Below are 72,089 nucleotides of genomic sequence, written 5' to 3'. Positions count from 1 at the left end.
TACATTCTATTGGTAGCAAGAATTTTATATAATAATTTAAATTGAAAAATTAATGCAGGGCCAACAGACAAGTTCCTTACTTTTTCCCCCTTCCACTTTCCACTTCCATTTTTGCAGTAATGCTGCAATTATTTGGTTGTAATTTTGGGTAGAGCAGACATTTCCATATGTTTTTGTTAACTGTATGTGCGACATAACTTCACCAGTCCTACCGATGATATAATTGACGAAGATTATACCTTTTTAAAAAATTTTGTCCAAAAAAAATGGTTTCTTTATCAATTAGTATATTTGAGTTTAACCACAATATTTGTTGCATTATTTGTTCTGTCGTTTCTGGAGGATTAAATTGAAATTGCAACCACCTTTCTATGGCTTGTTTTAGAAATAGTGATATTTGGGAGATTACTTCCTTTTCAAATAACTGAAAGTGTGAGGTTGTAATCTGAATAAAGGGAAAAAGGCCATTCTTGAACATTGGGTGAGACAATCTTACTAATTTGCTAGAGAACCAGTTCGGATTTAAGTATAACCTTTGTGTGACTGAAGCTTTTAGTGATGGGTTTAATGCTTTAATATTTAATAATTTCTGTCCTCCGAATTCATATTGTTTATATAAATAGGCCCATTTAATTTTGTCTGGCTTGCCGTTCCAAATAAAATGGAATATTTTCTTCTCATATAATTAAAAAAACTGTTCACTAGGCGTAGGCAAGACCATAAGCAAATAGATCAACTGGGATAATACTAAAGAGTTAATCAGGTTGATTTTTCCACAAATTGACAAGTATTTACCTTTCCATGGTAGCAAGATCTTATCTATTTTTGCTAACTTTCTATTAAAATGTATTGGAGTGAGATCATTTATTTCATTTGGGATATGTATTCCGAGTATATCCACATCACCATCAGACCATTTTATTGGTAAACTACATGGTAATGTAAAAATTGTATTTTTTAGTGATCCAATACGTAATATAGTACATTTATCATAATTTGGTTGTAATCCAGAGAGGTTATAAAATGTATCTAGATCCTCTATGAGGCTGTGGAGGGATTCAAGATCTGGTAGCTTCGTGGTTAAGAGCGTTATGCCAGTAACCGAAAGGTCTCTGGTTCTAATCCCTGAGCCGACTAGGTGAAAAATCTGTCGATGTGCCCTTGAGCAAGGCACTTAACCCTAATTGCTCCTGTAAGTCACTCTTTATAAGAGTGTCTGCTAAATGACTAAACATTTAAAATCAAAAAATTTAGAAGAAAACATGAATCATCATCGTACAATAACACCTTTGTTTTTAAGCCCTGGATTTCTAATCCCTTGATATTATTGTTGGATCTGATTTTAATAGTTAACATCTCGATGGCCATAATAAATTGATATGCCGATAGTGGATAGCCTTGTTTCACTCCTCTTGACAGTTTAAAACTTTCTGAGAAATAGCCATTATTTACTATTTTACACATAGGGTTACTTTACATGATTTTTAACCCAATTTATAAGAGATTCTCCAAAATTGAAATGCTCCAGGCATTTATATATAAACCCCCAGTCATACTTTATCAAATGCCTTTTCGAAGTCTGCTATGAATAGCAGGCCTGGTTTCCCAGATTTTTCATAGTGTTCTATTGTTTCCAGTAATTGCCTTATATTATCTCCAATGAATCGTCCATGTAAAAAACCTGTCTGATTAGAATGAATAATGTCCGACAATACCTTTTTAATTCTATGCGTAATACATTTTGCATCACAACACTGAAGTGTAAGGGGCCTCCAATTTTTTTAATGGACTGGATCTTTATATTTCCCACTTGTATCCTGTTTCAGTAATAATGAAATCAGACCTTCTTCTTGAGTGTCAAATAATCTACCATTTACATAGGAGCGGTTAAAACATGCTAATAATGGTCCTCTGAGTATATCAAAAAAGGTTTGGTATACCTCGACTGGTATGACATCCAACCCTGGAGTTTTCCCGGACTTAAATTATTTAATTGCATCCAGAAGTTCCTCCTCTGTAATTTCACCTTCACATGAGTCTTTCTGTATGGCTGTTCATTTTACATTATCAATATAAAAAACATCTCTACAATTAGCTTCAGTTAGAGGAGATGGAGGCGACTGAAACTTAAACATATGCTTAAAGTACTTTGTTCCTCCTTCAAAATATAATTAGGTGAATCATGGGTGACTCCGTCATTTGTAACCAGTTTCAGTAAATTCTTCTTGGTAGCATTCCTATGTTGAAGATTAAAAAATAATTTGGTGCACTTTTCCCCATATTCCATCTAGTTAGCTTTATATTTATAATATATTATACTTGATCTTTCTTGAATAAGTTTCTCCATTTCTTTTAGTTTTTCCTCTAATTTCTTCTGAGCCTCTATTTTACAGTTTGTATTGCTATCTATCTGTTCTGTTAGATCTTCTATTTCCTTTGTTAGTATGGACTCTTTTGACCTAAATTGCTTTTGTTTTCGAGATGAGTACTGAATTGCATGGCCTCTAATGGCATATTTAAAGGTGTCCCATACAATAAGGGGATTTGCTGTACGTATGTTATGTCGGAAAAACATCAATTATAAATTCCTCTGTCCTAGTTAAAAACAATCATCCAATAAGCTTTGATTACATTTTCCAATATCCTCGCCCACGTGGAAATTCAGTAAGAGTAATGTAAATGCCAATTATATGATGGTCCCCTATCAACACTTTTTAATCTTTTGGTGCCAACGAGAATGACATAAGAAAGAAGTCAAGATAACTGGATTGATTGAGTCTCTGCCATGTATATCTCACTAGATCAGGATATTTAAGCCTCCATATATCTACTAGTTCTAATGTATCCATGACATTCACGATTTCCTAAAGAGAATGAGGGTGATTGTTTGTAGCGTGATTTCCTTTACGGTCCATTGAACTATTTAAAACGGTATTATAATCTCCCACCATAATAATAGAGTCTTGAATTGCTTGCAGGGTTGATAATTTATTATATATATATTGTCAAAGAAGTGTGGATCATCATTATTTGGTCCGTAAAGGTTAATGAGCCATATCTGTTTATGGTCCAGTAACATATTTAAAATAATCCATCTACAGTGGGGAAAAAAAGTATTTAGTCAACCACCAATTGTGCAAGTTCTCCCACTTAAAAAGATGAGAGAGGCCTGTAATTTTCATCATAGGTACACGTCAACTATGACAGACAAAATGAGAAAAAAAATTCCAGAAAATCACATTGTAGGATTTGTAATGAATTTATTTGCAAATTATGGTGGAAAATAAGTATTTGGTCAATAACAAAAGTTTCTCAATACTTTGTTATATACCCTTTGTTGGCAATGACACAGGTCAAACGTTTTCTGTAAGTCTTCACAAGGTTTTCACACACTGTTGCTGGTATTTTGGCACATTCCTCCATGCAGATCTCCTCTAGAGCAGTGATGTTTTGGGGCTGTCGCTGGGCAACACAGACTTTCAACTCCCTCCAAAGATTTTCTATGGGGTTGAGATCTGGAGACTGGCTAGGCCACTCCAGGACCTTGAAATGCTTCTTACGAAGCCACTCCTTCGTTGCCCGGGCGGTGTGTTTGGGATCATTGTCATGCTGAAAGACCCAGCCACGTTTCATCTTCAATGCCCTTGCTGATGGAAGTAGGTTTTCACTCAAAATCTCACGATACATGGCCCCATTCATTCTTTCCTTTACACGGATCAGTCGTCCTGGTCCCTTTGCAGAAAAACAGCCCCAAAGCATGATGTTTACACCCCCATGCTTCACAGTAGGTATGGTGTTCTTTGGATGCAACTCAGCATTCTTTGTCCTCCAAACACGACGAGTTGAGTTTTTACCAAAAAGTTATATTTTGGTTTCATCTGACCATATGACATTCTCCCAATCCTCTTCTGGATCATCCAAATGCACTCTAGCAAACTTCAGATGGGCCTGGACATGTACTGGCTTAAGCAGGGGGACACGTCTGGCAGTGCAGGATTTGAGTCCCTGGCGGCGTAGTGTGTTACTGATGGTAGGCTTTGTTACTTTGGTCCCAGTTCTCTGCAGGTCATTCACTAGGTTCCCCCGTGTGGTTCTGGGATTTTTGCTCACCGTTCTTGTGATCATTTTGACCCCACGGGATGAGATCTTGCGTGGAGCCCCAGATCGAGGGAGATTATCAGTGGTCTTGTATGTCTTCCATTTCCTAATAATTACTCCCACAGTTGATTTCTTCAAACCAAGCTGCTTACCTATTGAAGATTCAGTCTTCCCAGCCTGGTGCAGGTCTACAATTTTGTTTCTTGTGTCCTTTGACAGCTCTTTGGTCTTGGCCATAGTGGAGTTTGGAGTGTGACTGTTTGAGGTTGTGGACAGGTGTCTTTTATACTGATAACAAGTTCAAACAGGTGCCATTAATACAGGTAACGAGTGGAGGACAGAGGAGCCTCTTAAAGAAGAAGTTACAGGTCTGTGAGAGCCAGAAATCTTGCTTGTTTGTAGGTGACCAAATACTTATTTTCCACCATAATTTGCAAATAAATTCATAAAAAATCCTACAATGTAATTTTCTGGATTTTCTTTTCTGAATTTGTCTGTCATAGTTGACGTGTACCTATGATGAAATTACAGGCCTCTCTCATCTTTTTAAGTGGGAGAACTTGCATAATTGGTGACTGACTAAATACTTTCTTTCCCCACTGTACCTTGCATATCTGTTTGGACAATTTGCACATTCGGATCGAAATTACTGTTAATTAATATCATCACCCCTTTTGAGATTCTTTGCCCATAGGAGAAGTATATTTCGCCCTCCCCATTCCTTTTTCCATGCAACTTAATCTAGAATTGTTGAATGAGTTTCCTGTAAACAATAGATATTATATTCCTTCTCTTTGAGCCATGTAAATATTGTTCTTCTTTTGTTATTATCTGCTAAGCCATTACAATTATAACTGGCTATACTTATTTCACCACATACCATAATGAGATTCAAGTTTCAAATTTATTTATCATTATATATGTTTGTAAATTTACCAATAAAAAATACCATAGTGATTGAGTGTCCATATAGCTATACCATGATATTTCCATTGCTACTAAGTAACCCTCCAATTGTTCTCCACTAATTCCCCCACTAAAGCCCCTCCCCATCCCAAGTTGGGCCGTCATCCCAGTGATCGGCATACCACCCCGATCCCCACGGATCCCTAGGCCCCCGAGAGGCCAGGACCCATCCACCGAAAACAGAAGCTGGTCAACCGACAAAAGCAGTTCCAATGCTCTCACCTCAATATACACTGCTCAAAAAAATAAAGGGAACACTTAAACAACACAATGTAACTCTAAGTCAATCACACTTCTGTGAAATCAAACTGTCCACTTAGGAAGCAACACTGATTGACACCGTAAATTGGAAGAATTGTGCATTTTTCAAACATCTGAAACAGTGTTTTCCTGAATCTAGAGCCATTATCATCATGCTTAATTCTATGTAAAAAATATGTCTATTTTTCTGCATATCTAAGCATACCTCTTGAGCTGTCTGTACCCTCCTGACTGGTGGTTCTTAAAAAAAATATATATATATATATGCTTCTCTACAGCTCTGCTAAAATCTGGTTAAAAGATTGAAAGGAATGTGAGTTCTATTCAGTGCATGTAGTTATTGCTTGCTTTTCTAAAGTCTACCAACCTTGCCAGCAGGCATGCAGGCATGCCAGCTACGGTCCAAGATGGCCTAGTAGTGCAGTCCTGTTTTTGTAGTGTGTCTGTAAATAGCCTGTAAATAGCCTGTTTTTTTTTGTATTTTTCGTACATATTTCCCTATCAGACTTTTCATCCTTCTACAAAATATACTTTCCTGCAACCCGCCTCACTCAATGTGGAACGGATTCTATTATTGACTTACCTTTTATCTAGAATCTCCAGTTGAAACTAGCTAGCCAGCTAACTAGCTACTTGCTATTAGCCACAGATAGCGGTATTTCACCCAGAAAATTGGATTTTTTGCGGGAATAATTTAATCACTGGACATTAATCACCGGATCGCAACTAGCTAGCCGCAACCGAATGGATGTTGCTGTCTGGCTAATCACCACTGCCCCCGATGCAAGCACCAGTTAGCCTCGAGCTAGCCTAGAGCCAGGCTCATATCTACCTCTAGGTCTACCGGACGGGAGTAGCCAGCTAACTAGCTACTTGCTATCAGCTACCATTAGCGGTTTTTCACCATTGTCCGTGGCCTGCACCAACCACCAGCCAGCTCTAGTCTGGACTATTATTCGGCCAGTCTGCACTGTCTGCACAGCGCGTTATCGACCCAGAACATATCAGTTTTTCTGCCGGAATCACTGAATCAATGGACCTTTAACTCCGGATTCATCGCTACCAGCTAGCTGCAACAAAATGGACGTTGTGGTCTGGCTAATCATCCTGAGCTAGGCCCATCTCCCGGCTATCTACCTCTACGTCAACCGGACGGGACCACCTAGTGTTGACACGGAGCCCCGCCGATCCTACACGACTGGTCTGCCGACGAAATCGTCTGATGTGATTACAACAGGCTTCCTGTTACCACGTCGACCACGAAGATTCCATCTGCTAGCCCCGGCCCGTTGCACACGCTAGCCGTGGCCTCTTGCTCGCTAGTGCTTTAGCAGCCCCCGAACTATCCTATTGCTGTTCACCGGACCTTATGATAACTCAGCTATACAGCTGATGCCTCCTGGACTGTTCCTTTTTACGGTACCGCATCCTGTTTATGTTTAGCCTCAGCCCAAACTGTGTCGTCATTACCAGCTGTTGTCTTAGCTCTCTCAAATTACACCGTGATTGCTTTATGCCTCTCTCCCATCTCAATATGGTTAGCTTATTGTTGTTTCGGTTATTTCTAATTGTACTATTTCACTGTAGATCCCCCAGCCCAGCTAAACCTGACTTAGATAGCTCCTTTGTCCCACCCCCCATACACGCGGAGACCGACTCAATTGGTGCCTCCAGTGATGCTATCTCTTTCATTGTTACCCAACGCTTAGGTTTACCTCCACTTTACTCATATCCTTCCATATCGTTGTCTGTACATAATGCCCTGAATCTTTTCTACAACGCCCGGAAATCTGCCCCCTTGATTCTATGTACCCAACGCACTAGAAGACCAGTTCTTAAAGCCTTTAGCCGTATCCTTATTCTAGTCCTCCTCTGTTCCTCCGGTGATGTAGAGGCTAACCCAGGCCCTGCATCCCTCAGTATCACTCCTACTCCCCAGGCGCTATCATTTGCTGACCTCTGTAATCGCAAAAGCCTTGGTTTCCTGCATGTAAATATCAGAAGTCTACTTCCTAAGTTTGAGTTATTCACTGCGATAGCACACTCCGCCAACCCTGATGTTCTAGCAGTGTCTGAATCCTGGCTTAGGAAGGCCACCAAAAATTCTGAAATTTCCATCCCCAACTATAACATTTTCCGTCTAGATAGAACTGCCAAAGGGGGTGGAGTTGCAATCTACTGTAGAGATAGCCTGCAGAGCTCTATCATACTATCCAGGTCTGTGCCCAAACAGTTTGAGCTTCTACTTCAAAAAAATCCACCTTTCCAGAAATAAGTCTCTCACTGTTGCTGCTTGCTACAGACCCCCCTCAGCCCCCAGCTGTGCCCTGGACACCATATGTGAATTGATTGCCCCCCATTTATCCTCAGAGTTCGTACTGCTTGGTGACCTAAATTGGGATATGCTTAATACCCCGGCCATCCTACAATCCAAACTAGATGCCCTCAATCTCACGCAAATTATCAACGAACCTACCAGGTACAACCCTAAATCCGTAACCATGGGTACCCTCATAGAAATCATCCTGTCTAATTTACCCTCTAAATACACCTCCGCTTTCTTCAACCAGGATCTCAGCGATCACTGCCTTATTGCCTGCGTCCGTAACGGGTCCGCGGTCAAACGACCACCCCTCATCACTGTCAAACGCTCCCTAAAACACTTTAGCGAGCAGGCCTTCCTAATTGACCTGGCCCAGGTATCCTGAATGGATATAGATCTCATTCCGTCAGTAGAGGATGCCTGGTTGTTCTTTAAAAGTAATTTCCTCTCAATCTTAAATAAACATGCCCCATTCAAAAAATACAGAACTAAGAACAGATATAGCCCCTGGTTCTCCTCAGACTTGACTGCCCTTGACCAGCACAAAAACATCCTGTGGCGTACTGCATTAGCATCGAATAGCCCCCGCGATATGCAACTTTTCAGGGAAGTTAGGAACCAATATACACAAGCAGTCAGGAAAGCAAAGGCTAACTTTTTCAAACAGAAATTTGCATCCTGAAGCACTAACTCCAAAACGTTTTGGGACACTGTAAAGTCCATGGAGAACAAGAGCACTTCCTCCCAGCTGCCCACTGCACTGAGGCTAGGAAACACTATCACCACCGATAAATCTACAATAATCGAGAATTTCAACAAGCATTTTGCTACGGCTGGCCATGCTTTCCACCTGGCTACCACTTCCCCGGCCACCAACTCTGCACCCTCCGCTGCAACTTGCCCATGCCCCCCCCGCTTCTCCTTCACACAAATTCAAACAGCTGATGTTCTGAAAGAGCTGCAAAATCTGGACCCCTACAAATCAGCTGGGCTAGACAATCTGGACCCTTTCTTTCTAAAACTAGCCGCCGAAATTGTCGCAACCCCTATTACTAGTCTGTTCAACCTCTCTTTCGTAACGTCTGAGATCCCCAGAGATTGGAAAGCTGCCGCGGTCATCCCCCTCTTCAAAGGGGGTGACACTCTAGATCCAAACTGTTACAGACCTATATCCATCCTGCCCTGCCTTTCGAAAGTATTTGAAAGCCAAGTTAACAAACTGATCACCGACCATTTCGAATCCCACCGTACCTTCTCCGCCATGCAATCCGGTTTCCGAGTTGGTCATGGGTGCACTTCAGCCACGCTCAAGGTCCTAAACGATATTATAACCGCGATCGATAATAGACAGTACTGTGCAGCCATCTTCATCGACCTGGCCAAGGCTTTCGACTCTGTCAACCACCGCATTCTTATTGGCAGACTAAATAGCCTTGGTTTCTCAAATGACTGCCTCGCCTGGTTCACCAACTACTTCTCAGATAGAGTTCAGTGTGTCAAATCAGAGGGCCTGTTGTCTGGACCTATGGCAGTCTATATGGGGGTGCCACAGGGTTCAATTCTTGGGCCGACTCTTTTCTCCGTGTATATCAATGATGTCGCTCTTGCTGCTGGTGACTCTCAGATCCACCTCTACGCAGACGACACCCTTTTGTATACATCTGGCCCTTCATTGGACACTGTGTTAACAAACCTCCAAACGAGCTTCAATGCCATACAACACTCCTTCAGTAGCCTCCAACTGCTCTTAAACACTAGTAAAACTAAATTCATGCTCTTCAATCAAATGCTGCTGGCACCCGCCCACCCGACTAGAATCACCACTCTCGACGGGTCTGACCTAGAGTATGTGGACAACTACAAATACCTAGGTGTCTGGTTAGACTGTAAACTCTCCTTCCAGACTCACATTAAGAATCTCCAATCCAAAGTTAAATCTAGAATCGGTTTCCTATTTCGCAACAAAGCCTCCTTCACTCATGCTGCCAAACATGCCCTCGTAAAACTGACTATCCTGCCGATCCTTGACTTCGGCGATGTCATTTACAAAATAGCCTCCAACACTCTACTCAGCAAATTAGATGTAGTCTATCACAGTGCCATCCGTTTTGTCTCCAAAGCCCCATACACTACCCACCACTGTGACCTGTACACTCTTGTTGGCTGGTCCTCACTACATGTTCGTCGTCAAACCCACTGGCTCCAGGCCATCTATAAATCACTGCTAGACAAATCCCCGCCTTATCTTAGCTCATTGGTCACCATAGCAGCACCCACCCGTAGTCTGCGCTCCAGCAGGTATATCTCACTGGTCATTCCCAAAGCCAACACCTTCTTTGGCCGCCATTCCTTCCAGGTCTCTGCTGCCAATGACTGGAACGAATTGCAAAAATCTCTGAAGCTGGAGACTCTTATCTCCCTCACTAACTTTAAGCATCAGTTGTCAGAGCACCTTACCGATCACTGCACCTGTACACAGCCCATCTGAAATTAGCCCACCCAACTACCTCATCCCTATATTGTTACTTATTTTGCTCTTTTGCACCCCAGTATCTCTATTTGCACATAATCTCTTGCACATCTAGCATTCCAGTGTTAATACTAATTGTAATTATTTTGCACTATAGCCTATTTATTGCCTTACCTCCATAACTTGCTACATTTGCACACACTGTATATATATTTTCTGTTGTATTTTTTTTTGACTTTATGTTTTTTTACCCCATATGTAACTCTGTGTTGTTGTTTTTATCGCACTACTATGCTTTATCTTTGCCAGGTCGCAGTTGTAAATGAGAACTTGTTCTCAACTGGCTTACCTGGTTAAATAAAGGTGAAATAAAAAATAAATAAATAAGATAGTTGTTAGACAAGCTAGCTACTCTAACTTGATTGATAGGCTGAAATGGCTTCTTGGTAGCTAGTTATGAGGTTGGGAGATTAGGAAACTATCTGGTCTAGCTAAAGCCAACTTCATAAAATTGGTAGGTGGCTAGTAGTATTACAGAGAAACAACAACAAAATACAATAAATATATACTGTATGTTTTTGTATTCTGAAACAGGTCAAACCTGAACCCCCTATGGGCATGACACCTCTGATGACGTGTCCAATATGACTGCATGATTGAACTGCTTCTCAGTAAAGACACAGAGGACATTTGTGATCTAATGTATTACATTCTCAGTGGAAGCTGAGCCCTTGACCAGAAAAGTGACTTTGCGTGAAGAAAGGTTTGCCTCCTAAATAGCAGAGCAATGAGTTTTACCATCATTAATAATGCAAACTTTCACAAATACAGTGAATCTACAGAATGCAGTCATACAGGCTGCAGCAGGAAGCTGCTGGGGACACAGAGGACACACACGCAGGCATGCGGTCGCACGCACAAAGGCAGGCGCACACACACACACACACCAAGAGATACATTCACACAAACATACAAATATACATTCACAATACGCCCAGAGAGAAATACAAACACTGGATTGGGACCCATTATGTAAGCTGGCTCTGTATGGAGACACAGAGCTTATAGACCACATTCTGTTTCTCACAAATACCAACAGTTCATTGAAATATATGAAGTGTTTATATTCTATTTATAAACACACACAAACACACACACATTTCTTTCGTGACCTGAGGTGGTTCACACAATCCTGTCTCCCAGGAGAGGAGCACTTTATCCAGAGAGTCAGGGTAAAAACAGCACCCCAAAAATAGCCAGACACACTGTCAGAACCAGTACCAGCATATCATTCATACAGCATATCACTAATCCAGTCAAACCTCCTCTTTGAAGGTTTGCTTTAAGCAGCTATTGGAAAGTGTGTAGCTATTATAAAAGGTAGATACAATTGAAATGAGTGTTAATTGGAGCCGTTAGAGGAAATTAAATGAATCGTGAGCAAGAACAAAGAAAGATGAAGACAGGAATATATTACATGGGAGGATGAGTCTTTGCATAAAGGAGTGAGATAAATAGAAAAGTATTGAAGGTTGTGTAGAGTAAAACCTTAGTCGTATTATTAAACACATTTCAAAAGAGAGGAAGCTCATACACATGACTGAGTCGATTTGGCAAACAGCCAACAGCCAACCCTTCCCTCCAGTATCCATCAACTGCACTAACTGCCACTGCCAGCTCAACTGGATGAGCAACAAGCTGGACGGAATGTCGCCAATGAAAGATAGAGCTTGAGTAGTAAGTACAAAAGGAGGGAGACAATACACAAGAAAAGAGAGTGTAGGACAATATGATAGTTCACCACAGTTTTACGTTTTAGAGTTGAAATGTGGCTTTGAACTTTCAGACAGTACATACATCATCCATACACTCAGGGGGTAGACACATACACACAATCTGTGCCAGTAGCAGAATCCGCCGTGAGCGTGCAAAGCCACCACACTGAGGGGTCTGGGGGGCCCCTGGAGGTCGCCCCCATAGAATTAGGAATTAGAATACTAGAACGGATATGAACCTTCTTATGATGGGATAAAGGTCAGCCATTTTGGTCAGGGAGTTGGTCAACCATGGTTTGCCAGTACAGTGATAAGATATTGTGCAAAATAAGGAATTTGAAGAATTTATCTGCACTGTATGTTTGTTAGCTAGCTAGCCAGACAGTTTTTGAGGAATGATTCCAAGTAACATTCCATTCAAACAATGCAGTCAATCCAAAGCCATACACAGGCTGAAATCAGTAGATGATATATAATATAGCCTCGTTATTGTTATTTTATTGTGTTACTTGTCTTTAGTATATATATATATATATATATATATATATATATATATATATATTTTTTTTTTTTTGCAAATATCTTCTTACTTACTTTTGAAAAACTCTGCATTGTTGGTTAAGGGCTTCTAAGTAAGCATTTCACAGTAAGGCCTGTTGTATTCGACGCATGTGACAAATACAATTTGATTTGATTTGATAGGACTTACACAACAGGTGGGTCTAATCCTAAATACTGATTGGTTAAAACCACATTCCAGCCAGTGTCTATTCCACAAGTTACCATCGGCTAAATCTATATCGTTAAAATGCCTATTTACTCTGTGCCATCTGACTGCACAATCCACTGTCTCATCAGCCCAGTCAGGCTATTTATAAATTTTATCTACACTATAAAAAGCATCTAGACATTATCTCACATTTATTTTAGACTCACATTTTGTTTTCAACAGAGGAGATTTGTATAAACCTTAGTCTGTCTCTCCGACATTTGCAACATTGTTTCAATATTCAAATTCAATCTCCAGCTGTCCCATAGTAATGAACGTGTCGGGAGTCGGGACGAGACAGACAGGAAGGCAGTGTTTCTCAGCCAGTCGAATCATGAATCAGCTGGCATAACTTTTATGGATATATACAAATGTCAATTAAAAAAAGGTCAAACGAAATGAAGTACAGCTAGTTTGCAGTCTTTCCAGCTTCAGTTTGAAGTGATTGTGTTAGCTGTGTTGTTGGACAGCTCCTCTAAAACAACACCCATGCCAATATATCGTCCTAACACCAGCTTCTCGGGCATTAACACTTCATTAGACAAGTTGTAAATGCAACAAGTACTGATATTGTATCATATAATAGCACTCTCAGCTTTCCAAGAAAACAAAAATGTTGACATTTATGGTCAGTTTACATAATACACTGAGTATACAAAACATTAAGAACACCTCTTTCCATGACATTGACTGACCAGATGAATCCAGGTGAAAGCTATGATCCCTTATTGATGTCACTTGTTAAATCCACTTCAATCAGTGTAGATGAAGGGGAGGAGACAGGTTAAAGAAGGATTTTCAAGCCTTGAGACAATTGAGACATGGATTGTGTATATGTACCATTCAGAGGGTGAATGGACAAGACAAAAGATTTAAGTGCCTTTGAACAGGGTTTGGTAGTAGGTGCCAGGCGCACCAGTTTGAGTGTGTCAAGAACTGCAACGCTGCTGGGTTTTTCACACTCAACAGTTTCCCGTGTGTATCAAGAATGGTCCACCACCCAAAGGACATCCAGCCAACTTGACACAACTGTGGGAGCGTTGGAGTCAACATGGGCCAGCATCCCTGTGGAACGCTTTTAGACACCTTGTAGAGTCCATGCCCCGACAAATGAGGATGTTCTGAGGGCTTAAGGGGATGCAACTCAATATTAGGAAGGTGCTCCTTATGTTTTGTACACTCAATATATTTTAGAGGCTATTTATACGTCAAATTTGGATAAAACCGTATAAACTGTATTTATGATTATATGACAATATTTTAGGTTGACAATAACTCTATTACACAATTTCTGATACCTCACATGCCTTTGTTTTATTTTCCTGCATAAGTAAAATCTGGATTATGCCTTTACTGCCATTAATTCCAATTAGACTGGTTTGGAGTTTATGGCCATTATGGCTGCCATTTTCCCCCATGAAGTAACTATGAGGGTTTATGACATAGCCCCTTCTGTAATTAATAGGATCTCTATGGTCTCCATTATGCAGCCATAAACAGCATTAATAAACATTTATTTAGCTGCTCCCTCCCATCACGACACTGCAGCTAAAGCAGACCTCACAGTCCTCCTCTTTTTCATACACCTACTCTGAGAAACGCCAGACCGACAGAAGAAGATATACTCATGACACCTTCCCCCTTTCTGTATTTCGGTTTCTATCTCACCCCTTTCCCCCTCATTTGTATCCCTCCCACACACACACATCCCTCTGTACTGCAGCATCAGTGTGAATGATAGCATGCTGAATGTGAGGAGAGCGGTAATGCAGGGAATTGGAGCCCCCTCCCGCCTAACAGAAACAAAATTATAAAAAGAGGAGATCAAAAACTAATAATAGCCACAGCCTCAATCCATGGAGTTAAGGAGGAGTAAAGAAACAGTATTAAACTGAGAAAAACTAATAAAGGCTACAACAGAGACAGGCAGGAATGAGTGGAAAAGTAATTTCTCTCTGAAACACCTCAGCAAAAAATCTAATCTCTGCTGTAATATCACGTTATACTTTCTTCAGGCTTCGCTTGCTCTGTCCTTCTTGTCTGGCTTCTGGAGGAGTACACAGTCTCCATCTCTCTGGAGTTAGAAATTATCCACACTTCTCTGTAGGAGTGTGTGTTCATGTTGTATTTTCTCTGATGCATTGTTGGTGTTATTAACGTATTATAAACTATGGGAGTAATAAAGGATTGTTGTGCATTTTATTCACATGAGAAATAAAGCTTCAATGTACAGGATTTATCTGATCTGTACAGACTCTGTTTTACTCTAAAACATTTTACCTCGAATGACTGTCAGATCAACAGATCAGAAAAGACAGGATGGAGACAACGACAGAGAGATGGATCGAGACAACAGACAGAGAGATGGGTAGAGAAGGAGAGGAATTGTCTCCAAAAAAGATTTGGTGTTTGTCAACTGAGGTACAGTGTATTAAGATCTGTAATATTTGTGTTGTGGAGAAAATCACCAGGCAGGAGATGGGAGTACAGTTTAGTGTTGTTTAGTAAGAACATTTCGTGCCCCTACAGCTCCTAGCCCAATAGTAGCATGTGCACTTCCTATTAGATGTCGTAACATAACAATGCCGTGATACATTACTGCTTAGTAACAGCATAGTAACTAATATAGACAGATATAGATCACCGATACTACATTATCCAGTTCCCCTAAGGGCTCTGTAGACAGGTGCAAAAGTTACAGCACCATTTTAATACACTCTCTTTTTCCAGCCAATATCTCCTCTGTTTCCATCATATTTTCTTTCTTTTAAGGTCAGTAAAAAATTGGAAGCTTTAATGATGCTTCATTTTGGAGACCGCTACCAGCCACCACCCCAGCCTTAGCCCATGCTGTCCCTCCCTCCCCTGTGCCATATTTCCCTCTGTGCGTCATCGGGTAGTCCTACACCAGTGACTCAATAGACTACAGACTGTTTACCGCCAGGAGAATGCAGTCTGTCAGCATACAGTATATGTCAGTGTCCTGAGCAGCAACAGACACCACCCCAGCCTTAGCCCATGCTGTCCCTCCCTGTCCCTCCCTCTTCTGTGCCATATTTCCCTCTGTGCGTCATCGGGTAGACCTACACCAGTGACTCAATATACTACAGACTGTTTACAGCCAGGAGAATGAGTGCAGCGCAACAGTTCACTATTGTAGCGAATTTAGGGGGTAGTCCTGACCAGGAATCGAACCTGGGTCCAGCGACTGTCAATCTGTCTTTCTGTGTGATGGGCCATGGAAAGATAATGATTTACGCAGAGAGAGACAGTAAGAGGATTCCCTCATTGCTCTCGCTCTCTGAAAATTCTAGCAAATTTATTATCTGAGTTATAGTGCTATCTCAAATCAATTCAAATCAAATGTTATTTGTCACATGCGCCAAATACAACAGGTGTAGACTTTACAGTGAAATGCTTTCTTACAAGCCCTTAACCAACAATGCAGTTTTAAGAAAAATAAGTGTTAAGAAAAAAATATATTTATTTTTTAACACAAAAAATGTAAGCGCAGCAGCAGTAAAATAACAGTAGCAAGGCTATATACAGGGGCTACTGGTACAGAGTCAATGTGTGGGGGCACAGGTTAGTCGAGGTAATTGAGGTAGTATGTACATGTAGGTAGAGTTAAAGTGAATATGCATAGATAATAAACAGAGAGTAGCAGCAGCGTAAAAGAAGGGGTGGGGGGTGGGGTGGGGGACAATGCAAATAGTCCGGGTAGCCATTTGATTAGCTGTTCAGGAGTCTTATGGCTTGGGGGTAGAAGCTGTTACGAAGCCTTTTGGACCTATACTTGGCGCTCCGGAACAGTCTATGACTAGGGTGGCTGGAGTCTTTTACAATTTTTAGGGCCTTCTTCTGGTATAGAGGTCCTGGATGGCAGGAAGCTTGGCCCCAGTGATGTACTGGGCCGTACACACTACCCTCTGTAGTGCCTTGCGGTCAGAGGCCGAGCAGTTGCCATACCAGGCAGTGATGCAACCAGTCAGGATGCTCTCGATGCTGCAGCTGTATAACTTTTTGAGGATCTGAGGACCCATACCAAATCTTTTCAGTCTCCTGAGGGGGATAGGCTTTGTCGTGCCCTCTTCACGACTGTCTTGGTGTGTTTGGACCATGTTAGTTTGTTGGTGATGTGGACACCAAGGAACTTGAAGCTCTCAACCCGCTCCACTACAGCCCCGTCGATGAGAATGGGGGTGTGCCTGTAGTCCACAATCATCTCCTTTGTCTTGATCACGTTGAGGGAGAGGTTGTTATCCTGGCACCACACGGCCAGGTCTCTGACCTCCTCCCTATAGGCTGTCTCATCGATGTCTGTGATCAGGCCTACCACTGTTGTGTTGTCGGCAAACTTAATGATGGTATTGGAGTCGTGCCTGGCCATGCAGTCATGGGTGAACAGGGAGTACAGGAGGGGACTGAGCACGCACCCCTGAGGGGCCCCCGTGGGAGGGACACTTACAGGAGGGAGGGACACTGCTGGTGAACATGTGTCCCTCCCTTCTGTAAGGTCCTGTCCATTGAGACATCTGGGACCTTAATTGCCAATGTCTGTCTGTGATCAAGTTCACTTTTCCAGAGAGCATTACCTAACATTAATTATTTTTGTTAATTGTTAAGACATTGTGAAGCAGGTGAAAATATAATGCACATTGTTTCCATTCGCCATTTTTTTAAACAGCACGTTGTAAAGTTAAACACGCTACTTGAGAAAAGTATTAGGCTAATAGGCTTATATGCCCCAATAATGTTTTCATAACCTTAGCCTGCTTACTCATATAAGGCGAGGTTATAGGATCAGTATGTCCATGGTACACACGATTTCCTCATCAACCGAGCCTGAAACGAAAGTGAAACAGTGGATGCAGTGATATAGGACGACGCGTTTCATTCCCAAACAGTCTTCACATGAGAGGGGAGAAACAATGTATGAATATCCTTATCCCATCACTGTAGACGGCAGTTGGACAACCTCTGTCTCTAAAGGGATAAAGAACAAGCTTCAGATTTATTTTCAAAGTAAAAAGAAGTCGAGTGGAGGGGACTGCTTGGTGCACTACGAGGATCAACGCTCCACGACAGCAACTGTTTATTTCAAATCTGAGGATGGTAAGTCAATTTGTATCGTATAACTGTCATTTTCTAGCCTACTGTAGGCTATCATAATAGTGAAATAGGGTTAACCATAAAAATGTAAACATGTACACGTGACTTCGAGTAAAGCGACATGTGCATGATGTCACATTTGTCTCCACAGTCAGGGAAAGGGTCCTATTGAGGGATAACCACAAAATTACTGTAGAGAATGAAACTGTGAAGTTGCGTGTGGCATCATCATCGGGGGGAAATCCAGAAGAGGCTTGCTCTCCGTTGGTGAGTAGTCTATATGTATTGCTACATTTTAAAACACTAGCTACAACTGTTGGATTGTTGATTTACTGTGAAATAAAATGTATGAACGTCTGCTTTCAACAGTGTTGAGGCCTTCCCATTTCAGCTACAGTTGGCCCGATTCGACCTAGTTTGTTCTGTCATGCACCACTTTTACGTCAGCCAATCAGAGATAAATGCCGGTATTGGTTGCGGTGCCAAGATTTGTCAAGTATTTGTCTCATACGGTCATTAGTTTGTCTAAAGATAAATAAGGATTGTTGTAATAGACTGCTATCTTTAGTTGTAAGCAGTGACCATGGGGAAGTAAAGTTTCCACATAAATGTCAACTAACATCATAATTAGGCCTACATGTACTCAGTGGTGTTATAGTGCTATTTCTTTAGGTGCGGGAACGCAAACATTTTTCAATGATGTCATCATTTCTCAATCAACGTTTGTACCGACAGATGTAGCCTATTAGATATCATTATAGAATATGCATAAAATGCATCCTCCTCTAAAATAATACCTAAACGAAGAATACCTAAAATAATACATTTCACTGCACCTATCCGGTGTACGTGACAGTAAAAACATATTATCTTACCTATTTCAAAATACGCCATTATCACTGTCAATAGTGAAATCTAATTCTTCACGTTTTACCGGTGAAATGTCCAAACTCCAAACTGCATCTGCATGCCAATCATTTGATCTCAATCAGTTTCATGGGAATATGCATTTAGATATTCTTGAATTACTATTTTGTGAGGTAATTATAAACGATGGTGTTACAAACTATTAGCCTTTCTTGTATTTTGTTTCAATCAAAGCATAGGCTATATCCTGCTTAGTGGGACAAGCTGTTGGGTTTTGGCCGCATTAGAACAAAAACATTTGACTATTCAGCTTCAGCGAGCATCCTAAAAACTCATAAGAAATGACTGAGGTGTTTTTTGTGTAACAGTAATTTAGGCCTAACACTATGCTATATGCTATTATATTTGGTTCTGTTATGTAAAATAAAAATGATTCATTAGGCCTATGGGATCTTTCAAGACCGGTTACCACTACAGTGCTTAATTTGAGCTGGATCCTTTTGTTTTGGAACCTGTTTGGCCGAATCCAGTAACTCTGTAGGCATGAAAAATCATTTTCACTTTTTACAATGAAAGACATTTGAATAAAAGCGATCAAATTTCATTCGAGTTGCCTCTTCGTTAATTAAACTGCCCCCCCCACCACCCTCCCCTTAAAAACATAATGTAAAAAAATGATTTTCAGCCCGGGCCTGATATTCTAACATGCTGACCAGACCGACCGCTCGTCTGCATGTTGATTTTGTCCACACACACCAGACGCGATCAGGACACCCAGGTAGAAATATCATAACAAACTCTGAACAAACTATATTAATTTGGGGACAGGTCGAAAAGCATTAAACATTTATGGCAATTTAGCTAGCTTGCTTGCTGTTGCTAGCTAATTTGTCCTGAGATATAAACATAGGGTTGTTATTTTACCTGAAATGCACAAGGTCCTCTACTCCGACAATGAATCCACAGATAAAAGGGTAAATCGAGTTTGTTTCTAGTAATCTCTCCTCCTTCAGGCTTCTTCTTCTTTGGACTTGATATGGCAGTTGGCAACCAACTTTAAGGTCCATTACCACCACCAACTGGACTGGAGTGTGGACCTCAGTTAATCTTTCAATCACCCACGTGGGTATACGCTCCTAAAAACCAATGAGGAGATGGGAGAGGCAGGACTTGCAGCGCGTCAAGTGTCACAAATAGAACCAAGTTCCATTTTAGCGCCTGGCTACACAGACGCTCATTGATGCGCACGAGCATTGTGGGTGCAATGATTGAATAACATGTATGTTATTTAATCATTGCGTGCACGAGCGTTGTAAAATAAATGTACACATACATGTTATTCAATCATTGCACCGACACTGCTCGCGCACGTCAACGAGTGTCTACGTAGCCAGGCATTAAAATAGAACTTACTCTATTTGTAACGCTTGACGCGCGGCAAGTCCCGCCTCTCCCATCTCCTCATTGGTTTTTAGGAGCATATACGCACGTGGGTGATTGAAAGATGATCCACACACGGGATGGCGCACGGTCAGCATGTAAGAGTTGTTTCGGGTTGGGCCGGCCCGGGCTTATGGTTTGCGCAATGGTTACATGCACACAATAAAGCAATTATTGTGGATAATCAGATTAATTTAATAGTTTGATTAAAACGTTTACATGCTTTGCAAGAAGAATGATTTCCCTAATAATCCTGTTTACATCTGAAATCAGGCTACTTGATGGCACTCTGATAAATGCAGAAAATCGCCAATCAAAATAAACGTACTACCACAGTGACCATGTTATTTTCGGTAAGCATATATGATTCTGAGTTCAGACATATAAAGTGTGTATGTGAAAACTACTTCTAAGACACATACAGTCAGTTGTTCCGAACTCACTTCACTCACGCTAAAGAGGGAGGCTCGCTCGGCTGCTGCTAGCACATGTGCAGATCAAATACACCGCTGGAACGCAGATTAAGGTGTTTACATGTCCTGCTAAATGGCATATTATTATTATATTACTAATAATTCGAAAGATTGCAAAAAAAAAAAAAAGTGTTTTAATCGACGTATGCTTACTTCGATTTTGACCTTATTCCGTTTAAGATAAGCAGAGTAAGGTGTTTACATGACTATTACATAATCTGCCTATCAGTTTAACATCGAATTATTACTGTGCATGTAAACGTAGTGTGATTGTAACTTATGTTTGAGACCAATGCGTAGCCGTGGCTGTGTAAGTAGCGTGCCTCTATCTATCATAGAACTAGAATGAGATTCACTTTCTATGATCTCTTTCCATCTCTCTGCTCTGATAGACATGAGGCTGCAACTCTCATCTCTCCAGCGTTGTAAATGATTTTTATTTCCTTATGGAATTAAAGCCGCGCAAAGTGTTCTGGAGGAGCTGCAGCACCCCTGATAAATTGAAATACATTTGCCAAAGACATATAATTACTGCTGTCTTTTCAGAAATAAATGAAATAATTCAGAGGTTAGCCACAGAGGATCATTAGCTTCTTTACATAAAATAGTCTAGCTGTGGAATGTAGCCCAATAACAAGGCATAGCCTACAGTCGGGAATGTGCAAATCTGTCAGTGAACAAACAGGATGAAGTCTAAACAGGCCTTTCGCAATATTTCAAATACAATCACGGTAAAACACAGGTTGCAAAGCAAATGGCTCCTGCTGAAAGACAAGACTCTAATCTGTCTGTTGTAGGCTACCAAAATATTTGATAAACATCCAAATATTGTTTTATGGCCATCACCAGCGAGTGAGCTGCACATTTGTTTTTGTGACCCACCATCTCTTTTCAGTCTAACGTTCCAAAATGTGAAATTGTATTTTTTTTTACATTGAATAAAAGTACAGACTCAGAGCTTCAAAATGGCATATCATACACTGTAGTTGGAGGAAACATGGGGAAGTAATGCTGCTTTAAAAGTTGATACACTTATAATTCCATGAAGGAGAAAAAGGCATTCAAACATTTTGCTTTGATTTTCACACCTGCTCTACATGAATCCTTGGGAAACCAAATACTTTCACCAAATTGCCAAAATGGATTCCCTGAACATTCTCTCACCAAGTTACCCCATTAGGCAAACCATTTACAGTATTAAATTGCCTATTGTTATATAATGAAGATAACCTTTCACATTGAACAGCTACAGTGCTGTTCTTTGTTTACGCTTATTTAGCATACCCTCTAAAGCCTTAGACCCACCGATCACTTAAATAATTCACATTGGAATACATGTGACTGTGGCCATGTGCTAAAGGAGTGAGGTAGTGCTAAAGGTAGTAGGCTTCGGTAAAGACTATCTAGACCTAGGTCTACATCATAAGATCCTTTGAGTTACTTTGGTTCAGGCCATGTTATGATATGAACAAAGGAATCTAGCCTGAGAGCATATTTCTGTCCTGCTTTTTGAAGCAGGACATGTAATGTCCATGGCCTTTTCATTGCAAAAGTCCTGAGCTGTGTTAGAATACCCATACTAACATACTGTATACTACATACTTAATGAGTATATACTACATACTATATACTATTAGTTCATTTTAGTATACTGTAAACAAACTGTATTGTTTCAGCTGAGCGTACTAGCGCTTCACCTATCTACCGGAAGTTGATGCTGTTGCTATGCAACCTCTTGCTAGCTTGTTAGCATAACAAATGACTAGCTAGATATTTTACGATTTTGGGTGTGTTTGGAAATTCAATCTGGAGTGCCAGAGTGCTCTCTAGGCGTTCGTAAATCCAGAGCGTTGTCAGATTGTCCGTTCGTAAATCCAAGAGCGTTCAGAGCGCACACTGGACACTCTGGCCGAGGAGTAGGGTTGAGCCGAGCGTTCAACGGCAGTCAAGCACCCAAGCTAACTGGCTAACTTTGGCTAGCTACTTCCAGACACAAATGAAAGAACACCTCACTCTGACCATTTTACTCGCCCTAGCAGAGCTGGTTAGGCTGTTTTCATGTTATCCAGAGCGTTGGTTACTTTAACTGTGCAACGGGTGTTGAGCCTTCGTAAATTCATCAGTTATTCTGCGTTCTAGCACACTCAGACGAGAGTGCTCTGAAATCGGAGTAGATAGCCAGAATTAAAAATGTCCATTGAAATGCACAACGACTTTACCACTTAGCTAAGAATGATTTGAATAATCAAGTCAATAAACGTTGGGTTTGTAAGTTAGATAGCAGATAGTTAATATACTGCCTGGCAAGTTTGATGTATTAGTAGCCAACTAACATTAGGAAACAAACCTTAGCTAACATACCGGTACATACTGCTGTAATGCTATGCAGTTCGTAAGGATAGCGTAGCTAACAAATTGTCAGCCAACGTAACTTATTTGAAAAGTCATGACTTTATTACATTGCTCAACATTTTCTTAACATTTAATTAGTTAAAGCAATGAATTTGTATCCGATCTCGTCGGGCTTGGGCTGCATATTTTCCGCCATTTTCTTCAAATCTGAAAACGTTGTGAAGCCACGCCGATTTTCGGAAGAATTGCATTATGTGCATTAAGTACGACATCCGGGAAATTTTGGCATACTAACTATATCCATACTATGACTAATAAGCATACTATATACTCAAATCATGTCACAAATAGTATGGTTAGTGCGGTTAGTATGAGCATTCGAACACAGCTCTGATCTTCTCAAAAATATATGTTTGCTGGGTTGTGTCCAGTCCGGGGGATGCTTTCACATCTCTGGGAGGAAGGATGTCAACATTGCACAGCAGCTGAAACCTGGTTCCATCTGAGTGAAAGATCCTTGGCCACAACAACACCATGCTCCAGACAATTAAAGCTGTAAAAGAGGAAAGCAGACAAAAATAGACAAGACATTAAAACCTTGCATACCAACAATAACATTCATTGACCCCCAAGTTCAAGCAATAAGCTCAAAGTAGTGGGTCTAGGGTTTAATTAATGTCCTATAGCTTGTTATTGCCTGTTGACTGCTACAGCTGTACTAAAATGAACTGTATACACTTAACCTGCTTCCAGCCCAACAATGGCAATGCAGACACAAGATAACTAGCTAGATTTATAAAACATTTATCTTCATAATTGTTTTAATCTATATTCTTCGCAGCTGTCTATTTACCACTACAAACCGATGCAGGCACTGAAACCACACTCAACGAGCTGTATGGGGCCATGAGCAAACAGGAATACACTCACCCAGAAGCGACGCTCCTAGTGGCCGGGAACTTTAATGCGGAAAACTTAAATTTGTTTTACCTAATTTCTACTAGCATGTCACATGTGCTACCAGAGGGGAAAAAAACTATAGACCACCTTTACTTCACACACAGCTCTCCCTCACCCTCCATTTGGCAAATGTGACCATAATTATATCCTCCTGATTCCTGCTTACAAGCAAAAACTCAAGCAGGAAATATTAGTGACTCGCTCAAGTCACTAATACGGAAGTGGTCAGATGACGCGGATGCTAAGCTACAGGACTGTTTTGCTAGCACAGACTGAAATATGTTCCGGGATTTATCCGATGGCATTGAGGAGTGTACCACATCAATAAGTGAATCGACGATGTCGTCCCAACAGTGACCATATCCCAACCAGAAGCCATGGATTACAGGCAACATCTGGACTGAGCTAAAGGCTAGAACTGCCGCTTTCAAGGAGCGGGACACTAATCCGGATGCTTATAAGAAATCCCGCTATGTCCTCCAACGAACCATCAAACAGGCAAAGCGTCAATACAGGACTAAGACTTACTACACCGGCTCTGACGCTCGTCGAATGTGGCAGGGCTTGCAAACTATTACAGAGGGAAACCCAGCCACGAGCTGCCCAGTGACGCGAGCCTACAAGATAATTAAGAGATAAATCACTAATATGCTCGCTTCGAGGCAATCAACACTGAACCATGCATGAGAGCACCAGCTGTTCCAGACGACTGTGGGATCACGCTCTTCATAGCCGATGTGAGTAAGATCTTTAAACAGGACAACATTCACAAGGCTGCAGGGCCAGACAGATTACCAGGACGCACAGTCAAGGCATGCGCTGACCAACTGGCAAGTGTCTTCACTGACATTTTCGACCTCTCCCTGACCGAGTCTGTAATACCTACGTTTCAAGCAGACTACCATAGTCCCTGTGCCCAAGAACGCCAAGGTAATCTGCCTAAATGACTACCGCCCTGTAGCACTCACGTCTGTAGCCATGAAGTGCTTTGAAAGGCTGGTCATGGCTCACATCAACACCATCATCCCAGAAACCCTTGACCCACTACAATTCGCATACGGCCCCAAGATATCAACAAGTGACGCAATCTCTATTGCGCTCCACACTGCCCTTTCCCACGTGGACAAAAGGAACACCTACGTGAGAATACTGTTGGCTGACTACAGCTCAGCGTTCAAAGCACATCACTAAGCTAAGGACCCTGGGACTAAACACCTCCCTCTGCAACTGGATCCTGGACTTCCTGACGGGCCGCCCCTAGGTGGTAAGGCTAGGCAACAACACATCTGCCACGCTGATCCTAAACACTGGGGCCCCTCAGGGGTGCGTGCTAAGTCCCCTCGTGTACTCCCTGTTCATCCACGACAGCGTGACCACGCACGACTTCAACACCATCATTAAGTTTGGCGACGACACAACGCCAACAATGTGACAGCCTATAGAGAGGAGGTCAGAAACCTGGTAGTGTGTTGCCAGGACAACAAACTCTCCCTCAACGTGAGCAAGACAAAATAGTTGATTGTGGACTACAGGAAAAGGAGGGCTAAGCACGCCCCCATTCACATTGACGGGGTTGTAGTGGAGCGGGTCGAGAGTGATGTGGAAAATTTGTCCTTATACTGATCAAAGAACCAAAGTATTTCCAGAGTTTTTGTAGAATTAAGATATACTTTATTACAATAGACAAAGCCGAGGTGGTTTGCAAAGCATCTCCCTTCCACCTCTCAGTTTATATAGTCATTTTACATACATTTTATCTTAACCCCTCCCTCTTGGGTTCCCCCACCCCTGACTCCAGTTTCCACCTCTTGACCGCTCCGCCCACTTCCTTAGTCTATGAAAGTGGCGAAATCTGACTTCCCCAAGCCTTGTCCTGCACAAATAACAACCCTGTCATGTAAAAATAATAATGTTCAGTTTGAACTCTGTTCAACCCTGGCTCACCCTGGCTTGACCTGGAGATTGATTATGGACATGGCAGGTCCACAATCAATCTCTCAAACATACCCAAGCCCAACCCCTCTCTCCCACCCCGTCATGCTGTAATTAATCAAGAAGACGCCCAAGGAGAGACAAAGGGTTTAGCCTGAACTCTTTTCAACCCTGGCTCATTCCAGGGATAGGCCTAAGGAGAGCCACAGGGCAACAGTCTGGTTTCAGTCACTGATAAGATAAAACAACTGTAGAATTTGACCCGAAGACAGGTCAGATACCCATTTCACACACACAAACCCAGTGAGAGGAACAACAAATCCACATTAATGTAAAAATCCACATCAAGAGCTTCAAGGTCATTGGTGTCCACATCACTAACAAACTATCAATGCAACTGGCCAGCTCACAAAACAATGGCTCGTTGCGGGATGAAGCAAGCTATAATGGTACCTGTATGCAACTGTCTAGCTAGCTAGCTATATAGCTAACAATAGCTAGTGTAGTGTCGAGTCAATGCTGGCAATTATTGCTGTGAAACAAAGGAGTCCGCTCATACTGAACCCTTGATCATAAGTTTTATTCATATCACAAGATTCCAGCATAAGTTTTACAGATGTCATGACCACCCGGAGAGCGGCGTCCCAGATTGCAATGGCCGCTCTAACCTCTTCGTCGTTTTTACCCAGTATATATAATCTTCCCAAGATATGGGTGGCTCCCTCTACTGTCCAATCCCCTGTCTACAACACACACTTCCTGTCTGTTGTATGTGGCGTCACACTAAAAACGGCTCTCTTTCTGCCAAATAAACATCCTCTCAGATTCCACTTAAAAACATTAACAAAGTCATAATCTTCATATACGACACTAGCAATGAAAACAACTTTTTGATACAGTTGGGACAATAACGTTTGTACATATAGCTATCTTGGCATTTTAACTGTAGACTCTTACCGGTGTATGGATTATGATGATTCACAGCAGACTGAAACATTAATCCTTCCCACTCGGCTTCAACCAGTCCAGACTGCTTTACCACAGAAGACAGAGCTGTGTAGATACCAGCAGCTGTATTCAGGACAACACTGGTATTGAAAGCTGTAGCTATACTTTGCATGTAGTCCATTATGAAAATATTTGTAAATCGAATGGATCTTTCAAATATCTGCGGTAGCAGAGAGCAGGATGTGCCAATAGACAGAGAAGCCTTGAGTTACAGAATGGGATGTCTTTCTCATGAACGTCCCAGCCCCCTCATTATCTCAACCAGTCATGGCTAAGCAAGATTCTGTATTTTCTCTGTGTCTAAACAGCTTTGTGATTTCACATTTTATTTATATTTACAGATTACATGCAAGTTTGTTATTAAGGCACATGAAAGTTCACATGTTCAAGAAGGCATTTCTGCCCCCCCACAACATATTTTGATGATTTGTATTTTTATTTTTACTTTCAAATGCTTCTCCTGTGAAGTAGTGATGTACGTCATATGACCAGCGTTCTGTAATGGGTCACATTTGTATGTGTATTTATTATGGATCCCCATTAGTTCCTGCCAGCTACTCTTCCTGTATTCCAGCAAAATTAAGGCAGTTACACAATTTAAAAAACATTACAATACATTTCACAACAGATTTCACAACACATTGTGTGCCCTCAGGACACTACTCTACTACCACATATCTACAACACAAAATCCATGTGTACATGTGTATGTTATCATGTGTATGTGTATCTGCATGTGTATGTGCCTGTGTGTGTGTCTCTTCACAGTCCCAGCTGTTCCAAAAGGTGTATTTTTATCTGTTTTGTAAATCGAATTTTACTGCTTGCATGAGTTACTTGATGTGGAATAGAGTTCCATGTAGTCATGGCTCTATGTAGTACTGTGCGCCTCCCATCGTCTGTTCTGGACTTGGGGACTGTGAAGAGACCTCTGGTGGCATGTCTTGTGGGGTATACATGGGTGTCCGAGCTGTGTGCTAGTAGTTTAAACAGACAGCTCGGTGCGTTCAACATGTCTGTACTTCTCACAAATACAAGTGGTGATGAAGTCAATCTCTCCTCTACTTTGAGACAGGAGAGATTGACGTGCATATTATTAATGTTAGCTCTCCATTTACATTTAAGGGCCAGCGGTGCTGCCTTGTTCTGGGCCAATTTCCCTCTTTGTGGCACCTGACCACACGACTGGACAGTAGTCCAGGTGCGACAAAACTAGGGCCTGTAGTACCTGCCTTGTTTATAGATAGCGTTGTTAAGAAGGCAGAGCAGTGCTTTATTATGGACAGACCTCTCCCCATCATAGCTACTTCTGCATCAACATGTTTTGACCATGACAGTTTACAATCCAGGTTTACTCAAAGCAGTTTAGACTCCTCAACTTGCTCAATTTCAATTTCAAGATTTAGTTGAGGTTTAGGGTTTAGTGAATGATTTTTCCCATATACCGTATTTTCCGCACTATAAGGCGCACTTAAAAGCCTTTAATTTTCTCAAAAAACGACAGTGCGCCTTATAATCCGGAGCGCTTTATTTATGGATCAATTGGTTAATTGGTTGATCCATACTGGTTGTACACGGCGCTCAAGGCACTCTGTCAAAATGTTTCAGTATGAAAAACCAATAAAAACAATTTAATAATAATGAAATGTTTCAGTACGACTGGTAAACTACAAAGCCGCACCGCTTGCAGCATTACGGCTACCGTAGTCAGTAAACACCGGTACTGTGCTTACTCACAGTCCCACACCACTTGTGTGTGTATAAAGACCCCAAAATGGCACCTTTCAAGAGACACGCTTACGATGCAGAGTTCAAGCTCAAGGCTTTCGGTCACGCAGTAGAATATGGGAATAGAGCAGCAGCGAGAGAATTCAACATTAATGAATCAATGGTACGGAAGTGGAGGAAGCAAGAAGATGACCTGCGCCAAGTAAAGAAGACTAAACAGAGTTTCCGAGGGAACAAAGCGAGATGGCCACAGTTAGAGGACAAACTCGAACAGTGGGTTGTTGAACAGAGAGCAGCAAGTAGAAGCGTCTCTACAGTCACTATTCAAATGAAGGCAACAGCGCTAGCACGGGACATGATCATCGATGAATTTCGAGGCGGTCCTTCTTGGTGCTTTCGTTTTATGAAAAGACGTAATCTCACGAAGGCAGGAATAATCTCTGAACTGCCAGGGAACAGCAGCGACACTGACTCGGATAATGACGAGAGGGAGCCGGGCAGGTTGGATGCCGTAGTCGCCCAACTGTTCAATTCGGACACTGAAGAAGAAGAATTCGAGGGATTCATGGACGGGGAATGAACTGAAAAAGTGAGCTTTACGTGTTATACGTAACTGAACAATGTTGAGTTATGCACTAACGTTTGATTTAGTGGTATCAGACTGTTTCTTTTACTACGTGTTTACTGAATCAGGGAAAAGTTCCCCTCCACGTTTGGGAGAAGAGTGAGCAAGGCTGGGAGATATTGTTAATATGCACATTAACGTTTGAACAACGTTACCATGGGAGTGAACAGAGTTGTCAGAACGCTTAATAAAGTTTGACTTTATCTGACTGTTTTGTTGACATTACCTTTAGCACAGCTCCATCTAGTGGATGCATAACGCAACCCCAGTCAAACGTTTGACAGCAGTATCTTCTATTCTATGCGCCTTATAATCCGGTGCGCCCTATATATGAAAACAGTTCTAAAATAGGCCATTCATTGAAGGTGCGCCTTATAATCCGGTGCGCCTTATAGTGCGGAAAATACGGTACAGTTCTTTTAGTTTTTGAAATATTTAGGACTAACTTATTTCTTGCCACCCATTCTGAAACTGATTGCAGCTCTTTGTTAAGTGTTGCAGTTATTTCACTTGCTGTGGTAGCTGATGTGTATAGTGTTGAGTCATCAGCATACATAGACACACAGGCTTCACTCAGAGCAAGTGGCAGGTCATTAGTAAAGATTGAAAAAAGTAAGGGGCCTAAAGAGCTGCCATGGGGGATGCCTGACTCTACTTGGATTATGTTGGAGAGGATTCCATTAAAGAACACCCTCTGTGTTATGTTAGACAGGTAACTCTTTATCCACAATGCAGCAGGGGATGTAAAGCCATAACACATACATATTTCTATCAACAGATTATGATCGATAATGTCAAAAGCTCCACTGAAGTCTAACAAAACAGCTCCCACAATCTTCCTATTATCAATTTCTCTCAGCCAATCATCAGTCATTTGTGTAAGTGCCATACATGTTGAATGCCCTTCCCTATTAGCGTGCTGAAAATCTGTTGTTCCATGCAAATTGTCAGACCCAGGTGGCTTGTCATTCTTGATAGACAACAATCATTTTGTCACCTCTTCCACACTCACTCATGGAATTCACATCATTGGGTGAGTCAGTGGAACTGGAAAGCATTTTTAGGACAATTATTTCCTCCTCATTTTGTAGCCTACAATATGTGTTTCCACACACCTAGCCTCTTGATGGGTTCAAGACAACGTCGTTTTAATTTAAATCAGTTTATCAGTGTCAAAGTAGGCTGTCATTTAGATCATTTGTTCGGTATTAGGTATTACAAATATTCTGCCAAAGTCTCCAGTCTTGTATAATGATATAGAATTGCATGAAATGCGTTTATAAAAGGCCACATTTTTCCTGGGCACTAGGCTACTAAAATGTGCCACTTCTGTAAGTGCCTCTACTCTACTGCGAAATGCCACTATGCAAATGCAATGAATGCATGCAATGCTTTATTATAACGTTTTTAAAAGTTTTTTTTAGTTTGTTCCGGTAACTCAGAGTTCCCCTGGTCACCACCCTCTCCTGCGCACTTTTTGTTCTGGCACCTCCTGATTTACAAATTAAGCACTGCAGGCTACACTAGGACAGGGCGAGTTCATAGTGTGGCGTTTATAATGCATCATGCATGAGCCCCAAGTCCATAAATACTGTTTTGAGGACAGCCGTTGTAGCAATCCCTCAGAGTTTTCTGTCTGTGGCTGTTCTTGTTATGTCAGATTTGGCCCGCTCAGAGTGAGCGCAGAGCATGTTGGAACAGGAAAGAGCTCGCCACCTAGCACGTTCCCAATACTCAACATACTTTGCAACTTCTGCAGTTCAGCAGCGCACTCAGTGAGTTGGTTACCTCTAGGCTGCTATACACATTTATTTGTTTTGTCATTCTATCGTTTTCCATGGAATTTTTGTGGTAATTAAATATAATTTATTTAGAATTTAGCTGAATTAATTTTCCAGAAAATATTTTTACCAGCTCCATGTATTCTCAAATTGAAAAGAGTGATGGAGCGCCACTCCCCCGCATTTTGGCAGCACTACAACTCTGCATTTACTGTAGGCCAGGGGTAGGCAACTATTTGATTTCTGTCAGAGTGAATGGTCGTGGGCAGGAAAATAATTATAATAATTTGTACACTGCAAATTGACCAGAACTAAACCAAAAAATAGATTGTATTTGAAAATATCAATAATTTCATACTTTGATTACATTGAGACATGATCACGTTCCTTTTCTTATTTGTGGGAATACTTGGGAACATATTTCCTAATAGACAGTGCCTTCGGAAAGTATTCAGACCCCTTGACCTTTTCCACATTTTGTTACGTTACAGCCTTATTCTAAAATGGATTAAATAAAAAATGTCCTCAGCAATCTACTCACAACACCCCATTATGACAAAGCGAAAACGGGTTCTTAGAATTTTTTGCTAATTAAATTGTTTTTAAAATACTTTATTTACATAAGAATTCAGACCCTTTGCTCTAAGACTTGAAATTGAGCTCAGGTGCATCCTCTTTCCATTGATCATCCTTGAGATGTTTCTACAACATTAGAGTCCACCTGTGGTCAATTCAATTGATTGGACATGATTTGGAAAGGCACACACCTGCCTATATAAGGTCCCACAGTTGACAGTGCATGTCAAAGCAAAAACCAAGCCATGAGGTTGAAGGAATTGTCCGTAGAGCTCAGAGACAGGATTGTGTCGAGGCACAGATCTGGGCAAGGGTACCAAAACATTTCTGTAGCTTGAAGGTCCCCAAGAACACAGTGGCCTCCATCATTCTTAAATGGAAGAAGTTTGGAACCACCAAGACTCTTCCTAGAGCTGGCCGCCCAGCCAAACTGAACAATAAGGGGAGAAGGGCCTTGGTCAGGGAGGTGACCAAGAACCCAATGGTCACTCTGACAGAGCTCTAGAGTACCTCTGTGGAGATGGGAGAACCTTCCAGAAGGTCAACCATCTCTCTAGCACTCCACCAATATGGCCTTTATGGTAGAGTGGCCAGACGGAAGCCACTCCTCAGTAAAAGGCACATGACAGCCCACTTGGAGTTTGCCAAAAGGCACCTAAATACTCTCAGACCATGAGAGACAAGATTATCTGGTCTGATGAAACCAAGATTGAACTCTTTGGCTTGAATGCCAAGCGTCACATCTGGAGGAAACCTGGCACCATCCCTATGGTGAAGCATGGTGGTGGCAGTATCATGCTGTTGAGATGTTTTTCAGCGGCAGGGACTGGGAGACTAGTCAGTATCGAGGGAAAGATGATCGGACCAAATTACAGAGAGATCCTTGATGAAAACCTGGTCCAGAGCACTCAGGACCTCAGACTGAGGCAAAGTTCACTATCCAACAGGACAACGACCCTAAGCACACAGCCAAGACAAGGCAAGAGTGGCTTCGGGACAAGTCTCTGAATGTCCTTGAGTGGCCCAGCCAGAGCCCGGACTTGAACCCAATCGATCATCTCTGGAGAGCCTTGAAAATAGCTGTGCAGCAACACTACCCACCCAACCTGACAGAGCTTGAGAGGATCTGCAGAGAAAAATGGGAGAAACTCCCCAAAAACAGGTTTGCCAAAGAAAACTCAAGGCTGTAATCGCTCCCAAATGTGCTTCAACAAAGTACTGTGTAAAGGGTCTGAATACATATGTACATTTCCGTTTTATATTTTGAATATATTAGCAAAGATTTCCCCCAAAAATGTTTTAGCTTTGTCATGGGGTATTGTGTGTAGTTTGTTGAATATTGCAAAATATGGCAAAATGGTTTAAACTACAGCTCCATTACCAAAGGAAGACCAAGCAGATTATGTTGTAAACTGGATGTTATAAGGTTTGTCACCTGGAACCACCAAATGGTTGAATTTCTACCAGACCAGAAGACCTGAAGCGTGAGCTAAACGTTACAAAATGGTTAGACCAGAAAGACCAGAAAACGTGAGACATCAAATCACATCAAATCAAATTGTATTGGCCACATGCGCCGAATACAACAGGTGCAGACATTACAGTGAAATGCTTACTTACAGCCCTTAACCAACAGTGCATTTATTTTTAATAAAATAAAGTAAAATAAAACAACAACAAAAAAGTGTTATGAAAAAAAGAGCAGAAGTAAAATAAAATAACAGTAGGGAGGTACAGGGGGGTACCGGTGCAGAGTCAATATGCGGGGGCACCGGCTAGTTGAGGTAGTTGAAGTAATATGTACATGTGGGTAGAGGTAAAGTGACTATGCATAAATAATTAACAGAGTAGCAGCAGCGTAAAAAGATGGGGTGGGGGGGCAGTGCAAATAGTCCGGGTAGCCATGATTAGCTGTTCAGGAGTCTTATGTCTTGGGGGTAGAAGCTGTTGAGAAGTCTTTTGGACCTAGACTTGGCACTCCGGTACCGCTTGCCGTGCGGTAGCAGAGAGAACAGTCTATGACTAGGGTGGCTGGAGTCTTTGACAATTTTGAGGGCCTTCCTCTGACACCGCCTGGTATAGAGGTCCTGGATGGCAGGAAGCTTGGCCCCAGTGATGTACTGGGCCATACACACTACCCTCTGTAGTGCCTTGCGGTCGGAGGCCAAGCAGTTGCCATACCAGGCGGTGATGCAACCAGTCAGGTTGCTCTCGATGGTGCAGCTGTAGAATTTTTTAGGATCTGAGGACCCATGCCAAATCTTTTCAGTCTCCTGAGGGGGAATAGGCTTTGTCGTGCCCTCTTCACGACTGTCTTGGTGTGTTTGGACCATGATAGTTCATTGGTGATGTGGACACCAAGGAACTTGAAGCTCTCAACCTGTTCAACTACAGCCCCGTCGATGAGAATGGGGGCATGCTCAGTCCTCCTCTAGACATTAGTCCACACATTTGAAATGGTGAGAAACTCTGAAACTCTCAATCTCTACACGAGGTTAAGAAGAAGACAACACACTAGACCTTATCATCTCAGTCTGCAGCTGGCATGTATAGTCGTCTAGAGAACTTTCACTAAAGACACGAGTTGGGAAGGACAATCTCTCTCAGACAACCGTTGGTACATCTGAAGTATCTATTCTAACAGATCAACTCTATGAACTACAGGGTATGCTGAAGTATCCATTCTAACCACCACTACGACCAGAAACTCACCAAGGACATTGGGAACTCTGGTGGGAAAACCAGAGTCCTACATCATCAACTCAACTATCGAGGACAGCTACAAGTAAATACATGTTGCATTTCTAATCCGAATGAGCGGGTGCTAAACATTTGTATTTCCGTGAGCGTAGTCTCCAAAGTATCAACGATAGTTTGAATCTCTGTCTCTCCCTTCCAAGCATTCATGCTACTGTTAGTCCAGTCCACTAGGAACCTGTTTTCATTGTATTACATTAGTAATCAATAACCTGTGTGTGTGGGTGTGTGTGTTTGTATTGTGTTATTATTTAGTTAGTTAGTAAATAAATAATTAAGCCAATTTGTGGATTGCTGATTCATCAGTAAGGTCAGGGTTCTTGCAGGTTCAAGGATTATGCAACGTTCAGAATGAGACTGATAAGAGGTAATTATTTAATAAGTGACTGTTATCGATATATATAACATATATGTATCTAAGAGTTTAATTCGGGAGATAGTAACTCGTTAAACAACTTCTTCTGTGGTGCCCCAAATTCCTAATGAGTTAATTGTTACATGATTAATTCAATTGAGTGACAATGAAAGATAGTTAGTTGATTCGATAAATCACAGTCATACATTAAAGTAAGTCACGTAACGACACAAGGTAGTGGTGGTATACAGAAGATAGCCCTATTAGGTAAAAGACCAAGTCCATATTATGGCAAGAACATCTCAAATAAGCAAAGAGAAACGACAGTCCGTCATTACTTTAAGACATGAAGGTCACTCAATCCGGAACATTTCAAGAACTTTGAACAAGAAAGTTTCTTCAAGTGCAGTCGCAAAAACCATCAAGCGCTATGATGAAACTAGCTCTCATGAGGACCGCCACAGGAAAGGAAGACCCAGTTACCTCTGCTGCAGCGGATAAGTTAATTAGAGTTAAATGCACCTCGGATTGCAGCCCAAATAAATGCTTCACAGAGTTCAAGTAACAGACACATCTCAACATCAACTCTTCAGAGGAGACTGCGTGAATCAGGCCTTCATGATCGAATTGCTGCAAAGAAACCACTACTAAAGGACACCAATAAGAAGAAGAGACTTGCTTGGGCCAAGAAACACGAGCAATGGAAATTAGACTGGTGGAAATCTGTCCTTTGGTCTGATGAGTCCAAATTTGAGATTTTTAGTTCCAACCGCCGTATCTTTGTGAGAATTCAAGGCACACTTAACCAGCATGGCTACCACAGCATTCTGCAGTGATACGCCATCCCATCTGGTTTGCGCTTAGTGGGACTGTCATTTGTTTTTCAACAGGACAATGACCCAACACACCTCCAAGCTGTATAAGTGCTATTTGACCAAGAAGGAGAGTGATGGAGTGCTGCATCAGATGACCTCGCCTCCACAATCACCCAACCTCAACCCAACAAGTGCTCAGCATATGTGGGAACTCCTTCAAGACTGTTAGAAAAGCATTCCAGGGGGAAGCTGGTTGAGAGAATGCCAAGAGTGTGCAAAGCTGTCATCAAGGCAAAGGATGTTACTTTGAAGAATCTAACATTTAAAATATATTTTGATTTGTTTAACACTTTTTTGGTTACTACATGAATCCATATGTGTTATTTCATAGTTTGATGTCTTCACTCTTATTTTACAATGTAGAAAAAAAAAAAAAAAAAAAAAAAAAAGAAGCTGTGTCCAAACTTTTGACTGGTACTTTTATTTGGGCTGCAATTTCTGAGGCTGGTAACTTATCCTCTGCAGCAGAGGTAACTCTGGGTCTTCCTTTCCTGTGGCGGTCCTCATGAGAGCCTGTTTCATCATAGCGACTGCACTTGAAGAAACTTTCAGAATTCTTTTTCAGATTGACTGACCTTCATGTCTTAAAGTAATGATGGACTGTCGTTTCTCTTTGCTTAATTGAGCTGTTCTTGCCATAATATGGACTTGGTGTTTTACCAAATAGGGCTATCTTCTGTATACCACCCCTACCTTGTCACAACACAACTAATTGGCTGAAACGCAATAAGAAGGAAAGAAATTCCACATATTAACTTTTAACAAGGCACACCTGTTAATTGAAATGCATTCCAGGTGACTACCTCATGAAGCTGGTTGAGAGAATGCCAAGAGTGTGCAAAGCTGTCATCAAGGCAAAGGGTGGCTATTTGAAGAATCTCAAATATATTTTGATTTGTTTAACAATTTTTTGGTTACTACATGATTCCATATGTGTTATTTCATAGTTTTGACGTCTTCACTATTATTCTACAATGTAGAAAATAGTAAAAATAAAGAAAAACACCTTGATTGAGTAGGTGTGTCCAAACCTGGTACTGTATATCTATATATTTAGCTGAATTTCTGTTGATTTTACCGTCTTTTTGGACCAAAAACAAAAATCCAAGCAAGCAGCTGACCAAATTATGCAAGATTTTACTTCTGGTTTAAAAGAGTTTAACTGTAGGCTAAATGAGTGCTGCCTTGGCTCGAAACTGATGGATAATACATTCAAACTGATGGATAATACATTCTTTATGTGGCTAATATTAAAGAGCATACAGTTGAAGTCCCCTGTAGCTCAGTTGGTAGAGCATGGCGCTTGCAACGCCAGGGTTGTGGGTTCATTTCCCATGGGGGGCCAGTATGAAAATGTATGCACTCACTAACTGTAAGTCGCTCTGGATAAGAGCGTCTGCTAAATAACTAAAATGTAAGTCGGAAGTTGGAGTCATTAAAACTCGTTTTTCAACCACTCCACAAATGTATTGTTAACAAACTATAGTTTTGGCAAATCGGTTAGGACATCTACTTTGTGCATGACACAAGTAATTTTTCCAACAATTGTTTACAGACAGATTATTTCACTTATAATTCACTGTATCACAAATCCAGTGGGTCAGAAGTTTACATACACTAAGTTGACTGTGCCTTTAAACAGCTTGGAAAATTCCAGAAAATGATGTCATGTCTTTAGAAGCTTCTGATAGGCTAATTGACATCATTTGAGTCAATTGGAGGTGTACCTGTGGATGTATTTCAAGGCCAACCTTCAAACTCAGTGCCTCTTTGCTTGACATCATGGGAAAATCAAAAGAAATCAGCAAAGACCTCAGCAAAAAAATTGTAGACCTCCACAAGTCTGGTTCATCCTTGGGAGCAATTTCCAAACGCCTGAACGTACCACGTTCATCTGTACAAACAATAGTATGCAAGTATAAACACCATGGGACCACACAGCTATCATACCGCTCAGGAAGGAGACGCGTTCTGTCTCCTAGAGATGAACGTACTTTGGTGCGAAAAGTGCAAATCAATCCCAGAACAACAGCAAAGGACCTTGTGAAGATGCTGGAGAAAACAGGTACAAAAGTATCTATATCCACAGTAAAACGAGTCCTATATCGACATAACCTGAAAGGCCGCTCCGCAAGAAAGAAGCCACTGCTCCAATACCGCCATAAAAAAGCCAGACTACAGTTTGCAACTGCACATGGGGACAAAGATCGTACTTTTTGGAGAAATGTCCTCTGGTCTGATGAAACAAAAATAGAACTGTTTGGCCATAATGACCATCGTTATGTTTGGAGGAAAAAGGGGTAGGCTTGCAAGCCGAAGAACACCATCCCAACCGTGAAGCACGGGGGTGGCAGCATCATGCTGTGGTGGTGCTTTGCTGCAGGAGGGGCTGGTGCACTTCACCAAATCGATGGCATTATGAGGAAGGAAAGTGATATGGATATATTGAAGCAACATCTCAAGACATCAGTCAGGAAGTTAAAGCTTGGTCGCAAATGGGTCTTCCAAATGGACAATGACTCCAAGCATACTTCCAAAGTTGTGGCAAAATGGCTTAAGGACAACAAAGTCAAGGTATTGGAGTGGCCAGCACAAAGCTCTCTCCTCAATCTTATAGAAAATGTAAACTTCTAACCCACTGGGAATGTGATGAAAGAAATAAAAGCTGAAATAAAAGTTGCCCATTGGTTAACTATTTGACAAAAACATTTCGTTTGTTTGTTTTGCATGTTTTCCAGCTTGGTGCTACAAGTAATGAATTATCAGGTAACATCCTTTCCTTGCTTCTGTGGTGGTTAGATAGAACAGATCAGACATGTTAATGCATTCCATTGACCTAATATTATTATATTGAATGTATTGCCAAATACATTTCATAATAATCCCTATTGGCATATCATTAGACAGCATTGCAAAAGGCAGCCTTATCAGGCCATAGCTCCTCATAAATTTGTCATAGGCAGAAATGTGCCAATGAAGTCAGAGAAAGGTGAAATTATGAATGAGATTATTGGATATGTTTAATCCCAGATGTGTCAAGAGAAGCACAGGAAGCTCCCAACTCTGAGAGTGGGCTTGGAGCGGAGGGTGGTGCTGAGGTGTCTCCTCAGAGCTCTGCTGTGGTGCTGCAGAGGGTTCCTGAGACCATGCCGAGAGAAATGCTGTCGTTGCTGGTGGAGACCATCTCTGGCCTGGAGGAAGACAACTTCTCCCTGGAGGTCATCAGTGAGACAAACAGAGCTGTCGTGACATTCAATAATCCCAAAGGTAGGTCACCATTTCAAATTACCTTTTTTTTAACAACAAAAATAAACAATGAATTTCACTTCTGAAGTATTATAAAACAGATCTCTCCCTCACACGAAGGGATCATAATTTCAAGAACTGTTGTACATTATATTAAGGATATGATTGCTGTCTGTCTTTAGATGTGGAGCGGTTCCTCACTGAGAGCAAGAGCAACAAGAGTTTCCAGAAGCAGGGTTTGATTGGCCGGTTGCTAGAGAGGGGCCAGAGTGTGAGAGTGGAGAACCTGACCTCCAACATACCTCAAGATATGCTGGAGCTCTACTTTGAGAAATGGGCTGGCCCAGCAAAGGACATCACTATGTTTCCTGAGGAGCAGGCAGCCATTGTCACCTTCCACGCACCAGAAGGTAAAACCTGCTGTTTGAATTAACTGTTTTATTAAATAAATGTTAATCAATTTGTTTATTTGGTCATCTGCTACTTTCTATTGTAAGACTAATTAAATGTAGCCTTGCTATTCTGTTGCTGCAGCAGTCTCTTGGCCTCTAACAGAAATATTCAGTTTTCTCCCTTATTTCATGCTATGACAGACAGTCCGTTATCTATGTTGTTTCAGTTGTGGAAACCACTCTAAATAAACGCCTTGTAATTAACAAAGTCCCAGTCAATGTGTATCCATACTACGAGTCCTTGGGCACTGCCTTGTATGGCAAAAAGAGGCCAATGTGGAAGATGCCTGACCCCTTCATAGAGAGTGTGCATTCTGCCATATGGAAATTCCTCTCCATGAAGAGACAGTTGTCCCTCATCACTAACCAGATGAAGGCCCACTTCTGTCATGTAGACATGGATAGTCCTGAGGTAAAACTCAGTCCTCTGCCAACCCTGCTAAGGCAGAAAGGACTAACAAGCCAACATGTAGACGGATGGAAGAAGAATGCCTTGATTGTCTTCCGTGATATCATGGCTCAATATGCAGTGTTTGAGTGTTTTGCAAGTGCCCCAGCGTGGAAGGCAGTGAAGAACGAAGTCCACTCGGTGGTGAAAGAGGATGCTGTCCTGGCTATGGATGCCTCCAAAGGGTCTCTGACAGTTGCAGGTCTGGCCGAAGACACAAAGCGACTCAGGGGGCCGGTGGAAGACCTCATGCAGAGGGCCATGAGTCAGATAGAGAGGTAGAGGGACGGCATCTCGGAGGAGATGGACATGTCCCCTGCCATATTCTACATCCTGCAGCAGGAAGGACTGCGGAAGTGTGTAGCAGACGAAGCCCCAGATATGGGATTTTCCTACAAAGATGACACCAAGAAGCTGGTTCTCTCAGGTCTTGTCCAAGAGGTGTACAAGGTGCAGAACTGGATCCTGGAGAGGAAGCTCAAGATGAATAAGAAGCAGCTGAAGCTGGACCCCCACCTCCTGGACTTCCTGCGGTCAGTGGACAGTATGGAGATGTCCCAGGACCTGTTCACATCCCGGGGCATCAGTGCTGTGTACAGTGTGGAGGGTGGAGAGGTGCTTCTGACTGGCAGCTCAGACAGAGCCTTGGCTGATGCAGCGCAGAGGGTGAAGACTGCCCTGTCCCTGCAGAGCCTTATGGTGGAGGACCAGGAGGTGCTAAGGAAGCCTGAGTGGAAGGATCTGAACAACCAGCTGGTGGATACCTACAACTCCCTAAAGAAAAGAACGGTGGTGATAAAGCTTCACCCAGAGAGCAGAGACAGAATCATTGTGTCTGGCTTCCAGGACCCGGTCAGAGAGGTCAGCAACAGTCTGCAGGACTTTGTTGAAAACTACTCACGAGTCAAAGAGGCTGTCTGTGTCAAGTCCTGTGCCGTGGTTAAATTCATCCAGGAGAACAAATCTAAGGACTGGAAACATTTTGCCAAGGGTGATGAGCTGAATATCCGCTTTGACCCCAGAAGGCCAAACATTTTCCTTTCTGGAGCCCGTCTCTATGTCAAGAAGGCCAATAGGTCCTTTCAGAAGATGGCAGCAGCCTTATGCACTGATGAGCTCACCATCATGAAGCCTGGAGCAAAGAAGTACTTCCAAGAGAAGGGAAGCATGTTTGTTTCCATGGCGATGAAGGAGCACAGCTGTGTGGTGCTGCTGCAGGAAGACTACATGCTGGAGGAAGAAGAGGGAGACGATGAAGATGAGGAGGAAGGGTTTGGACATTCATCCTGCTGTGATGTGAGGACATCCAATGGAATCCTGGTATCCGTCAGTATGGCTGACATCTGCAAGTTCAAAGCGGATGCAGTAGTCAATGCAGCCAATGAAGACCTGCAGCACATTGGAGGCCTGGCTTTAGCACTACTCAAGGCTGCTGGTCCACGGCTGCAGGAGCTCAGTGATCAACATGTCCGTAATAACCGCTGACTGCAGCCAGGAGACGCCATTGTGACAGATGCAGGCAATCTGCCCTGTAAGTATGTGGTCCATGCGGTCGGTCCACGGTTCACAGACTTTGACCGGAGAACAGCCATACAGCGTCTGAAACGAGCTGTGAATGAGAGCCTGAGGGAGGCTGCGAAGGTTAACTGCTCAACTGTTGCCGTCCCGGCCGTCAGCTCTGGGATATTCGGCTTTCCTCTGGACCTGTGCACTGAGACCATTGCAGTGGCAGTGCGTGACTACTGTGAGAACCTGAGGGGTCAGACCTCCCTGACTGAGATTCACCTGGTGGACAACAATGACAACACTGTGAGAGCCCTGGCCAGTGCTGTCCAGAAAACATTCAGTGACCTGCACCCAAAAATGACCATGCCTCCGCAGGGTGCACATAGGGGAAGGGGACAACGGGGAAGTGGATGAAGGGGAAGAGGACAACATAGTTACAGAAATGAAGAACCTGGATATCAGGGACAGTCACCATGGGGACATAGGCAATGGGAACACGGCCGAGGAGGAGGAGGTGGAGGGAGAGGAGAAGGTAGAGGAGGAGGTGGAGGTAGAGGAGGACGTGGAGATAGGGGAGGAGGAGCTAGAGAAAGCGGAACTCAAAGAAATGATCATGAAAACCGAGAGGAGCAGAGGAGAGAGTATGGCCAGGAGAGGAAGTTTGAGAGGGCAGGCAGTGGGGAAATCCTGCAGACCAATCGCACACAAGAGGGTCTGAAGATCATTCTAAGGAAGGGAAATATCCAGGAGAAATGTGTGAGTACACCTACTGTAGTTATCAGAGCACCAGGTAAACCATTGTTATATAATACATGTATGGTAAGAAGTACATGAATATCAGATAACCCAGAGTATAAGATGTATAATTGGTTTACCTTTCATTCTACTCTTCTTTATCTGGAATGACAGCTGTCTTGTAGAAGTCATAATTTATGTTTGAATAGAAATACATAGCTGTTCCCTTCTCGCTTCATGAATGTTTGGTCATTTGTTTTGACACCTCTAGTCTGATGGCATCGTCAACACCATCTCTGAGGATGCGGACCTGAGTAAAGGAGCTGTGTCCAATGCCATTCTAAAGACAGCCGGTCCTGGGCTCCAATCAGCAGCCACAGATGAGGCTCGCACCATCAGATTGGCCTATGGTGACGTTGTGGTCACCAACGGTTACAACCTGCGATGTCAGAGAGTGATCCATACTGTCTGCCCCCATTGGGACCAGGGAGCTGGCTCAGCAGAGAAGGTAAGCTATGAGTTATTGACAGTGCTTAATTTGTAAATCGAGAGGTCCCGGAACATAGTGCAGTATGCCCACATACTTGAGTATAGCTGCGGGGCTTAAATAAGTCCACATTTCTTATAGCTTAATTTTCTATAGCTTAATCAATGTACAGCAACATTTTTAGACAACACTGCAGAACACCCGCCATATGCACACATACTCAGCTCTGGGGCTTACAAGAACCCAATTTAATATAATTTTCAAGATATCAATGTAGCAGTAGAACAAATATCACAATATCAGAATATAACTTAAAATAAAATAAATCAATGTAGGCTACAGCAGAACACATATGAGAATATATAGGCCTCCTGCCTATGTGATAATATGAAGCACATATTCAGATTACCTTCACAGTAAAGAACAAGTTTGTAAAGGGACAAAAATGTCCTACCTTAGTATTCAAATCCTCCCACAATGTCTCTCACCATGTCGAGTCCATTTAACTCCTGAGAGTCCATTTCTTGCTCAAAGCCATGAGCGGACCTGTGGCTGTGACGTTTAGTCTCCTAAGGCTGTTCTGAAGACTCTGGCTGTAGTGTCAATGTTTTCATTTTTTTATTAATTTTTTAATTTTTATTTCACCTTTATTTAACCAGGTAAGCCAGTTGAGAACAAGTTCTCATTTACAACTGCGACCTGGCCAAGATCAAGCAAATCAGTGCAATTACAAACAACAACACAGAGTTACATATGGGGTAAAACAAAACATAAAGTCAAAAATACAACAGAAAAATTGAAAATATATATACAGTGTGTGCAAATGTAGCAAGTTATGGAGGTAAGGCAATAAATAGGCCATAGTGCAAAATAATTACAATTAGTATTAACACTGGAATGATAGATGTGCAAGAGATGATGTGCAAATAGAGATACTGGGGTGCAAATGAGCAAAATAAATAACAATATGGGGATGAGGTAGTTGAGTGGGCTACTGTTGCAGGTGCAGTGATCGGTAAGGTGCTCTGACAACTGATGCTTAAAGCTAGTGAGGGAGATAAGAGTCTCCAGCTTCAGAGATTTTTGCAGTTCGTTCCAGTCATTGGCAGCAGAGAACTTGAAGGAATGGTGGCCAAAGGAGGTGTTGGCTTTGGGATGACCAGTGAGATATACCTGCTGGAGTGCATACTACGGGTGGGTGTTGCTATGGTGACCAATGAGCTAAGATAAGGCAGAGATTTGCCTAGCAGTGATTTATAGATGGCCTGGAGCCAGTTGGTTTGGCGACGAATATGTAGTGAGAACCAGCCAACGAGCGTACAGGTCACAGTGGTGGGTAGTATATGGGGCTTTGGTGACAAAACGGATGGCACTGTGATAGACTACATCCAATTTGCTGAGTAGAGTGTTGGAGGCTATTTTGTAAATGACATCGCCGAAGTCAAGGATCAGTAGGATAGTCAGTTTTACGAGGGCATGTTTGGCAGCATGAGTGAAGGAGGCTTTGTTGCGAAATAGGAAGCCGATTCTAGATTTAACTTTGGATTGGAGATGCTTAATGTGAGTCTGGAAGGAGAGTTTACGGTCTAACCAGAGACCTAGGTATTTGTAGTTGTCCACATACTCTAGGTCAGACCCGTCGAGAGTAGTGATTCTAGTCGGGTGGGCGGGTGCCAGCAGCTTTCGATTGAAGAGCATGCATTTAGTTATACTTGTGTTTAAGGGCAGTTGGAGGCTACGGAAGGAGTGTTGTATGGCATTGAAGCTCGTTTGGAGGTTTGTTAACACAGTGTCCAATGAAGGGCCAGATGTATACAAAATGGTGTCGTCTGCGTAGAGGTGGATCTGAGAATCACCAGCAGCAAGAGCGACATCATTGATATACACAGAGAAAAGAGTCGGCCCAAGAATTGAACCCTGTGGCATCCCCATAGAGACTGCCATAGGTCCAGACAACAGGCCCTCCGATTTGACACATTGAACTCTATCTGAGAATTAGTTGGTGAACCAGGCGAGGCAGTCATTTGAGAAACCAAGGCTATTTAGTCTGCCAATAAGAATGCGGTGGTTGACAGAGTCGAAAGCCTTGGCCAGGTCGATGAAGACGGCTGCACAGTACTGTCTATTATCGCGGTTGGCCATAATATCGTTTAAGACCTTGAGCGTGGCTGAGGTGCACCCATGACCAGCTCGGAAACCGGATTGCATAGCGGAGAAGGTACGGTTTGATTCGAAATGGTCGGTGATCTGTTTGTTAACTTGGCTTTCAAAAACATTTGAAAGGCAGGGCAGGATGGATATAGGTCTGTAACAGTTTGGATCTAGTGTCACCCCCTTTGAAGAGGGGGATGACCGCGGCAGCTTTCGATTCTCTGGAGATCTCAGACATTACGAAAGAGAGGTTGAACAGGCTAGTAATAGGGGTTGCGACAATTTCGGCGGCTAATTTTAGAAAGAAAGGGTCCAGATTGTCTAGCCCAGATGATTTGTAGGGTCCAGATTTTGCAGCTCTTTCAGAACATCAGCTATCTGAATTTGTGTGAAGGAGAAGCGGGGCGGGCATGGGCAAGTTGCAGCGGAGGGTGCAGAGCTGGTGACCGGGGTAGTAGTAGCCAGGTGGAAATCATGGCCAGCCGTAGCAAAATGCTTGTTGAAATTCTCGATTATTGTAGATTTATCGGTGGTGATAGTGTTTCCTAGCCTCAGTGCAGTGGGCAGCTGAGAGGAGGTGCTCTTATTCTCCATGGACTTTACAGTGTCCCAAAACCTTTTGGAGTTAGTGCTACAGGATGCACATTTCTGTTTAAAAAAGCTAGCCTTTGCTTTCCTAACTTCTTGTGTATATTGGTTCCTAACTTCCCTGAAAAGTTGCATATCGCGGGGGCTATTCGATGCTAATGCAGTACGCCACAGAATGTTTTTATGCTGGTCAAGGGCAGTAAAGTCTGAGGAGAACCAGGGGCTATATCCGTTCTTAGTTCTGAATTTTTTTAATGGGGCATGCTTATTTAAGATTGAGAGGAAAGCACTTTTAAAAAACAACCAGGCATCCTCTACTGACAGAATGAGATCGATATCCATCCAGGATACCTGGGCCAGGTCAATTAGGAAGGCCTACTCGCTAAAGTGTTTTAGGGAGCGTTTGACAGTGATGAGGGGTGGTCGTTTGACCGTGGACCCGTTACGGACGCAGGTTGAAGACAGCGGAGGTGTATTTAGAGGGTAAGTTAGTCAGGATAATATCTATAAGGGTGCCCATGTTTACGGATTTAGGGTTGTACCTGGTAGGTTCCTTGATAATTTGTGTGAGATTGAGGGCATCTAGTTTGGATTGTAGGATGGCCGGGGTGTCCTCTTTAGCCTTGTCTACAAGGCTTGCTGCCACCAAATGCGCCTTGGTTCGGGCATGTTCAAAAACCAGATTTCTGAGGGCTCTTTATTGTTGTTGTTTTTTTACGTCTGAGGCATAGGATGTTAATTTACTGTGGATTCCACCCACTCTTTTGCTAGTTTAATCTCTCCAGTCATTTCTAGACCCAAGCTCCCTACCTTTTTGCATGTTGTACAGCCCAACTTTGAATTCTGCATGACAAGCCAGGGGTTATGCGTTTGCTTGGTCTTGAACTGCAAATTGCACCAGCTCCGAGCACTTCGTTGGTGGATGCACTGGCCCCATCCCTCCCAGGTCCCCGTCTCCCTCTCCCGCTGAGTCTGACTCGCTAGTAGGCCTACTAGCTAGTGGAGGTGCCGATGGTGATGCTGAACTGGCGGGATTAGCAACGCTGCTAGCTAAGGCATCATCATCAAGAACAGTTTGCCCCTCACTACTCTGGCACTGACAGTTCTCTGGCTCGTTCTGGTTTCGATTCACCATCTTTCTCCTGATTTTTGTACTTGAAAAATGTCATCAAGCTCGATTGCCTTTTCCCATCCATTTTTTATTTGGCTTTCCCACGATTCAACTTCAGTAGGGAGATGACTAGCCTAGGCTACGTAATGTGATTACGTAGGGACCTCTTCCATAGCTCACCAGCACTACCAAGACCTGTGTCAAGATCAGTTACTTACCCCACCCGCCCTCCCCATAACCTCTATGTACAAAGAAGAGAGCAGGTCTGGAATCAGTGTGGCAGGATAGGATGAAGGATCCTGGCGCTTTTACATGATGGTCTTTCTGTGGGGCGGGAGAAATAACGAGGAGGCAACTTGATTTAACGCTGATCACTTTTATTAGAATGTATATAGTGCGAACATTTAAACAATTAATAAATCATGCCGCGAGAGGTATCGGATCTGGGCAAATAGGTGCCGGAACAAACAAAGTCAAATCTGAGAGGTGCCGGATCCTGTTCCAGCAGGATCCGGCTCAAATTAATCACTGGTTATTGAGAGTGGGAGTGATCAGTGCATCGAAAGGTTTTTAGTAAAAATGTTCTAAAATTGTCCATGTGTTTGTGATTTAAGATGTTGATAACGATCATCAGAGATTGCCTGAGCAAGGCAGAAAAGCATAGGCTGGCATCCCTGTCTTTCCCTGCAATTGGCACTGGGAACATGGGATTCCCTAAGGGCCTGGTGTCCAAGCGTCTTCTGCAGGAGGTCAAAGACTTCAGCCGGAGAAGAAACTCCACACACCTGAAAGAGGTGGCCATCGTGGTCCACCCCAGTGACACCCAAACTGTGGATGTAAGTTTGAAGATGAAAAATGGTTGAAAATCAGATTCAGTGTTTATCATCACACAGATATTGTATTGTTGGGATAATCTCACCTTTGTCTGTGTGTGTTGTGCTCTTAGATATGTTTGTTAAATGCTCCACACTTTTAAATATCTTGTTTACAGTGCTTTGTCAGGGAATTCAAAGGTCAGACACAAGGGAATAATTGGCAGAGTTCACAAGGTGCCAGCCAATCACAACATTCCAAATCCTATGTTGGCCAATCACAATATCCCAAATCCTATGTTGGCCAATCACAGCAGCCCTCTGGTAAGCTTAACTCACAGCCTTCAAAGTCTCCCCAAAAATATTCAACCATTGAGACCCTGCTGCCTCTATAGAGTGTGTCTGTTTCCACAGAAACTTCTTGTCTAAACATGTTATTTTCATTAGGTGCAGGCTTCTTTGGACAGGTGTCATCACCTTCTCTGGGTGTGTACAGCATGCAGATGGGTCACATGACTTTTGAAGTTTCATCAGGAGACATCACGAAGGAGACAGTTGATGTCATTGTCAACTCCTCCAATAAGGACTTTAACCTCAAATCAGGTGACTTGTACCTCTGACAATAGAATAGGTGTGGTAACCAATGTTTCATGTTTGAGGCTACTAAGACAAATACTAAGGAACAACTTATAAGGATGTTTAACATGTAAATATCTGAAATGTTAGAAATCCAAATGAACAGTGTTTACAGCTACACGATCAGGAAGCAAGCTACAGTAAATACATGTTATTCAATCATTGCACCCACATTGCTCGCGTGCATCAGCGAGCGTCTGCGTGCCCCAGTCGCTAAAATAGAACTTGGTTCTATTTGTGAAGCTCGACGCGCTGCAAGTCCTGCCTCTCCCATCTCCTCATTGGTTTTTAGGAGCGTATACCCACGTGGGTGGTTGAAAGATGAACTGAGGTCCACACTCCAGTCCAGTTGGTGGTGGTAATGCATCTTAAAGTTGGTTGCCAACCGACATATAAAGTCCAAAGAAGAAGATGAAGCCTGAAGGAAGCCTGAACTTGGTTTACCGTTTTATCTGTGGATTTATTGTTGAAGTACAGGACCTTGTACATTTCAGGTAAAATTACAAACCAATGTTTATATCCCAGGACAAATTAGCTAGTAACAGCAAGCTAGCTAGCTAAATTGCCATAAATGTTTAATGCTTTTCGACGTGTCCCCAAGTTAATATAGTTGGTTCAGAGTTCATTTTGATATTTCAACCTGCGTGTCCTGATCGTGTCTGGTGTGGGAGGCAACATGCAGACGAGCGGTCGGTCTGGTCAGCATGTTAGAATATCAGGCCCGGCTGAAAATCATTTTTTTTACATTATGTTTTTAAGGGGAGGGTGGTGGGGGGGCAGTTTAATTAACGAAGAGGCAACTCGAATGAACTTTGATCGCTTTTACGTGCGGTCTGGTCAGCATGGTAGGATAAAGAGCCATATTGTACTAATGTCTTTGTTTCTTCAGGTGTGTCCAAATCCATTTTAGAAGGAGCTGGATTGAAGGTGGAATTGGAGTGCTCAGAGATTGGTGTGTATCCATGTCCTTGAGTCAACATATAAAAGGATACTGGTAGTCATGTTGGCTGTGAATGAGATTCAATGTCAGTACTGTTTGATACTGTCTTGTAAAAGTCTAAAGTCGGAGTCCAGTCCATGGGTCTTACAACACTGATGTGCATTGATTGTACATTTTAGTAACAGATTCTTGACATCTAAACCTTTCCTTTTATGCCTCTCTACAGTCAAATCCCCAAGATTCCAACCATGCAGAATGATAATGACATCAGCAGGATCTCTCCCATGCAGACACATCATGCACATTGTGGGACACAATGACCCTGAGATCATTAAAGAGACTGTGTACAATGTTCTCAAGAAGTGTGAGGAGCAAAAGTTCACCTCAGTGTCCTTCCCAGCTCTTGGAACAGGTACTCTGCTTTAATGGTCTTTATTGGACTACACTGTCCTGGGTAGTTGCATGTTTTTGTTGTACTTGGCTGCAGTGTGCTGGCCTGTTCTGTTGTGTTCTTTGTTCCTACTCTGAGGTTGTGGAGTGGCCATATGTTTTGCTTCCACGTGCTCTGAAAGGGACTACCTGCTACTTTTCTAAGCCTAATTTTCAAATAATCTTGTTCTTTATACGACTTTCTGCTTATTTTTATTTTTCCCCACACATACTATGCCTCGCTCTTTTTCTTGTCTCCTTCCTTCCATATTTTTCTTGTCTCCTTCCCTTTCTTGTGATTAGTCACTCTCAGGGACAGATTTGCATCATGTCATTGTCTGTCCATTTGTCTCCATCTGTGTCTTTCTGTTTGCCTCCATAGCCATGTTATTGTCTGTCTGCCTCCATCTGTCTGTCTGTCAGGCCAGGGTGGAGCGAGTCCCTCTGCTGTTGCGGACGCCATGATTGACGCGGTGGTGGACTTTGTGAAGAAGAGAAAGGGACGGTTTGTGAGAAGTGTGAAGATCCTGATATTCCAGACCGCCATGATGACTGAGTTCCACGAGAGCATGAAGAGGAGAGTGGGAGAGGGAGTGGAGAATAACGGCATTTTAACCAAGATAAAAGGTCAGTGAGAATTGAAGTGTGCGAGGTAGAAGACAATATGAGCTCAATGTGTACTAATACACTATAGTTATTACAATTTCAAGTGACATTTTGTCAAGGAGTTTATGTTATGTGTGCTCTTTCTTCATAGATTCAGTGACAACCTTCTTTATGGGACCCAGTGATGAGCTCTCTACCCATGATAACTTTGTCATGGAGGGAGAGGAGTTTGCCCCGACCGTGTTCCAGTTGTGTGCAGAGAACCCCCAGGCTGTGAGGCTTGCCCGGGAATTGGTTAAAAACCTCATAGTGAAGGAGCAAACTGAGAAAACCATCAAGAACCCGTACATCAGCCAGCTGAGCCAGGAGGACGTGCAGAAGTTGCAGGCCATGCAGAGGGAGCTGACGGTCAGGATACGCCTGGAGAAGAAGGGCCCTGACTCCCTGATCTGCCTGGAGGGCCTGAGCCGCGATGTGCTTACAGCAGACGGCCACATCATGGACATGCTCCTGAACCAGGAGAGGAAAGAGAACCGCAGACAGAAAGCTTTGCTGGTGCACAGCCTGGTGGAGTGGCAGTACCAAGACAGTGGGACAATGGTGCCTTTCGACATGTTCATCAGCTACGACCTGGAGGAGGCTGTGAAAGACAACAGCAAAGTGACAATCAAGATCAACAATGAGGATTATGAGGCAAATGTAGCCCACAAGAGAGCTGTCAACATTACGGACCGAAGAGAAATTGAGTTATTTAGAAAAGACCTGAAAGGTGGGTCAATCCATAATAAATCCTCATCTGTCTAGACTGCATTAAAATGAAATGATGTAGAACGGTGATATTACATTTCAAATAATGTGTTGTTTTTAAGAACACATTTTTTGTGTAATTTTGTGGATGCATACAGTATATCAGGGGTTTCCAACCTTTTCTAGCACGTTGCAAGCTACAATTTTTTACAGCTTTAAAATAGGCACATTCTTCTTATCCTCTACCCTGCAACTCATCCCCGGGTTCTTGGTGTACAAGAGATTTTCTGGTTAATAAGCGGTATTTGGCATGACAGGACACATACAATTATCTTGTATTTTCCATAATTCTGTTTTCTTTTAACTAGTTTTTGATTTTTGTCTGTTTTTTTCTCTCAATATTACAATTATTAATAGGGAAACAACTAAAATTGATGTTCTGAGTGCAGGTCATTGCTTACCTCACATCAGAAGACAATTTTTGAGGTAAAAAATAAGAACAAAAACACATTTTGATTTGAGTTTAATTCACCTTTATTTGAGCATCTAGCAAGAGAGGAACGTGTCGGTCTAGCGATGTTTCTGTGGTTAGGCCTACTGCTGCTGCACATGTCATGGCACTGAGTATATCATCAATATGCATTTAAAGTTGTGAATGATTTAGTTTTTTTAATGACAATACTTATTGTGTAATGAATTGACCACTAAATGCCAAACTCTCTACTGTGTTTTGTCCAGACGATACATCAGTGTCTCTGCCTGCACACTGGGATGACATGAAGGGTTCCCTCTTAATGCTGGTCCCACTAACTCCAGGATCCAAGGGATACAATGACGTGGAGCAGGAATTTCGGAAAACTTTGCTCAACAACACCATCCTTAAAGTATGTTTGTAAAAATGTGTACCAGAATTTCATTTGCATTCCACAATAGACTGATTTTCTATGGTGACGTTATATGAAAGCATCACATTTTGCGACTTTGATGTTAGAAATCCCTCAACTATCTTTTTTTAACCCTCCCATTGTCCTTGTATTCTGTACACATGCCGTCCCCCCCGGGTCTAACTGTCCCGTTTTGACTTAAGGCCCAATTGGAACAGTTGGGACAGTATGCGTGCGAACAGCCTCTGCAAATGTATTTGTTACACCTGGAGCAAACCGTGTGTGTTTTAGAGTCCTTCTTTGTTGGGCAGACCTGACACCTCTTCCTCTTACTTGCCCCAGCTGCGGGGGCTGCAGCGGGGGCTGCGTCCAGACCATCGGGTTGATCTTGAGATCTGGCCCTCTGCTGAACAGCTTTGACAACTGTGGCAGACGCTTCCGTGCGAGGGAGATGAGCCCTTCTTTGGATGAGGGGAGTCACAAACGCCTTGCCCAGCTGCTCGAGGAACACCCTCCTCTTGTTGCGCTTACCAGCCTTCCAGCCAGGGTTGGTCTCTCTCCATATCACAAAGGCATTGTAGGAGGAGACGTCGATGATGTTGTGGAAGACGACCAGGGTCCAGCGCCAGGTCATCCTCCGGCAGCTGTACTTTCCAATGACCTTATCCAGGTTGTCCACTCCTCCTTTGTTGCGGTTGTAGTCTAGGATGATGGCCGGCTTCTTGTCGTGACGCCGGCTGATTTGAGCCTCTGTGTGCAGTGTGCTCAGGAGTAAGACGTTCTTGTTTTTCTTTGGGAGGTAGGGCACTAGAGCGGTGGTGGGCGTGAAGGCGAACTTGGAGGATAACACCCGTCTGTCCTTTGACGCGAGCAGTGCCGGAGGGAGCTCGGGCTTGTTCTTTCGAGCCGTGCCGACCACGGTGACGTTCCTCCTCAGGAGCTGCCGTGCCAGTTCGTAAGAGGTGAAGAAATTGTCACACGTGACATTGTGGCCACTACCGAGTCCCTGTGTCAAGTCGAGCACAACCCGCATGCCCTGGTTCTTCTCCGGGGCCCTGCTGGTGTCCTTGCCGGTGTACACTTGCATCTTCCAGGCACAGCTTGATTTGGAGTAGAATGCCACCCACGACTTGATCCCGTATTTCACTGGCTTGCTGGGAATGTACTGCCGGAACGGGCAACGACCTTTTAGTGTGTGTGTGTGTGTGTTTCGAGGAGAACATAAACAACAACAAAAGAAAAAATAAATAAATTAGCACATAGCCGTGGTACAAGCATATTTGGTGTGTTGTTTTATTTCATTTTTTGTTTTGTTATTACACATATGCCAAACATGATTACTTTTACAACCCACCTCTGAACGGAACCAGTTGCTCGTCCACAGTCACTTCGGGCCCGGGGTTGTAGAGGTACGGCAGCCGCTCAACCCACGTGTCCCAGACCTCTCTTACGGCTGCCTCGTTCCTCGAGGCGAAAGTCTCTCTTTCGACTTGATCCGTTTCGTGTTGTCGCTCTCCTTCGTCTCCTTCTCCGTCTTAGTCCCCGTCTTCGCCTTGTCCTTCTCCTCTGGCTCCTTCTTCATCCGAGGTTGCCGCGTCGTCGTCTTCTTGTTCTTCTTCTGACACATCCTTGACTTCCTTTTCACAGTCAGAGTAGTCTTCCTGGCAGACGTCGGCCAGGATCTGTTCTAGGACCTGTTTGGCAGTGAAACGAGCACTCATGGCTTTTTTGTTGTTGTTGTAGGGGGCACCTGAGTTTTTGGAGCAGTGGGCTCAGATCACACATGTATGGACATGCTACCGCAACAATATTATATTAAGTAGCTTGTTTTTCTTTTCCCCCCAACAGCCTTACCTGGCCACTGCACTCAGTGGTATAGAACTCTTGCTCGCTTAGATAGGATAGCCATGTCCTGACCCTAGCAAAGACAGCGGGCAGGGTTAGGTAGCCACCGGCGGGGTCAATATGACCCAGGAGGACAGATACGCTCATGTCGCTCTACAACCTCTCGCTAAAACCTCTCTCGCTCTAACACATGTGCTGCTCATCCTGACCCTAGCGAGGATAACGGGAGGTCTAGACCTCTCTGGCTTGCTTAAATAGCAATGTCGCTGTACAACAACCCCTAGCTACAACCTCTCTGTCATTCTAACACATGCGCGGGTCAGGATGACCCGGCCAGGACAACCGGGAGAGTTAAGAAAATCATTTTAATTGTGTTTGCTGCTACATTAAAGGCAGCAAAGCATTTGGGATTTTTTTAAAAGAATGGAACTGTATTTCCTGGAACCAGTGAAATGTGTTATTCTTATTCCTGTGCTGTTCATTCAATATTTAGGTAGGTGGGATTGCACTTCAGTAATAAATATGTAGTCCCCTGTAGCTCAGTTGGTAGAGCATGGCGCTTGCAACGGCAGGGTTGTGGGTTCGTTTCCCACGGGGGGGCCAGTATGAAAATGTATGCACTCACTAACTGTAAGTCGCTCTGGATAAGAGCGTCTGCTAAAATGTAAATGAGTAAATAAATCACTGTCGATTTCTACATGTGTTTTGTTTGCTATTTGAAGATTGAACGAGTCCAGAACGAGGCACTGTGGAAGAGCTACCAGATAAGAAAGAACCTCCTGGAGGACAAGAACAAGCACACAAACAACGAGAAACTGCTCTTCCATGGCACCAGTTCAGATTCCATCACCCAAATCAACAACCATGGCTTCAATCGCAGCTACGCTGGAACACATGGTATGAGAATGGTTTAATGGAAACATGTCTGATGACCAATATTCTTTACTGTTATATTGAGACCTCTTCCTATGGGAGGAGGAGCTTAATGTTCAGACATAAATCAATCTGATCAACTGGGTATCATTGTTGTAAGTACAATATGTTTTTCGTCCAGGTGCTGCAATTGGCAATGGATCATACTTTGCTGTGGACTCCAGGTATTCAGCAGGAGGATATTCTAAAGCTGATGCACAGGGGCTCAAGTGCATGTACCTGGCCAGGGTTCTTGTTGGAGACTTCACTCTGGGACAAACAGGCTTGATCGTTCCTCCTGCCAAACCGTCAGGGAAGGATGCCGATTTGTACGACAGCGTCACAGACAACACCTCCAATCCAACCATGTTTGTGATCTTCAATGATGTGCAGGCTTATCCAGAGTTCCTCATCACATTCCAGTAAATTGGATTTAACTGTACATTCATTAGTACATCAATACATCATAACAAATTCTATATGTCTGTGTGAAGGGTTTTAAAGGTATGTGGGTTAGTTGTTATAGCCATGTTTGAGGTTAGACATCCTTAGAGTAACTACTTTTTATAGACATATCAATTATATTGCTTAGGGCCTGGGCCCAGTTGCGTAAAACATCTTAAGTTAATTTTCTCCTTATATTTTCACTTAAATTTTCCTTAACTTTAAGTCAGTTGCACAAACATTTTAAGGCGAATTTCCCCCTTAAATTAAGTGGAAAAGTTAAGTGTGCTCATGAGGTCCCTTTAAGTGCTTAATTCAGTATGGATATCAATGTAAACAGCATTTGTGGAGGTGAATGTTGCTTTCCTCTGCCCTGGTTTCAAAAGGAAAACCTACACCACCAGCTAGCTAGGTACGTAGCTAAACAATGGAAGCTGCACATTCCATGGCTACAACGCTAGCTGGCTAGCTAGCTACCAACTCTAAGTTAGTTTGACCTGATAGAAAGTAATAAAAAACAAGTTGAGAAAGAAATTACTAAAATAAACATGTTTTATCTTCTGAATCAATTTGTTTCTCCGGTCTTGAATGTAGAAGATACCCTGAAACTCAAAATCCTCTGTAGCGTCCAAACAGTTTGGCCGCCTCTGTGGAAAGGTGAGATTCTCACAAACACGTACATGTCGATGAGACTCTCACGAACACGATGGTGTTCTCCGATTTGCTCTACGACCCCCACACTATTATGACCCCTTTGGAAAGGCGAGACGCTCATTAACATGTACATGTCAGTTGTTCTGCTCTAGGACACCCACAGGCCTCACAAGACTCGTCTGATGGTCACCCCAGTTGAAAAAATTAATAGAAGTATATGTGGAGACTGTTTAGTGCCAAAAATAAGTGGTTAAATACATGTAAGAAAAATGTGTAACATGTTTACTGACCTTTCTTATATCGCTCAGATATAGGACGGACACTTCAGAACAAACGTCCTTTACATTTGTTGGGGGACTGTTATTCCATTTAGTGAATCTGTTATTCAATGTGTTTGTATGGGCTAATAGCAGTAATGCCCCCCCAAAAAATTCATCAAATCATTTATGTTTTTTGATACTTCAAGGGTCTTAAAATTCCAAATCAAATAGCTAAATGATCCTAAATTATCCTTGGTATGACTTTATTAAAACAATTCCATATAATTTAGCTTAGTGGAACCCTCCTCCCCCGGCATAGATAGGGCTTAGTCTGTAGAGGGTTAACGGAAACACTTAATATGTTTTATGGAACCGGGCCCTGAGCTAACAGCAGTTAAGCACAATTGCACTTAAGTTTCTTTCTGGCCTGGGTGACAGACATTTTCTGTTTCAAGACAAGGCAAGACAACTAACATGGAAATGGCTAGCTCTAAGAAATATATACTGTCTGGGACCCAGGCTATGATGTCACTCTTAAATAAATTAACTAATCATTCTGACTGTGTCTTCTCTGACTATTTTCTGGGTCCATGTTCCTTTTGATTTGATTGTTTCTCCAGATTTTAAATAATGCTATCTGGTATTGTGTAGGTTAATGTACTGTATCATGCCTGACAGTGCCTACACCTTAAATAACAATAAATTGGCAAGTGGCTTTTCAATTCCATTTTCAGATTTCAATTGTGTTTCTTGCTTTATATTATGTATAGTAGATACTTTGTATGAACATGTATGGTATAAACATATGATATCATCAACATTAGTTTTTCTCAATTGTTTACACACAAATACTGGTACTTGAGACACAATGACCACAACATGTAACTCATGCACCAACCCCCTGAACCAATTCTGCTAAACTACAAGCACAATTCCTGCTTTACACTCAAATTGCAGTTCTACAACACACTTTTTTCAAAACGCTACACACAAATCTTTGCATTTGGCACAATTTTCATGCAGAAAATCTCTTGTTTTCACAATGAACACACTGCCATTCAAATATGTACACTGACTCATCACATGGGCAAACACCCGTCACACAGTTTTACAATTAGCAATCAGAGCTTTAGCATAAAAGGGCAACAGGTGAGCTCTTCTGTTTTGGAGCAATGGATGCCAACACTGGAAACAGAGGCAGAGCCAGAGGAGTGAGAGTAAGAGGAGGACGGGGAGGACAAGGACGAGGACGAGGAAGGCCAAGGACCGTAATCTCTGATGAGATCCGAGCCACTTTGGTTGATCATGTGGTCAACCATGGTCTAACAATGAGGGAGGCTGGGCAAAGAGTACAGCCAAATTCGAACAGGTACACTGTAACATCCATCATCCGGACATTCCCGAAATGAGAATAGGTAAGAAATCTACTCTCACTAGAAAATTGCAGTACTGCATATCAATACAGTACTCAATGAGTACAGTATTGCCTGTGGACTGTTCTGTAGGACTGTAAAAATAAAGTATGTTTAAAGTATTTGGGAAATGTATTTCTACTTTGTATTTACAGCATTTTACTATTTGTTTGGCAGAACTGAAAGATTACCAACACAAGGTGGTCGGGAACGTGTTCTGTCTCCTGAACAGGAAACTGAAATCATGAACATGGTCCTAGAAAATAACGCCATAACATTACGGCAAATACAAAGAAAAATAATAGAAAACAATGAGATATTTCAAAATATTGACAGGGTAAGCTTATCAACACTGGACCATGTCTTGCACAGAAATAATCTCAGGATGAAGCAGGTCTACAGGGTTCCATTTGAACGCAATTCAGAAAGAGTCAAAGTATTGCGATATAACTATGTGCAAGTGAGTCCTATACAATCCCACAATTGATGCATACTCTCAACACTGTATAAATTATACATATTTCAGTATTGTAATCATAATGATTGTGCTTCACAATAGTGACCACTCCATGTCTATTTCTGATATTGTCATGTGTGTTTCAGAGAGTCCTTGAGCTAGAGGTGGCTGCAGTGGAGCACCAGTTCATCTTCATTGATGAGGTTGGATTCAACCTCACAAAAAGACGAAAGAGGGGAAGGAATATCATCGGCCAGCGTGCCATTGTTCAAGTCCCTGGCCAGCGCGGAGGGAACATCACAATGTGTGCAGTGATTACCCACCACGGCGTCATCCATCACCATGCTACCCTTGGCCCCTACAACAACGCCCATCTGATCACATTCCTGGACACCCTACACAACACACTCATTCCACCAGATCAGGTAGATGGCCCAGAGCAGCTCAGGTACGTTGTCATTTGGGACAACGTAAGTTTCCACAGGGCTGCTCTGGTTCGTAACTGGTTCACTGCCCACCCACGCTTTTTAGTTGTTTATCTCCCTCCATATTCTCCATTCCTCAATTCTATTGAGGAATTTTTTTCTGCCTGGAGATGGAAAGTGTATGACCGAAATCCACAAACGCGTATACCTCTTCTCCAAGCTATGGAAGATGCATGTGGAGATATAGCAGCTGATGCTTTTCATGGCTGGAATCGCCATGCTAGGCGATATTTCCCCCGCTGCTTGGCCAGGGAAAACATTGCTTGTGATGTGGATGAGGTGCTGTGGCCAGACCGCAACAGAAGAGAGGATGCAGCATATTATTATTATTATTTTTTATTATTTTTTTTTTTACTGTAACTGTATACATTATATTATTCTGTTTTGTATGTAGACCACTGTATGTGCAACTTTGTGTTGGTTGGAAATGGGATGTACACTGTGTACATTGTTTTTGTGGGAAAAATGAAATATACTTGTTACCGTGTATTTCTGTGTTCTGAGTATAAAAACAATATTCTCAAATATTTTACAACACACTTATGTATGTACTGTCTGTAGTAATGGCAACACTGAACCAAAAAAAGGCCTAAGTCATTATGATGAATGGAGAAGAAGTGTTTTCCATTCATCATAGTGTTTTACATTGAGCACATCAGTGTTCAACTGGTTCTTATAAATGTCTATTCATATGATGGTTTGTGTGTGTCATTTGAAAACAAAATACCATTTTGATAAGAAATAACATTGTTTTGAATGTAAAGTTTCATTTTGCTGGAGAATTGAGGGGTTTTGCTCATTGTGTGTTTTTTTTTATTTGTGGGTAGAGTTCTGAGAATATGAGGCATGCTTTCAGGAAATGTGTGTAAACAATTGAGAAAAACTGTAATATGCACAAACAGATAAAAAAGTCATACCATTAGTTTTGTGTCACCTTTGTCCTTGTGTGGGTGAGTGTGATGATACATTTGGTCACTAGAGGGCAGGGACTTTACATAAGTCCTTGTAAAGTACGGTGTGCAAGTATCTGTGTAAAAGAGAGTAAACATTTTCATTTATATTATTCACTATTTGATGTACAATTAGGTCACATGACAGAAACAAAGCCGTCTACAAATCCAGTGGACAAAAGCCATCAGGAAATGACTCCACATTCTACTAAACAGCCAACCATAAAGTGTCATGGTGCGAATGTCACATGCTACATTATGGCAGCACGGTTGAGTGTATCTCGGCAACACGTGAATGTAGGGGTGGTTGGGTTGATGTGAGCCAGTACTTGCCAAATAGTAGGTCAGTTATTTCTACTGGGTCTCAGATAGAGTGACAGGAATATGTCACAACACGAAAGGGTTTGGGAACCTATGCCCAGTGGAACTCTAGCCTGGCTGTTGACGCAGGGGCAGGCCCGGTGGCACAACTATTTTCGCTTGCTGATAACACAGGATGGATAATAATCAATAGTACAATTACACCCAATGTGTTTGCAGCCACGCACTGCTGTCTTGCCGCAAGAATACAGGCTACTGCATCGTTTTACAAACATGGACAATTCATTACCGGCTCGAGAAATTGCAAGTTATGACAACTCTACACAGCTACAGTGGGGGGAAAAAGTATTTAGTCAGCCACCAATTGTGCAAGTTCTCCCACTTAAAAAGATGAGAGAGGCCTGTAATTTTCATCATAGGTACACGTAAACTACGACAGACAAATTGAGAAAAAAAAATCCAGAAAATCACATTGTAGGATTTTTAATGAATTTATTTGCAAATTATGGTGGAAAATAAGTATTTGGTCACCTACAAACAAGCAAGATTTCTGGCTCTCACAGACCTGTAACTTCTTCTTTAAGAGGCTCCTCTGTCCTCCACACATTACCTGTATTAATGGCACCTGTTTGAACTTGTTATCAGTATAAAAGACACCTGTCCACAACCTCAAACAGTCACACTCCAAATTCCACTATGGCCAAGACCAAAGACCTGTCAAAGGACACCAGAAACAAAATTGTAGACCTGCACCAGACTGGGAAGACTGAATCTGCAATAGGTAAGCAGCTTGGTTTGAAGAAATCAACTGTGGGAGCAATTATTAGGAAATGGAAGACATACAAGACCACTGATAATCTCCCTCGATCTGGGGCTCCACGCAAGATCTCACCCTGTGGGGTCAAAATGATCACAAGAACGGTGAGCAAAAATCCCAGAACCACACGGGGGGACCTAGTGAATGACCTGCAGAGAGCTGGGACCAAAGTAACAAAGCCTACCATCAGTAACACACTACGCCGCCAGGGACTCAAATCCTGCAGTGCCAGACGTGTCCCCCTGCTTAAGCCAGTACATGTCCAGGCCCGTCTGAAGTTTGCTAGAGTGCATTTGGATGATCCAGGAGAGGATTGGGAGAATGTCATATGGTCAGATGAAACCAAAATAGAACTTTTTGGTAAAAACTCAACTCGTCGTGTTTGGAGGACAAAGAATGCTGAGTTGCATCCAAAGAACACCATACCTACTGTGAAGCATGGGGGTGGAAACATCATGCTTTGGGGCTGTTTTTCTGCAAAGGGACCAGGACAACTGATCCGTGTAAAGGAAAGAATGAATGGGGCCATGTATCGTGAGATTTTGAGTGAAAACCTCCTTCCATCAGCAAGGGCATTGAAGATGAAACGTGGCTGGGTCTTGCAGCATGACAATGATCCCAAACACACCAGCAACGAAGGAGTGGCTTCGTAAGAAGCATTTCAAGGTCCTGGGGTGGCCTAGCCAGTCTCCAGATCTCAACCCCATAGAAAATCTTTGGAGGGAGTTGAAAGTCTGTGTTGCACAGCGACAGCCCCAAAACATCACTGCTCTAGAGGAGATCTGCATGGAGGAATGGGCCAAAATACCAGCAACAGTGTGTGAAAACCTTGTGAAGACTTACAGAAAACGTTTGACCTGTGTCATTGCCAACAAAGGGTATATAACAAAGTATTGAGAAACTTTTGTTATTGACCAAATACTTATTTTCCACCATAATTTGCAAATAAAATCATTAAAAATCCTACAATGTGATTTTCTGGAAAAAAAAATCTCATTTTGTCTGTCATAGTTGACGTGTACCTATGATGAAAATTACAGGCCTCTCATCTTTTTAAGTGGGAGAACTTGCACAATTGGTGGCTGACTAAATACTCAACAATGCATTTCCAATCGCGGAAAGCAAACAATAATGTACAATGCACTACCACGACTTATCGGTACAATGCAGCTTGGACGCAGCTACCAAACTGTCTTCCCACAAGAGTGCTGTACTGCGCTGCATATGATAACAGAGAAATTAGTATTCCATAGTAACGACTTGTTTATGGCAACACTATAGCTACATCGTTACTCAACCATTGGTCAAGGTCTGCCCACCCTCATCAATGTAGTGCAAAGCACCTCTTCTACATTATAAAACAACATTAAAAACAATCAGATTATATTATAAACCAAACATTTCTAATCCAATCACATCACAGAAATCAAGCAGTAGACTTAGCAGCAACGCCAATAAAGAAAATCACGTTTACACCTATTTCTGATGTTTGCTTCGCATTTCCAAAAGATAGCAAATAGCAAAATAATACAAACCCAGCCAGTCTGCCTGTTCTTACCCAGATTCAAAAGAGTTGAAGCCACCTTGATGCTGTGTTGAACCTCCTCAGCAGTCTCTCGTTCCACTCCCCACAGAATCTGCTTGTAAGATCCCTCTCAAATGCCAGTTGAATCAGCTGCGCTTTCCTCCTGTGCAACATGCTCCGTCTGTGCTCACTGAATATGTTTTTCAATGTTGCCATGGATGCTCCAAATGTTAATCCCAGCTTCAATGCCATCATCACAGTAGACATTGCTGTTAGAGGCCCGGAGTATCTATCCAAAATGGTCTGCGTTGTCCATTTTTCTTCTCCAGATTGGGCAATTTCAGTATGTAGAGACTGGCGTGCGACAGTAAACTCAGTTTCCACAAAATCTCCTGAGATTAAGTCCAGCAGTGGTTTCACTTTTTCCACATCCATAAAGGTTTCATTCTCTGGGTGCAAGGCACACAGGGCCTCAACAAGTTGGCTGTGTCGTTCGTTAAATCTTGCTGACATTTCTCCCAGTACATCATCCAGAGTGCTGAAAAACAGTATTTTGCACTCCCTCTCATTATCCTCTTCTTGCTGGCCCATTGTTGTTTCGACCACACATTCTTTCAGATTACTACTCACTACTCTTTGCCGTTTGCTTGGAGCTGGGGTGTCCGTGTGCTTGTATTTCTCCCATAACTCATCAAACTGCATCTGTCTTGCAGGAATATTACAGTCATTCTCTGCCTTTGAACCACTCGCTACAAAATGCCAGTTTTCTCCCCTCATCACCAAGGTCGTCAGGCACTAACGGAGGCGTCGGGGGTTTGTAATATACTGACGGTACTGCTGCTAGGTTTGGTATTGGTGGCTACAGGCCCCTCCTCGGGTTGGTTACCTCCTATGTCACCAGGCTGCAAGACGGTTGCGCAGGTGCCTTTGCTGCTGGGCTCAGCGGCCTTGGCCTCTGTGATTAGCGTCGGCTCAGCGGCCTTGCCTTTGGCCTCTGTGGCAGGCTTCTCCCCCTCCCCGCCGCTTTGATCAGATGCTGGCGTTGTGCCCTGGCGAAGCCACTTTCTAATATCCATCATACTATCAGCTACCTACGTAACTGTTAACATTAGCTAAATTCCATCCAGCTGGTATGTAACTTTTAAAGTAAATCTAAACGGTCAAATTGACCCGCCCTTCTACTGTGTTTTTCAACCAGTAAAATGTGTATTACGTACGTATGATGCGTGCAAGGGAGTTGAATGAAGCATACACAACAAATCGGTTGGGCATGACGGAGGAGGCAGATTGTGGGACAGAATAGGGATACAAAACTGAGGGGGCACAATATTCCAACTAAGGGGGCATTGCCCCCTTTTGCACCCTCGTGGCGATGGGCCTGCGCAGGGGTACATTATTTAAAGGATCCCTGGATGACACTTCCAGATGTCCTTCTTTCCCCTCCGCCACTTCCTGGAATCCATCCAACATAGCTCTGACTGGACATGGTGCACCTATTAGGGATGAACACACACACATTCAAGTAAATTCAGCCAGGGCAGTCACTGATTCACCACCAGTGAGTTTGCAGCAGAGAGAATAGCATCACCCTCTAGAAACCTTTAACTGCCTACTGTACATCTCTATCAGTTAGCTGGGGAAATGATCAGCCTGGACACTGAGCTATTCAGACAGTTAAAGAAACACTTGACTCAGATTATGATCTCCTTGTCTTCTTGGTTTTAGTTTGTTCCCTTTACCTTTCTTTGCTTTCTGAGCAGGTAATAGATAACTTATCAGACATGTTATATCAGTCAAAGCTGTTCTAGCTATTGCACAATTGCACTGTCTCTCCTTCACTTTCATCCAGTGGAGATGTTTTCTATATGTGACCGACCGCCTTGATTCGGTCTTATGTAGCAAAATCTGAAATTGTGTTTTTTACATTGGATAAAAGCAGAGACACAGAGCTACAAAATGGTATATCATACACTGCATTTAAGGGAACAATGGGAAAGTAATTATGCTTTGAAAGTTGATAAACTTTTGAGAAAATGGCCTTTGAATGTTTTGGTACCTACTGAAGAGCTCTTCTTTGTCTACACCCATTCAGCATCGTTCAAACCCGCTTAAGCTTTAGCCCCACCCATCTCGTTTAGATCTCGGAGCGTTCAGAGCCCACACTCGACACTGGCCGATGAATAGGGTTGATCCGAGCGTTCTGACCTCACAACGGAAGTCAAGCACTCAAGCTAACTGGCTAACATTGGCTAGCTTGCTAGCTACTTCCAGACACAAAATTGGGATTATGGTTCATTGTTTACCTCTGGAGAACATGAAAACAGCCTAACCAGCTCTGCTTGGCGATTAAAATGGGCAGATGAGAGAACACCCCACCGACCATTTTACTCGCCCTAGCAGAGCTGGTTAGGCTGTTTTCATGTTATCCAGAGCGTTGGTGACTGTAACTGTGCTGCTGGCAACAATTTCAGTACGCCTTTTTGCCGACGTTTACTGACACTGGCCATATTCAACGGGTGTTGTGCGTTCCTAAATTCATCAGTTATTCTGCGCTCTGGCATACTCACCCGAAATGGTTACTTGCATAGTGGAATATTTTGTTAAGACATGTAGCTAGCTAGGTAAACAAGGAACCATAATCCCAACTCATGACGTTACTACCCTACATGAATCTGCAGGTAGCTAACCAACCAGGTTCAATGTTAGCTAGCTAAAATTAGGCTCTAACTAGCCAAGCAAATGGCTCTGAGATACGAATAATAAGATCAAACACGTAACGTTAGCTAGCGAGCCAGCCAGCTAACATTAGCTAGCTAGCTAAACAATGAACCATAATCCCAACTCATGACGTTACTACCCTGCATGAATCTGCAGGTAGCTAACCAACCAGGTTCAATGTTAGCTAGCTAACATTAGGCTATAACTAGCCAAGAAAAACCAAGCTAAACAATGAACCATAATCCCAATTTATGATGTTACTACCCTGCAAGAATCTGCAAGTAGCTAACCAACCAGGTTCAATGTTAGCTAGCTAACATTAGGCTCTAACTAGCCAAGCAAATGGCTCTGAGATATGAATAATAAGATCATACACGTAACATTAGCTAGCTAGCTAAACAATGAACCATAATCCCAACTCATGACGTTACTACCCTGCATGAATCTGCAGGTAGCTAACCAACCACGTTCAATGTTAGCTAGCTAACATTAGGATCTAACTAGCCAAGCAAAGCCAAGCTAAACAATGAACAATAATCCCAACTCATGACATTACTACCCTGCATGAATCTGCAGGTAGCTAACCAACCAGGTTCAATGTTAGCAAGCAAATGGCTCTAAGATATGAATAATAAGATCATTGACGTAACTTTAGCTAGCGAGCCAGCCAGCTAACGTTAGCTAGGTAGCTAACAGTACACTTTAACTTGAAAATAAACCACTTTCTGTCAAAATTAGAAACGTATAATATCTGAAAATGTAGCTAGCTAGACTATCTTACCCGTATACATCATGCATGATGGATGCGTCTCTCTGTCACGGATGCCATTGTGGCCCTTAGTTTGAAGATGTAATCCGGAGACAGGTGTTTTCTCCATCTCTTTAGCTGTCATACTCTAATTCAACTGATTTCAAAACTCATGCAGCTCCACTACACGATACAGTTTTTTAAAAAGCCGCGTTAGACAGGATTACATATACTGACCAGCTCAAATAGACAGACGTGTGCTATATCCAATCCGAACTCATCTCTCGGCATGTCCAGCCCACTCATTATCTCAGCCAATCATGGCTTGTGGGAAGGTTGCTGTCTTTTTCTGTGGCTTAACCAAATATGCTTGTAATTTAACAATTGTATTTGTATTCACAGATGGCATACAAGTTTGTTATTAAGGCACATGAAAGTTCACATGTTCCAGAAGGCATTTCTGCCAAAAAACACATTTTGATTTAAAAAAAAAAGTTTATATTAAAATGGCTCTCCTGTGAAGTAGTGACCTGCGACATACGCCTAGTTCCCTGAAACAAGTCACATATTGATAGATGAATTATTAATGACTAATTATTACACCCTGAAACTGTGTATAATGTGTTAGAAATGTGTGAGTGTAGGACCAGTAAAGGCTATGGCATTGAGCCACTATTTGGCAATGTGAGTAAGAGTTAGGCCAGACAACAAAGACAACTGAGAAACTAAGATAAAGAGGCCTCCCAATTTAGGGAGGGGAGAAACTGTTATGAAAACATGGTGCAGAATATTGTGAGAACGGCAATAACTGAGTAAAGCAGGGAGTAGGATATGTGTGTGTGTGTGTGTGTGTGTATGTATGTGTGTATGCATGTGTGTATATGTGTGTGTGTGTGTGAACTGAAGGTCAGTAGAGCAGTGTTAGAGTGGAAACTACAGCCCGCCTACTGAGGGAAGGGATTTCTTTTTGTATGACGTATGAGTATAAAAGATGGACTCTGAAATTGTGATGGCAGAATTCTCAATGAATAAATATCTCTGACTATGCAGACCGGGACTCTGGCCGTTACTTAAATCCCAAAAGACTTACAACCTTTTGGGAGACGCACAGAGACACTAAAATAGTTTGTTAAATAATTCACATAACAGCTTGGTCCTTCTGAGCCGGACTCCAATACCCTGTTTCTGTCATTCCAGGTAACTCTGAAAACCGTCGACGGGCGAATGATACATTCATAAATAGAAAGTCCTGCCCTTTGACATTAAGGGTTAAAACAGGCCAGAGGACACCTGATTAATGACAGAGACGGTGACGGAATCCAAACCTACATTGAATCTCGGCTGCAAGGATAAGGTCAGTAGTCTTTATTCATTACTTGGTGAAATTGATTTGAGAACTTGCTAAAATATTGAAAAGTAGCAAATTGATCAATGCGTAGCCATTTTAAGTGAAATGTAGGGGACTGTCAGGAATTATCAAGATTACATTGTGAGGATAGACTCCTCCGTAGAGTAGGAGATAATTCTGGGGGACTAGTCAACCTGTTGGTGGGTCCGTAACGATTCACGGTAATAGGCCATTACCAAAAGAAACTACCCGGTGTTGAAATAGAAGGAACTATTAAAAGTACACCTATGGGATGGAACCTGTAAGAGATTATTGAACAGTCAACAAATAATCCGGGTTAAACAAATACAAAAAGTACACCAGAAGGAATTAAAATAGCATGTGTGAGAAATAGAATATTAGTCAAGTCAAAAGTCACAAACAACTGTAGATTTTGCTGTAACTCTATCCGTTCTTGTCAAGGTCGAGGTAAGGAGTAGACCAAGGCGCAGCGTGATGAACAAACATGACTTTAATTAGTTAAAGCACGAAACAAAACAAGAAACGACTCGTGACGTCCACGGTATCAATGACCGAACACGGAACAAAAACCCACAACCACAAAGGGAAAACATACAGTTTAAATATGGCTCCCAATCAGAGACAACCAGCCAACAGCTGACACTCGTTGCCTCTGATTGGGAGTCACTCAGGCAAACATAGAATACAACAAACTAGAATAACCACCAACATAGAAATACACACATAGAAATGAACACACCCTGGCTCAACATAATGAGTCCCAGAGCCAGGGTGTGTTCATTTCTATGTGTGTATTTCTATGCAAGATAGGCCATAACTTTTCCCGCTGCAAACATAAAGGAGAGGGCAAGAAGGGAAACCGGGGAGAGAAAAGAGAGAAAAGAGAGAAGAGAGAGAGAGAGAAGTCCATCCCCCAGCTTTGAGCGTGAGGAAGAGGAAGATAAGGCGTGACTAGTCCTTGAGGGAGAAATAGTAGACTCTAGTGAGGGGAAGACTAAGGAACCCTTTGATCCACATTGTGAGGTGTTTGAATTGGCTACTATTGACTTAGCACTTCAACAGGAACAGAAACCTTATTTGACATTGACAGTAATGGGTAAGAAAATTAAATTCCTTTGTGATACGGGAGCCTGCAGGACAGCAATCTGTGCAACAGACAAGCCAGATGGAGTCAGGATTGATGGGGAGAAAATCATAGTGCGATTTGCCTCTGGTCATCAATTTATTGAAAGGTTATCAGCCCCAATAACCCTAAAACATGACCAATCAGGAGGAGAGGCAACCATACCCATCCTGATATCTAAGCTGTGTCCGGTAAATTTACTAGGACGTGATGTAATGACTAAATTGAATGTGGCCGTCATTTCCACTGAGAGGGGAATGAAAGTACACATAGTCAGAGACAATATGGTGGTCTGTGGGGAAGGGGAGCCATGTTATTGGTATAGGCAAGATTTGTTAAGGGGGGGAATAACTGATATTCCCCGAACCTTGATGGAACTTGCTGATGATGTAGTACCAGGCCCCACTAAAATGTCCCCCGATGACCTACACTGTACTCTCTGGTATAGCAAACACCCAGGTCCAGATGCAATCTATGAGGAAGCATTATTTAAAACCACAGAAAGGACTATAGCCTTGAAATGGTTTCACTATGACAACACCCACGCAGCAGTGGAGGTGGAACTTGGGCCCCAAAGTTCAGGGAAAGATGGAGCCCACATGTGTCCCTAGCAAAGGAGCCAGCAGAGTACTGGAAAGACATGGGCCAGTGGGTATCCAAGGGTAAGAGGATCACTGATTGGGTCAATATTGTGAGTGGCGATCAACACAGCCCATCCACAGATAGTACATTTAGATGAGAATGGCAGATGCTGAGGAGAGGAATACCTGTTGACAGAACAACAGGAGTCAGACTTAAAATAAGTTCCAGAGCATTTGTGGTCCCGGGGTCCAGCAGACGTAGGATTAATAAAAGGGGTAATTCCAGTACAGGTGATACCCAAATCTAATTATAGGCCATATCAGAAGCAATACCCTATGAAATCAGAAGCAATAAAAGGTTTGCAGTTTACCAAGAGCAGATTGGGAGGGACCTTGAGGGAGGGCCAATTCCCGGGGAGATAGTGAGGCCAGAAACAAAGGTGCAGTGTCCTGGAAATCACAGTCTGTTTTGTTTTTTTCAGTTCTGCTGGGAGTACATTGGATGATGGGGTTTTGTGTTGAATTAGAGACAGTGAGACTATTAGTCAATACCTAGGAGAGAAGAGAGGTTACGGTAGCAAAGACAGACAAGAAGGAAATGGTAATAGTGGAGACAGGAGTGAGTGGAAGTGTTACAATTGTGACAAAACGGGACATTTTGCTAGAGAATGTGAGGAACCGTGTAGTTACTGTGCAAGGAAAGGGCACCAGTTAAGAAACTGTAGGCAGAAGGGGAAGAGAGAAATCAGGAGTCCTCATGACCTGGCTGTTTGGTTGTTGTTGTTTTTTATTGGGTTTTTCAAATAAAAAACAACACACCTAGTATGATGTTTATAAAGCCTTGTTGTTTCAATTTTGGGGGGTTTTCAGCAGGTCAAGGGTGATAGGTCTTAGAGGAGCAAACAGTGAATTTTATGGAGTTTTTTAGGTTTTGGCTGAGTTTGGGGTATATATGATTTCTTATGAGAATGAATGTCATGAAGATTAATGAACACTTGGGATAAGTAACATTTATTAAATATTTAGAATAATGGTAATGTTTGGTATACTATGGGATGGAATTTCAATTGCCTCTGAACTCTGTTTTAACTTTCTGGTGTTAATTAATCATCCACACTGGTAAATTCTAAATGCATGAGAGGAGGACTTTAAGATAGTTTATTTTACCAATAAATAAAAATAAGGGATGGCAATTGGATGATAAATTACCAATATTACCTAAGTGATTGTTAGGTAGGTGATAATATTGACACATGGGCAGTGACATGTGTCAAAAGGAGGGATGGATGGTTGAACAGATTAGACAACACTTTGTTGCACATGGGATTACTAATTATATAAAACAATTATAATAACAAAAAAAACTTTTGTTCAAGATGTGTTATCTGTGCTCAAAATAATCACCAGGGCAGACAAAGGGCACCTCAGGGTGAGTATCCTCCGGCTAAGTACCCTTTCCAGCAATTGGAAATTGATTTTATAGAGTTATCACGGAGTGAAGGGAAGAAATGTAGAGTAACCCCAGATAAAGATGGGTTATCCCCCTTTGAGAAAGTGTTTGGAAGACCTTACAGAATGCCACAGTTGGCAGGACCAGACAGGCAGACATAGAACTAGAGAGCACCCTAGCAGAACACGTGAGAAGGTAGTTTATTAACCACACCTGTATGTCAGAGGTTTTGTGCCCCACAGGTGAACTAAAGGAGAAGGTGACCCACTCTAACCAGGAGAATGGGTGTGGATCCAGTCCCTAAAGAAGAAAAACTGGAAGCAGCCCCGTTGGGAAGGTCTATATCAGGTCCTGTTGGTGACGGCCTTCGCTGTAAGAATTGCCGAAAGATCCACCTTGGTGCATGTCACTCACTGCAAAAAGGTAAACCCAGTTACACCTGACGAACAAACACAGAGTTAGGAGAAAGAACCGATCACCACTAGGGCTCGGGGGTTAGCTCCTTAACGAAAATTCCCTTACCCTGTCTGATCATCCCTGTGTGAGTTCGATAGAAGGTAAAGTAATGGGTTGGCCTCTGGCGTCTGACATGTTCTCAGGGCGAGGGTGGGGATTCACAGGTCTCCTGACGGTAGGTAGCTGTCTGATTGTGGGGGCCATATTCCTAACACACTCAAACCCTCCTGATCCACCAGAAGTAGTAGTTAACCTAACAACAAGTTTATAAAATAATACCTTAACACAGTCTATGAAGGCATAGGAGACAACTAGACGTAGGGAAAGGGGAAGTACTAGGGACTGTAGGGAAGGACATCACCATATGTATGTCACCATGTATATCCTGGGACTATGTAGTTGCTCATACCAAGCGGGGGGGATATGTCAATCTCCATACACAGTTTAAGGACAGGTGTAGTGTTGTGAAAGTAGGGAATTACCAGAAATGGCAGTGCGACCCATATAAGGGTAGGTACTGTCTGAAAGTCTGAATTACGCTAAAACAGGTTACAGACCTGAACAAGTGAGATATCCTCTTCAACTGGGGCACCCTATATTGTAAACCTCTCTGAGGGAGGTAGTCAGACCGGGGCTGTGGTGAAGGAGTCTTGTAGTAACTTGCACTATCTGTATCCCCCGATAACAAAGTCACCCTGACCTAGGTTGCCTCCGTTTGAAGTCTCAGGGGATTCTTATTGTTTTTCTAGCACTAGTAAGATAGGATACAGGGTTGGGCATCTTAGCTCGTGCTCCCACACAGAGAATGTCACAACTAAAGAGACCATGACTAATCTCTCCTCTTTGTTGCAGCCAGAGGATTTTAGGAACCAAAACCAGGCCCGTGCTGACATCTGATGGTTGTGTGGTGATAACAGATTGTGAACTCACCTACATACGCAAACAATCAAACGTGTCAGAGATTGGTGAGTTGTCACGTAGAAAGTGGGACCTCCTCCCGGGATCCTTTGATGAAAGGATATATATTGATGGGATAGGAGTATCTCGAGGGGTTCCAGAAGAATTCAAAGCTAGGAATCAAATCGCAGCTGGGTTTGAATCAAGTATTTTCTGGTGGTCAACAATTAATAAAAGCGTAGGTTGGATAAATTATATGTACTATAACCAGTAAAGATTTATAAACCACACTCGTGATGCAATAAAGGGATTAGCTGAGCAGACAGCGGCAACTAGCTTAATGACATGGCAGAATAGAATAGCTTTAGATATGCTTTTGGCTGAGCGGGATGGAGTTTGTGTTCTGTTTGGATCTATGTGCTGTACTTTCATCCCCAACAATACAGCACCGGACGGGTCCGTGACAAAGCGCTTCAGGGACTCACCACACTGGCAAACGAACTGGCTGAGAACTCTGGTATTGATAGCTCCATAAACGGTTGGTTTGATAACATATTTGGTAAATGGAAAACTATTGTTGTAACTATTCTAGTTATAGCTTCTATGGGTATACTTGTTCTTTGTGGATGTTGTCTTATTTCCTGTGTCTGAGGGTTGGTGAGAAAAGGAGATGGAGAAGGTGGTTTCCCAACAGATGGTGAGATACGGCCCAATCCCGGACTCCGACCGAAGGAATTAAGGATATGACCTACCAGGCTTGGTGGAGGACGACGACGATCCAGATAGTTTGAGACTGGATGTTTTCCTAGAACTATAAATCTCTAGTTTAAAAGTTATTGTAATGATCTTTTGTGTATTAAAGTCTTGTTTTAAGTATGATGTACTAGTTACCATTGCTAAAAAGTAACGTTACGCTTTTAATCATGGGGTAACACTGATGAACCTGTAATGTTTTTATATGCAAACCAACTTATATACTTCAATGAGTGTGATTAATTTCTATAACAACATATATTTTGTATGTGTGTAATATTTAGTCAAAGGGTGGAATTGATAGATTAATTATTAATGACTAATTATTACACCCTGAAACTGTGTATAATGTGTTAGAAATGTGTGAGTGTAGGACCAGTAAAGGCTATGGCATTGAGCCACTATTTAGCAATGTGAGGAAGAGTTAGGCCAGACAACAAAGACAACTGAGAAACTAAGATAAAGAGGCCTCCCAATTTAGGGAGGGGAGAAACTGTTATGAAAACATGGTGCAGAATATTGTGAGAACGGCAATAACTGAGTAAAGCAGGGAGTAGGATATGTGTGTGTGTGTGTGTGTGTATGTATGTGTGTATGCATGTGTGTATATGTGTGTGTGTGTGTGAACTGA

At 42.5% G+C, this 72,089-nt stretch overlaps 1 pseudogene across 1 annotated transcript; it reads left to right on the top strand.

Moving 5' to 3' along the window:
- Positions 1-17,593: 17,593 nt before the first annotated feature.
- On the top strand, positions 17,594-56,123 carry LOC311099822 (protein mono-ADP-ribosyltransferase PARP14-like; annotated as a pseudogene). Its single transcript, XR_014615722.1, has 15 exons — positions 17,594-17,777; positions 38,534-38,692; positions 39,411-41,531; positions 41,781-41,911; positions 42,162-42,398; positions 46,842-47,063; positions 47,219-47,363; positions 47,487-47,642; positions 48,565-48,627; positions 48,842-49,027; positions 49,468-49,671; positions 49,802-50,419; positions 51,136-51,281; positions 53,849-54,023; positions 54,181-56,123. The product of XR_014615722.1 is annotated as a protein mono-ADP-ribosyltransferase PARP14-like (transcript).
- The last annotated feature ends 15,966 nt before the right edge of the window (positions 56,124-72,089 follow it).

This window comes from Coregonus lavaretus (assembly GCF_964263955.1).
Source record: "Coregonus lavaretus genome assembly, chromosome: 24".
Classification (NCBI taxonomy): Eukaryota; Metazoa; Chordata; class Actinopteri; order Salmoniformes; family Salmonidae; genus Coregonus; species Coregonus lavaretus.
Note: the sequence above shows the minus strand (reverse complement) of the source record. Positions and strands in the feature narration are given on the sequence as shown.